This window comes from Papaver somniferum, chromosome 6, assembly GCF_003573695.1.
Source record: "Papaver somniferum cultivar HN1 chromosome 6, ASM357369v1, whole genome shotgun sequence".
Lineage (NCBI taxonomy): Eukaryota > Viridiplantae > Streptophyta > Magnoliopsida > Ranunculales > Papaveraceae > Papaver > Papaver somniferum.
The window spans coordinates 161,813,223-161,885,311 of NC_039363.1; the positions used below are offsets into that span (position 1 = coordinate 161,813,223).

A 72,089-nucleotide genomic window follows, 5' to 3' on the forward strand; every position below is an offset into this window, starting at 1 on the left:
GTAGAACTATTCACAAAGGCCTGACTTATGTATTGGTATGACTTTTATTAGTGAAACCGATCTTAAGTAATCACCTGAGATGTATGATCGGGTTTGTGTTTTGTCTGACCAAATATGGAAAAGGGGAACCGATCCTTATATGGGATGCAGCAAGGTTTATAGAAAAAAGGGGAACCGATACTATGGACATGTGCAACACGTTTTTAGGCAAAGGGGAGCCGATCCTATGGACATGTGCAAAACATATAAGTTAGATACCATATATATGTGGGGAACCGATCCTAGTACCTAGTCAACCGAATTTTGGAAAGCTAGTATGACTATGCACAGTACTCACATGGAGGTAGAACCGAAACTTGTTTTGGTAGAACCGTTAAACCCATGATTGTGATTGAATGTCGGTTTGATCAATCGCATAGTTCTTGAAAGTCAGATGAACCAATTCTAAACTTGTTTGGAAGTGTGGCAAATCGGCTTCAAGGTTGTAAGTGTGAAAGAGAACTTACAAAGTAAGGATGTCGACATACTTTGAACACGTGCTATGAATGTTTATTTCTTTAATTGTTCAAAGATATTCCTTAACGGCTTAGGGAAGGGAATCCCAGGATCGAAACATAAGTAAGTTAAGAATCTTTTAATTAAGGTTATTAATTTCATTTTGTAGGGAAATTCCAGAATTAGTAATGTGCATTTAAGAATCATTTTGTAGGGAAATTCATTTTGTAGTTAGATTTTCCGAGAGATTTCGATCATTATTTTTGAACATAGCATTTCCAGGAATTGTGAAAACCGAATTTTCGCTTTAATGAATATCTTGAGAATATTTTCGGTTTTGGAAATTCCTTGGTGTCCAAACTTCCTTGTCTATAAATACTTGAAGCTTGCCTTTCTAGCAAACCAATCCTTCGTAACAACAAACTTCCTCTTTTGTTGTTGTTACTGGTGTAGCCGCCTATTCAGAGAGGAGAGTAACCTAATTAGGCGAAATCTCTTACGGCCGCTCAGTTTAAAGTCTTTTTTGGGATTGAGAATCTATAGCGTGTATCGTTGGTGGGAAACTAGATAGTTGGTGTTTATCATTTGTTTTCATTGATTTGATTGACTAACAATGGTTGAAATCTGATTGCACCTAGTTTGTTTATTCTTGAGAATCTTTTCTTCTGATATAAGATTCACTCAAACTAGTTCAGAGTTTCGACAGGGATCTTTAGACTGTTGTTAGTTCTAAAGACGATCTTGTGATAATCCATTGTCAACAGACTCCGTTCTGTGCGTGATTGATCACAAGAGATTCAAGTGATTGTGTGCAGGTTTTTATTGAAGATTTAAGAAGATTTGAAGACAAAGAAGATATCAAAGATCTGTCTTGGGTTTTATAATCTTTGGTGTGCACAATACTTGTTTTGGTAAAAGAGGATCCAATTAATAGTCGGTTTATCCTTGTGGTAGATTGGATTCATTAATTGAGTAGATCGGCATCAACACAATTCTTTAGATTAAGAGTGTTGTTGTCTTAATCTTAAACGATTACTTCGGTAACTGAACATAAGATAGATCTAAGGACCTGACGAAGGAGTTTATGTGAAAATAAACGGAAGAGCCTTTGTCCGACTCATATCACTTGGTTGAATAGAGTTGATAAAACAGATTTGTTGTTCCTTTACTGTTTAGAATACGAACCAAAGGAATTGTTCCAAGTACGTGACTTATTTATAAGGTTGGAGGCATAAGAATACAGACGGAACTAGGTGAACTATAGGTTTAGTTGCTTGGTCTCAACTATACGAAGTTGGTGTAATTTTATGTAGCGGCTTAATCCTGAGAGTATTCAATTTTGGACAAGGCCCCGAGGTTTTTCTGCATTTGCATTTTCCTCGTTAACAAAATCTTGATGTGTCATTTACTTTATATTTCCGCATTATAATTGTTTTATTATAATTAAAGTAAATCACACAAACGTTAATTCCTATTTACTTGATAAGCAATCATATTGTGTTTGGTTAAGTCCTAACCTTTGTATCAAGTAAACATCCTTTGTTGTTGTATTGTCTCGATTTAGTATCCATAGGCGATCACACGAAGTGTGAACCGATTAGTTGTATTGTCTCGACTCAGTCCATAGACAATCACTTTCGGAGAAAGGACTTATAGGTAGGAAAAGTTTTAGCTTGAGGTATATTTGGGTACCCTCGCCTGTTCAATTGGTATCAGAGCAGACAAACACGAAAAGATCTAACAATCTGTGTTTGGTGCGATCCAACCTATAAGAATTGAATCTAATGTATGATTCAGTTAACGTTATTCAAGAGTCTAAATACTCAAAATTTGAAGATGTTACTACTTCTTTGACTCATGACCCTGGAGTTACGAAAACATCTATGTCTATCTCTGATGATAGAGAAGATGCTGATAAAGAGTTAATAAAACTCCTAAAGCCTATACAATCTCTGTCTTCTGAAGTACTTATTTTAAAGACAGAGTCAAATCTTCTTAAACAGGAGATCAGAGAAAAAGACATTCAACTGAATTGTCTAGCCAAAGAGAAATTAGATCTTGCTGTCAAACTAGAAGCTCTTGGTAAATCTCTTACAGATAAAGAGACACGTCCTATGATTCTGACTAATGATGTTGTTGTGATTTCTTCTGATGAGGAAACTAAAATTCCTTGCTCGACTTTTACAGGCTGTGAATAAAACCGGTTTAATCACATCTGAAATAGATCAAGATGATGGTAGTTTGCCCAACTACATCAAGTTAGAAGAGGATGAGAAACCATCTTCTAGATCTACTAATTATCAAACGAAATCTTGTCCAAAGGAAACTTTGAACCGATTCCATGGTGATTGTAAGGAATACAATTTTCCGTTACTTGACAGGAAACTTATACTTCTTCAACATACAGTGGTAAATTTTTTGAAGGAAGTTTCGTGTCTTAAAAAACTGAAAGATCATTCCTAAGTGGAAAGACATATTATACCACATCGCGATAAGATCAACTCAAAGGAGTCAGAAGAAATAGTTGATAATCGCTTCTGGGAAAAGGTTCCTCCGCACCCATATCGAAATAGTCCTGGTTTTGATGAGGAACGACTTCAGAAGGAAGGGAAAGACCGAATCTCTGCCAAAAGAAACAATCAGGAATTTCCGATAGTTGTTTCAGATGATCACACTAATGTGAACAATAAGGAAGTCCTTAGAATGAGAAAATATTATGAAAATCTCATTGAAAGAATTAAGAGAGATTTAGCTATCTCCGAGAATTCTCACATTAGTACATTTTCTCCACATGATCATATCTCTAGAGTTAGAAAAGACCTCGTCTTGGGAGAAAATATTTTGGGCAGAAATTCCCTAAAAGAAACATGAACTATGTTTCTGATATTCACTGTAAGCTGGGAAAAGCTTACTCCGATGCAACTTAGATTGTATCGAAATTGTGCACTCTCATCCCTCTCTGTGCTCTTAATTTTGGATGAGAAAAGCACATAAAAAAAAGGGGCACTTGTTAATGGTAGTTCACATTTTCGGCAATAAAAAAATATTTATAGAATATCTTTTGATTCCACTCTGCAATAAAATGAGAAGTTCGAAAACATATTTGTGTATATTTTCGAAAAACCCTGTCTCAAAACCTTCTCTTAGGTTTATTGTCTTTCCTTGATAAGGATGTCTCCCATAACTCGCAGTGTTACAAGGAGTGATAGAAGGGAAGCACGAAAAGTAAGAAACTGTTAAGGGTTTGTCCCTTATTGAAGAATCAGGAAGATTGTCTCGAGAAACGTGTCTGATCATAACTCTGATAGATCTCAAGAAGAAATAAGTCTCTTTGCATCGATGATTCAGATTCTACCAAGTGGTTCTCCACTGATGGTATGCATGAAGCTATGCATGGGTTTGATGAACTCATAAGAAGTCTTTTCTCCTTGATGCAAGACCGAGATGGACTGAAAGAAAGTTTGGAGGAGGCAAAAAGTGAGCTTGCTAACTTGAAGCTTCAAATGGAAGATCTTATGAAACATAAAGTGGTTGCTGAAAAGTTCCTTGTGACATGCTTTAAATGTTTGAACACTGAAGAGACCTCAGTGAACAACAAGAGCACCACTAGAGATTAAGTTATACACTGTAAAACTTGATCTAGTTTAATAGACATCAATTTTTTATTTCTTTCATTGATTGTATTGGTCTATTGATGAATAAAACTATTATGAATAAAATTATTTGATTGGTAATTTTTCTTGTGATAGTTTTCGGTTTACATAGATTGTGCTTAAATGTTTTTATATTATTGCTATGTATGTTTATGGGATGTTTGATTTCGGTTTTACTACCTTAATATTCGATCTCATATATTGTGAACCCTTATGATTTGGGTGACTTTCTGGTTTAGCAGGATTAAGTTCTACCCCCATGTTGGGAGGCTTTATCAAAGGGTCATGAGGGGTTCTGGTAGAAACAATATGTGAAAAAGTCACAATATGTTGAATCGGTTTTGGTTTAGCATAAAAGCATATGTGTTTCGACGGTTTTCAACTCGTGCTTGCAATTGTTAAAACCGGTTTTCAACCTTTCTCTGGTAAAGGTTGAGGGTTGTTGTTATTCTTTTGATTATGCATAAGGATGACAACGTGATGATATTTCGATATCAATTCTCGCTGGACGAAGATGCAAACATATTGGAGAAGTGGACGCGAAATTTGAGGTAACAATCTTGTTAGTCAATTATTTTCCTGTTTAAGAAAAGCCTGAGTTTATATTATATATATTTGTTTCTTTTGCTTAACAAAATTTCGGTATAATTGATGTTTATTCCATGTATGTGTGTGGATGTGTGATTCAATTGGTTCCGGTTAAGAAAAACTATTGTTATCTTGCTTTATTGTGTGGTATCAATCGTTTAGGCTTACAAAATTTCGGTGCAATTGCGGTGCTTTAATGTCTATGTCGTTTCAATTGCTTCCGGTTGAGGTGAATAATTATGCAAGTTGATTTATTTGGTTTGTATGAATTGTTTATGTCTTAACAAAAAAAAAGGTTTACGAGATGAATTGTTTAGTCCAATTCGATTCCGGATAAGAGAAACTAAGTTAATTCTGATCTTAGTTAGACTTATCGAAGTGAGGTTTCGGTTATTCAAGTCTAATCGAATGCCTTAACAAGAAATACTAGTTAACTAACCTAGTACTTGTCTTGTTTAAATTTTAAAGGTCTAAGTTTATGGATAATTAGAACCTGATGAGAAAAATAGAGTTTATCTTTATTTTGGTCTTATCGAATTAAGCGGTTGTTTTTGAACAATCGGTTTAGCAAAGGGACTAAAGTGCTTAATTGATTTTTGGTTTGCTAAACTAAATCGGAAAAAATTGTTTCAGACAATTGTTTCCTTGATAACATATCAAAATAAAACTAGTTGTAGTTTCGGTTTTGATATTGGTTATCAGAACATGATGTGTGGAACAATCGTGCCTAACTCTACAGGTTTGCAAGTCTATTTTGAGATTTTTAAGATTCTTTTCGTGTTGTCCTTTATTTTTTCGTTTCTTTGTCATTTTTGGAGTAAACAGGTGATACTGGTATTGATTTTATATTGATTGGTATCGCTAAGGAAAAGAACAATGGTGCTTGAACGTTTATCTAACGAAAGAGTGAAAGCACAGACTAAGGGGGAGTAACATGTCATATGAATTGGTATAACAAAGACGTGCGGATTGAATATCTACCTATCTTCCTTATGGGGAGTAATAGCTTTGTTAATATAATGTATACAACGACATTTTCAAGGATTGAATGTAAGCAGTTTTACTGTGCTGTTGAATCGGGAATAAAGCGGATGTGTAATGAATTCTTGTAATTTGTTTATCCATATGATGTAAGAGTTTTGTCACTAAAATTGAAAAGGGGGGGAGATTGTTAAAGCATGGCTCGGTTGAAGCCACCAAGCGTTGGTATGTCAAGTTTGGTTGTCATATTTTAGTGAATCAAAACTCATGTTAAGAGTCGCTTGATTATGTACTAAAGTCAACTTTGTATAGGTTAGCTTGAAAGTATTACGATATGAGACATTACAAGTATTGCGAAGTCTTGAAGATGTGAAGAAGCAAGGAGCTACAACGACAACAATCATCCTTCCACTTGAGGTTAGTGATATTTGACTTGAACTGTTTCATTCCCTAACGTATCTTTCAAGTCGTGCATATTGAAAACATAACTGCGAAGCATATTTGAACTCTAGATAAACATAGTATTAAGTAATACAATACGAGGTTTATTTATCAACCATTAAACTTTGTAGATAAGACATCGCCATAATCATTTGAATGTTATTGTGATTATGTATGGGTGTGAGGTGAGGATTTCATCCTAGGGAACAATGTTTACATGTGTTCTAAGGAAGTAAGTTCATAAACTTGTTTGTGAACCGAAAAGGAAATTGCCAGGTGTTATTGGTTTTGTTATTCATTGCATATCTTATGAACAACCAATATGTGTGGTTGAGTATAACCGCTCACAACTTGTTTGTATTCTTGGTAGAACTATTCACAAAGGCCTGAATTATGTATTGGTATGATTTTTATTAGTGAAACCGATCTTAAGTAATCACCTGAGATGGTATGATCGGGTTTGTGTTTTTTCTGACCAAATATGGGAAAGGGGAACTGATCCTAGTAAGAGGTGCAATACATTACAAAGGGGAACCGATCCTTGTATGGGGTGCAACAAGGTTTATAGCATAAAGGGGAACCGATCCTATGGACATGTGCAACACGTTTTTAGGCAAAGGGCAACCGATCCTATGGACATGTGCAACACATATAAGTTAGATACCATATATATGTGGGGAACCGATCCTAGTACCTAGTCAACAGAATTTGGAAAGCTAGTGTGACTATGCACAGTACTCACATGGAGGTAGAACCGAAACTTGTTTTGGTAGAACCGTTAAACCCATGATTGTGATTGAATATTGGTTTGATCAATCACATAGTTCTTGAAAGTCAGATGAACCAATTCTAAACTTGTTTGGAAGTGTGGCAAATCGGTTTCAAGGTTGTAAGTGTGAAAGAGAACTTACAAAGTAAGGATGTCGACATACTTTGAACACGTGCTATGAATGTTTATTTCTTTAATTGTTCAAAGATATTCCTTAACGGCTTAGGGAAGAGAATCTCAGGATCGAAACATAAGTAAGTTAAGAATCTTTTAATTAAGGTTATTAATTTCATTTTGTAGGGAAATTCCAGAATTAGTAATGTGCATTTACTAATTAGATTTTCCGAGAGATTTCGATCATTATTTTTGAACAGAGCATTTCCAGGAATTGTGAAAATCGAATTTTCGCTTTAATGAATATCTTGAGAATATTTTTGGTTTTGGAAATTCCTTGGTGTCCAAACTTCTTTGTCTATAAATACTTGAAGTTTGCCTTTTTAGCAAACTAATCCTTCGTAACAACAGACTTCCTATTTTGTTGTTGTTACTGGTGTAGCAGCCTATTCAGAGAGGAGAGTAACCTAATTAGGCAAAATCTCTTACGGCCGCTAAGTTTAAAGTCTTCTTTGGGATTGAGAATCTCTAGCGTGTACCGTTGGTGGGAAACTAGATAATTGTGGTTTATCTTTTGTTTTCATTGATTTGATTGACTAACGGTGGTTGAAATCTGATTGCACCTAGTTTTTTTATTCTTGAGAAATCTTCTCTTCTGATATAAGATTCACTCAAAATAGTTCAGAATTTCGACAGGGATCTTTAGACTGTTGTTAGTTCTAAAGACGATCTTGTGATAATCTATTTTTAACAGACTACGTTCTGTGCGTGATTGATCACAAGAGATTCAAGTGATTGCGTGCAGGTTTTTATTGAAGATTTAAGAAGATTTGAAGACAAAGAAGATATTAAAGATCTGACTTGGGTTTTATAACCTTTGGTGTGCATAATACTTGTTTTGGTAAAAGAGGATCAAATTAATAACCGGTTTATCCTTGTGGTAGATTGGATTGATTAATTGAGTAGATCGGCATCAACAAAATTCTTTGGATTAAGAGTGTTGTTGGCTTAATCTTAAACGATTACTTCGGTAATTAAACATAAGATAGATCTAAGGACCTGATGCAGGAGTTTATGTTAAGATAAACGAAAGAGCATTTGTCCGACTCATATCACTTGGTTGAATAGAGTTGATACCAAACAGATTTTTTGTTCCTTTACTGTTTGGAATACGAACCAAAGGAATTGTTCCAAGTACGTGACTTATTTATAAGTTGGAGGCGTAGGAATACAGACGAAACTAGGTGAACTATAGGTTTAGTTGCTTGGTCTCAACTGTACGAAGTTGGTGTAATTTTGTGTAGCGGCTTAATCCTGAGAGTATTCAATTCTGGACAAGGTTCCGGGGTTTTTCTGCATTTGCGGTTTCCTCGTTAACAAAATCTTGGTGTGTCATTTACTTTATATTTCCGCATTATAATTTTTTTATTATAATTAAAGTAAATCTCACAAACGTTAATTCCTATTTACTTGATAAGCAATCCTATTGTGTTTGGTTAAGTCCGAACCTTTGTATCAAGTGAACATACTTCATTGTTGTATTGTCTCGATCTCGTATCCATAGACGATCACACGAAGTGTGAACCGATTAGTTGTATTGTCTCGACTTAGTCCATAGACAATCACTTTCGGAGAAAAGACTTATAGGTAGGAAAAGTTTTAGCTTGAGGTATATTTGGGTACCCTTGCCTTTTCAACACGCGCACACAACCTGACCATCTCTCTCATTACAGACCACTACAGACCTGACATGAACCATCTATGCTATTAGTTCACTCGATAAGAAAGAAATCCATACTACCTCAGCTGTAGCAACTACCAAAGATTTATATTCAGCTTTAGTTTAAGATTTTGAAACCGTAGGATGCTTCTTTGAGGACCAAGAAACCAAAGATGAGCCTAAGAAAACACATAAGCCTAAGGTGGATCTTCTAGTGTCAGGACACCCTTCCCAATCAGAATCTGAATAGGGTGAAACTGAAGTAACATCACCTGCAGATAGTAATTCTCCAAAACCAAGAGTACCTTTTAGATATTTGAAAATTGTTTAACCAATAACAGGTGCTCATCTGTAGGTGATTGTATAAATTGGACAACATACTTCATACTGAAACAAATATCAGGTCTTGTCATAGTTGTATACGGCAGACCACCCACCATACTTATATACTCAGTTGCATCTGTTAAGGGTACACTAGTGGAGACTGACAACCTTGGACCTTTTGTAACAGGTGGTTTAGAGGGTTTGCAGTGTAGAAGATCATACTTTTGTAGCATCTAAAGTTTATACTTTTTCTGTGTTAACTGGAGCTGTTGAGAATTATTATGACTATGCCCAAAAAATAGTGCAGAATCCCTAAATCCTTAACTGGATATAACTGCATCAGATAGGATATAACCTGCTCACTAAGTGTAGATGAAGAACAATCCAAAATTATATCATCATCATACAATAAGAGAATATCCATTGTGTCGGCATATTGATAGATGAACATGGAATAATTACTCGTGGACCTATTGCAATATATAAAAGCATAAAGATTAATACTGCAAAAATCATCTTCCAAACAAACTTTAGAATTTAAACAAGTAAATCTAAAAACATTGAAGATGAAAAACGTTGGACATATCTATGTGTAATCACAATAATGGTTGTTAGATCATTGCTTGGTCGAACCCACTAGCGTGGTATGTCAAGCTAGTTATCAAATTTAGTTTCCAAAACGCATTCTTGATTTAGTATACTAAAGATAGTTTCGGACTAGATTAGGCCTAATCAAATTTACATGAAAAGAAATATAGGTCTTCTTACTTTGTAGATCATAGCACTTATATCCTTTATGTATAGGTCTATATCCGAAGAACACACACTTAGCAGATTCAACACTCAATTTGTCTGCTCTATAAGGTTCCAAGTTAGGATAGCAACAACATCCAAACACTTTAAGAAATGAATAATCTGGTAAAGTATTAAAAAGCACCTCATATGGAGATTGGAAATGAAGTACCTTTTCAGGAAGCCTATTCATGAAATGGGTGGTTGTTAAAAAAGAATCATACCAAAATGCCTTTGGTAGTGAAGCTTGAAATGAAAGTGTTAGAGCATAGCTCGGTCGACCTCGCATGCGTTGCTATATCAAGCATGTTTGTAAATGTTAGTGATCAAAACTATGAGTCTTGATTTCTAGTCTACATAGCTAAGTCTCGGACTAGGATAGAAAAATGTAGTTGAGCTTAAGAACTTCATGGCGATTCATCATACAACGACGAAGATCTACTCAAGGAACCGTGGAACTTCATCAACAAAAAGGTATGTGGAGACTTGAACTTATCTATCACTCAAAAGTCTATCTTTTCTATCTCCTACTTCTTATGAGACAAAAGTCGTATGCTATATAGACTGGATCATACGCATTTGATATTTCGAGCCAAGTATATCTCGCCTATCTATATCTCGAAGTCATGTGTTGGTAAAGCGTTTTGCTTTGATCGGGTTTATCTTCACCTAATGACGAAAGTCATATTGTTTCAATCACTTTGACGAGAAATAGTGTAACAACTATATAACGTCCTCTAAGAATGTTTCAATGGTTGGAATGAGAGTGTAGGTCAATGTAACCAATGATGGATATAAGCATTGTGTGGTAACACATATGTGCATAAGTCCTATTCCTTAATCCGAAGTTTGCAAACTTTGTTGATTGAGAGAAACCGGAAGAATTGGCTTTGCCAAGTCCGCGAACAGACGGAAGTTCTTGTTATGAGAATTTCTGCTGGGATTCCAAATTCGTTCGTGGAGTACAAGTCCACGAAACCAGTCCGCGAACCTAGTCCGCGAACTGGCGGAAGTCTCCTTGCCGAGATTTTCTGCTGAGTTTGGAAAACTCTGCCGGTTGCCTTAAGTCCGCGAACTTGTTTGCGTACTTGAGTGGGTTATGATCTAAAGATGTGCTCTGAACATGAAACTTAAATTACTAAGGAATGCAGTATGCAAACCGTGGCTATAAAGTTCATGAGCCGGTTCAATCGAATCGAATCATCTTTGTTTCAATTGTGTCTTGTATAGTTACATAAGATCTCATAGCAATTGAACAACTCTCTAACTAGTTCAGTTGAGTTAATTGAACTAGTTATGGTGAAGAAGAACAAGATTAATATGAAATGTTCATATGGTTAACCTTTTGGGTTACTATGTTGAACCAACATACACGTACACGTTTGGGCACGGTTTTCACAAACCCAATAAACGTATATCTCAAGTGTGTATGACAAGCTAAGTTTTCGATCTAACGGTTGAGAAATATTAGCTTGAATCTAAATAAGGTTTTCATCCAACAGTGAATATTGATTGCTTTGAACCTAAGGCAAAACCCCGATTTGAAGACTATATAAAGGAGACATCTAGCATTGGGCAAAACTAATCCCCACACGTCTGTGTGATACTAGTGCGCTCGCTAGAGTCGATTCTCCTCTAACCTTTGGTTTTCTTCTCTAAAACCAGGTTAACGACTTAAAGACTTCATTGGGATTGTGAGGCCATACCGATACTACTTTTATCGTAGTTGTGTGATTTGATCTTGCATCTTCTATCGTACGAGTACAATCTTATTGATTGGCTTGAGATCGTGAGAGTTCTCCGATAGGAAAGATAAAGAAGTCACAAACATCTTCGTCTCATTGTTTGTGATTCCTCGATGTCCTCTTGTTTATACAAGTAAGACTGTTGTGAGGTGATTGATTAATCTAGGCTGTTCTTCAGGAATATAAGATCGGATTATCAATTGGTTCTTGTTCACCTTGGTTTCATATCATATGACGGAACAAAAACCTAGGGTTCTTCTGTGGGAGAAAGATTTATCCTTTGATAATCTTTTCATTGTGAGACAGATTTGTTTATTATCAAGTCTGCGATTTTGAGTTGCAACAACTCTAGGTTGTAGGTGAGATCAGCTAAGGGAATCAAGTGCGCAGTATCCTGCAGGGATCATAGGCATAGGGAGTACAATTGTACCTTGAATTAGTGGGAGACTGATTGGGGTTCAACTATAGTCCAGTCCGAAGTTAGCTTAGAATAGGCTAGTGTCTATAACGGCTTAATACAATGTGTATTCAAGCTGGACTAGGTCTCGGGGTTTTTCTGCATTTGCAGTTTTCTCGTTAACAAAATTCTGGTGTCTGTGTTATTTCTATTTCCGCATTATTTTTTATATAATTGAAATAATACAGGTTGTGTGTTTGTGATTATCAATTGGAAATCCGACCTTCGGTTGTTGATTGATATTGATTGATCCTTGGACATTGGTCTTTGGTAGCGTCTAAGTATTCCTTGTGTTTGATTAGGACTCGCTGATTTCTATTAGCTTGAGCAATATCAAAAACAAGAGAGAGATATTAATTCATTGAGATACTTTTATCAAGATTGAGTCTGACTGTCTAGTTGATTCTCTAGCAAAGTATTTCGGAGTTAGTCCATACAGATTTCTAAGCGAAATATTTGGTGTTGTTGTTAGACCCCCGCTCTTTCAATTGGTATCAGAGCATGCAAACACACTAAGACCTCATCAGTCTGTGTTTGTAGCGATCTGACTCTATGGACAGAGGTGCTATCTCTACTAACATACCACCAGTCTTCGATGGCTTCAATTACTTATGGTGGAAAATTGCTATGTGAGCCTTCATCCAGTCGCGTGATTTTCAATCATGGGTATATGTTGTCAATGGCTATGATGCACATGTTGTTGCAGCTGGAGACGTAAATGTTCCCAAGAATATTGGCGAATATAATGCTGCCGAGATTCTTGCTGCAAAGCAGAATTCTGAAGGGTTAAATGCTATCATACATGCCATTGCCCCAAGTCTTCAACACCATATGTATAATTGCACTAGGTCTAAAGATGCTTGGGATATCTTAGAAAGCGTCTTTGAAGGTGACCCTAGTGAAAAGGAAGCAAGGATTCAAAACCTTAATTCCGATTGGGAAAACCTTCGTATGGCAGATGAAGAGTCATTTGATGAGTTTAATCACAAAGTGTCTGAAATTGTTAATGCATCTTTTGCATTGGGTAAGACTATTCCTGAAAAGGATATTGTGATGAAAATTCTCAGATCGCTGCCATCTAGATACGAGTCTAAGAAGCATGCCATCGTTGAGGGGAATAACCTCGATAATCTTTCCAGAAACACCTTGGTTTGAAAGCTAAAGATCTTTGACCATGAGCATACATCCAAAGTCGGTAAGGATGTTTTCTTTAAAGCACAGAAGAACACTAAACTACTTGTCAAAGGCTAAAGTGTTCATGTCTCTGAGGATGATCAGTCTGAGGATGATTTTTTGGATGAAGATCTTGACAAATCCGTCTCCTTGATCACAAGACAGTTTAGGGATCTTCTAATGAAGAGAAGTAAACGGTTTTCAAGAGACAAACCTAAGTCATCAGACAAACCTCACGGTCGCATACCTCCTAAAAACAAGGATGCTAACGAGGCTGATGACGAGGACATGCCTCAGTGCTTTAAGTGTAAGGGTTTTGGCCATTTTGCTAACGAATGCCCAAATTGTAGAAAATACACTGGGAACAAAGGTCTAGCTGTAACACTTGATGAAATGTCTGAAACCTATGATTTTGATGAAGATAGAAAATCAAGTGTAGGACTTCTTTGTGAAAACATCGATTTTGATACTTGTAGCAATGCATATATCAACCTCAATGGGTTCAGAGAAGAAGGAAACCCAATCAAGCTGGAAGATTCGCTGAATCCGGTAACTGGAAACCCTATCAATGATGGTTCAGGATCAACTGTATGTCTAGCTGCTTGCATATCTCAGATGCCTGATTACTGTCCAAGATTGACGTGCTCGTTTTGTTCGATGAAGGGACATGAACTATCAAGGTGTTACAAATACAAGCACCAAATAAGGCACGCAAGCAAACTTTAACGAAGAGCAGATCGATTAGCAAGAAATCTGAAACTTGCTCAGAAGACCGCCGAGGTATGTAGGATCTTATCTTCGTCTAAGAAGTTGGTTTCCAGGGATAGAATAAGACCATTTGAAAAGAAAATATGGTCAAATAGGTTTGATAAACAGAGATCAGAGGATTCCTCCCATGAGGAAAAAGATGGAAAAATCGTTGTTCATCGCAACACAACTTGATTGTGTTGTTAGGAAAATCTTGTCTCATGTGCCTGATCGAAAAGAAACAAGATTGAGTGTTGATCCAGGCTTCAGAAAAGTTTTTTCTTCTTTTCTTAGATTTATTATTTTTTGTCTATCAAATAAAAGAAAGGTTTATTATCGAAAATTCTACTCTTTATAGGGTTTTAGAGTTGGGCGTATGCGAACCTGTCAATAGGTTTCGAGCCCTACATTCCTTTTTCCTTTCGACATCCTTTATAAGACTGCTTGTTGAGTTAAGTGATTCCATCACACAAATCCAGTTGTTCATAACTGTTCTCAAAGCACCATGTCATCAGATGGAAAGGATGTCAACATGATTGTTAAGCCATCAATCAAGGAAAAAGAGAAATCTTCTGTTTCTAAGTCCCTGAAAAGAAATAGAAGGAATACAAGAAAACCCAGGGATGTTCCTTCTAACTCTCAGAAGTTTTCTAATATTCTTGATGAGTTAAAGGAAATAAGAAGGGAGATTTGTGAAATAAAGACTTTCGTGTCTAAATCTTTGGAAATTCAGAGGACTCTAATTCGACCTCTTCAGCCAAGACAGTTCGGAGGTATTGACACTTATCTCCGTGAACCTTATGTCCCGATGGCTGTCGATAACAAGGAGTTCGGGAACGATAAAGAATTTCTCAAAGGGATTGTTGCCTAGTATGTCTTCCTTTTGGATTAGTTGGAAGAATAACTAGTGCTTTCAATAGCGATGATTGTGACTACACATAGCTATTTTGGTTTTCATCTTCTTGTGTTATTTTTTTTTAGGTTTATTGGTATTAAATTCTAAAAATATTTGGAGGATGATGTTATTGCAGTATTAATCTGTTTGATTTTGAAGTATTGCAATATTTTTATGAGATATGTATTGTTTGCGTCCGTGAACTTGAAGGTCCCATATGTTGTCAAAAGTAAAGTCGTTCATAAATTGGTATTAGTATTGATGAAAGGACGAATGGACTTTTGACAAATACAAAAGTTATCCCTATTCGGTCATGAATTTGATGGAAAATAGGGTAAAATCTTTTGTGTGACAAGGATAAAGTCTATTATGTCATTATGCATATAGTGATGGAAAGATAGAATAGATCCTTGTATGCATTCCACGATATTGATCTTCATTGATCCATTCTTTTTGTATTACCGTGAGGTGATCGCTGTCGTATGCGTCAAAAATAATTTCACTTTCTCACTTTACTAATATAAATGAAGTACGTGGTAAGAAAGAGTTCCTTTCCACATAGAGGCAATTGTTATTATGCAATTTTCAGATTCTTAAGTAACCAAGGGGATTTTGTTTATCAAAGCAATAAAAATAAATGAAAGCAAAGTAAATAATTGGAATAATCAATAGAAGAAGATATTGGTCACGGGATAGTATCATTCACAAACATGTATTTTCATCAATGACTAGAATTGATATTTTAATCTCTCATTTACTGAAAGTCCTAGGATACCTTGATCGCAAGAATATCCCACTAATTACCTGATTTCATCACAACCATATTAAAAGATGTATATGTGAATTCTTCCTAGAAAGCAACCTAACGTGTAAAAGCACAATCAAGTTTAACTCCCTAAAAGCAATAAGTTATATGGAATAAGACTAATCAATGCAAACGAACGTATAAAAGCACTAATCCGTTTTAACAAAAGTGATGATTCACTTGTGACTAGTAGGATATATCACTACAAGCACTACCCACATTATGCTACTTAGAATCAGGAATAAACAACTTTTTCGTATTGAAAACCCTGAACTAGCAATAAGGATGAAGGCAAACTCAATCGATTCCGGACTCGACTAAACAAGCATTCAAACTATATAACACTATTAATTGTGAACCATAAACAATAAATTACTGAGACAAAACTAATTCATAGATGCAAATATCATTTGTGAAATCCACTTTATCCCATAACAAATAATATGAGTTTAGCTACTCATATCTTTTGAGTTCATCATAATCAATAATAAAAATGAAGAAGAATAAAAATGAAAGCAAACCCTAGTCGTCGTTCTCCAAAGCTCCCAATAGAAAAATACGTGATATCAAGAAAGTAGAAACTTTCCCTTTTGTAGATTTTCATCTTTCCAAAACTAGGTCTTCAAAGCCCAAAGTCCAAGTGGTCCAACAAGACCACGTGTGCGAGAAACCCATGTAAAAATCTTGCCAAAAATATGTCGCCGGAGAATTGATGCAGTGGCCGGAAATCTGCCGTAAAAGTCATCGGAAATCGCCTCAGGTAACCAAGAAAGTCAAACCAGTCACCGGTCACAGTTGGTCAACCGGTCAACACAATCTATGAGTTAGATGGGTGAGTCAGGTTCAGATCTGAGTCAGAAACTAACTCAGCTGTTTTAGTTTTAAGCCAAAGCTGTCAAGGCATGTGCCTTTGCAACATTGCACATGCCATAACCTGATGTTGCACCATCATTGTGCTTCATCATCAGTAATACCACCATTCTGTCACTCCATACTCCACCAGCAGCTTCGTCTCTTGCCATACTTCTGCCACACTCCCAGTTGGTCCATTGCAGCCAACACTTCAAAGCCATCAGCTACCAGAACCATTGCACCATCACAGGCCACCTGCAACATGGTTTAGATACTTTAGGACTTCAACTCAGCTTCAGTGACCGCAACCACCAATTACCACCTGCAACAACTTGAACTGCAGGTCAATAACTCTAGAGTACAACCTGTAGCTTCCTATTCTTCTTCTACTGCTCACAACAAGCATCAATATCACCAGCTTGCAACTGTTCTTCACAGCACCTCAAAGTCATTGTAGAAACATCATGTACTATGCTGCTCAAATGCCTTCAATTCTCTTTTCTTTGTCGCCGAGCCAGTTTTCAACTTATCCCATTTAACACCGCACAACAGCATCAGTTCCATTGCAGCTTCCCTTGCAGCTTCTTGCCTGAAACCATTACTCCATTTACAGCTTCTCAGCTTATGCAAACACCACCATAACTACATCTATACCAGCCTGCAATCTCTGAATCAAACCCCTCTCAAATTATCTGAGATTCATTGCTTTGACCTCCAGCTCACACCTCAAGCAGCAATACCAATTCCTATTCTTTGTAGCTCTATTTCAAGCCATATTAGTACCACCTGCTGTTGCAGTCATACATTCATCTCCATTCCGCAACTCAAGCTTGAGCTAACACCACCATACCTTCTCATATATCATGACAACTCCAATTTCAACCACTTTGCAGCTTCAGTTCTGTACCACCAACAACTCATTTTCTCCTCCTTTCCCTGAACCACCAACAACTGCTCTAATCAGAGCCACTGCCACCTGCAATTTGTACCTGTCTTAGACATTCATCTATTTCAACACTTGAGCAACATCAATTCCACCTGACCCATGAAAATCACCCAGCTTCTACCATCATTTTCAGTACCTACTGAGCAACAACATCTCAAATTCTCGATTATACCTTGTTTTTCCGTCTGCAGTTCCATTCAACCAAACCCATTCTTCAGATTCGAACACTTTCAGTCAATTTCAACCCAGATTCAAAACCCTGGTTCCATCAACACAACAACAACAGTGGCAACAGTTTTAACTTATCATCTTCAGTTATCAATCCAAACTCAATCTGAGTTTAACCCCTTTGTAATTCATCCGCAATTAGTCTTTTAAACTCTGAATCAACTACCAAATCTTCATCTCCATGAAACCCTAAATATCAACAGCAATAACTCATGTTCTCGCCTGATTTCTCTTCCATTTAAACTGAACATCAACAAATCCATCTTCTCCTCTCTCTGGTTCCTCAATTCTTCTTAGTCATCAGCTGTAACAACATACTCAAAACCCATACCAATTTCGTCTCTGAATCTCACATGGTGCCGCCCTCACAGACAGGGTCGATAAAGAAGAAGAGTTAATGATTTTCTTCTCTGAAATTTAGGTATTTTGTAGGAATTTGGATTTATCCACCCCAGCTGATAGGATAAGGGCCACCTGTTCAGAAATGGCTAGTCGGTTTCAGGAAACCGAAGGCCTATTTGCTTCTTTGCTCAACTGTCAGTTGCGAAGAATTGGAATTTAATTATTCACCTCCTTCTCATGCACTCTAGCCCGCTCCAAATAGCAATTTCTCATAAAACAATGCTCTCACCCCTTTACGCTCCAAATGGACGTTTTCTCCTTATTTTGCTCATAATGACTCCATAACACCTAATAAACTCAAACTCACACATAAGATACATAAGTTATATGAAAACTCACAAAGAAAGCATAAATACTAGATATAAAATTAGGTGTTTTACAACACCTATCATGAGGCTCCGTAATGTGTCTTATGTCGAGCATGATACAACTAAGTTGATTATTTTGTGATTAACTTTGTTGGTTGTTCCGTAAGGTACTTTATGTCGAGCATCTTTGAACTAAATTAATCATCTTGGTTGGTTATTTAGTTATTTGCTCCGAAAGTCTTCTTTTGTCGAGCAAAACAATTGACAATTAAATTGATTACTTCGGTGATTAGTTTGGTTGTGTTTTCCAATTAGATTAATTATAGGATCTCTTGTAATTAGTCTAGTTGAGTATTCATATATTCCACAAGTCCTTGTGTTGAGTATATGAATGGTTATACAAATCATGTTCTATTGGTTGATGTAGTCGTATATTCCGTAAGGTTTTACTTATGTTGAGTATGTGGACGATTAAGTTAGTCATCTCCGTATGATTACCTTAGTCGTAGCTCCGTAAGTTTACTTATGTTGAGCACAATCAATTAAATTGATCACTTTTGTGGTTTGATTTAGTTGCGTATTCCAATTAAATTAATCATGGGTTTACTTGTGATTAATTTGATTGAGTTTTGGATATAGAAAATCATTCCTATGGTTTTTGGTGTCCAATTAAAAATCCTTCTTTTCTTTCGAAAGTAAAGTCGCTCTTGTTGTTCTTTCGGGAATGACATCAAATGGGGGAGAGTTCTTTTAAACTTGTGCTTAATGGTAATATCTTGCGGGGTGTGCTGTTGTGGAATTTTATAGGGGTTATCTTGTATCTTAAAACTCCTTGATGAATGCATTTAACCTCGGCCTTATGATTGCATCTAAATTAAGTTGGTATGTTTTTTTATTTTAGTCTATGAAACGTCTCTTCTCGGAAATTTCATTAGGATCCCGTTCTTGTACCTTTGCCAATTTTATTGACAAAAATGGGGAGAATTAATGTGTAGTTCTACTACATATACATATGGTTTTCGGAGCATTGCGTAAGGAGGAGTAGTTTCCATGTGAGATGTAAAATAAATAAAGTAAATACAAAATGAAAACAAACAAAATATTAAAACTAATGATGAACCTAAATTTTTTCTCTTGTTTTTTTTTTTCTTTTTTTTTTTGAGACAAGAGAAAATAATACATATACAAAATAAAGATAAAATAAAAATGCAAGTACAAAGGCCATGGTGTAAGTACTTTACCGCTCGATTCTTCACAACTTGTATGTCTCAATATCATAGACTTCTTGAACTCTCATCTTGATAATCTTCACTCTTGTATAATAGTCTTCAACTTGTAAAAATTCTGCTCCAGTTGTCTTGTTGCTTTACTTGAATATGAAATCTGCTCATTTTTGTACCGTTGCTTGTAAACCTTGAACATCTTCAACTTTCCTTCGAATTTGTGATGCTCCTCTTGTTGATGATGATGGTGTTTCTATGGATCTGTTGATGTAGAGAGAGATTAAGTGGATGTTGCTAACTGCAAACAAGATTACAAGTGGTGTGTAAGTTATCAATTCGATGTCACTATCATGATTGATAAAATAGCACTCAAGAGATCAAAATAGTGCTTCTATTGGTGGGAGGTTGGGTATCTCACCATTCTACCCGGAGTTTACGTACGGTGACACACACTCTAAAAGCACATATTTAGACAGGTACACAGAAGTGAAGGTCGGTGTCTCTCATGATGTAACACGGGTAGTCTCCACTATAGGGGACCACTACTCTAATACCGAATTCAGTCTGCACCTCATTTGCCACTGAGATGGTTAAATCCAACTTTAACTCTCATACAAGTAAGAAACCCGATCATGTTCTCTGTCATCTCTAAGTTCAGTCACTCTTACGAGAATCTCGATGTAATCTTAGCGACATGTATACTATGTGACTCTAAACTAACTATAAGTTGGAGTTTTTTTATTCACTAATTTACACGAAAGTCGGAAAATTTAAAAATTTTACAATGCAAATGCTTAACCACTCCCCACACTTAAACTTTACATTGTCCTCAATGTAAATTGAATCGTCCAAAGAAAGACGAGGTGGGAAATCCTACATGATAATGTGACAAGAAATCAGAAAAAGTAAATACAAGACAAGAAATACTCATCCTATAGGTTGCCTCCCATTTAGCGCTTGGTTTAAAGTCGTCAGCCCGACTATCTCCTTGCTTTCTGCGCCTTAGCCGGTTTCCAACACATTATGGAAATCTGATTGAATGGTGATTGGGTGTTTCCTCGCCTCAAAGATGTTGAAGTGTATGACTTCTTCATCAAACTCCATAGTCAAGGTGCCATTGTGGACATCAATCTTCGTTCTAGCGGTACTTAAAAATGGTCTACCCAACAGTAAAGGTGTAGACGATGATGAATTCACATCACTCATGTCTAAAACATAGAAATCCACTGGAAATATTAGTCCTTTTACCTGCAGCAAAACATCCTCAACAATCCTTTTCGGGTAAATATTAGATCTATCGGCAAGTTGAATAATTATGCCGGTTTTCTTAAGAGGGCCAAGGTTTAAAGCATCATAAATAGAAGTAGACATAACATTAATAGAAGCTCATAAATCTAACATAGCTTTTGTAAACCTCGTTTTACCAATAGTGCATGGAATAGTGAAACTACCGGGATCTTTCAATTTAGGTGGAAGTTTCTTTCGAAGATACGCCGAAGCATTCTCCCCCACACTCATTACCTCATTACCCGTTAGCTTGTGTTTGTTAGTGAACAATTCCTTTATACACTTTGCATAGCGAGAAGATTGCCTAATTACTTCAATGAGTGGTATATTCACTTGGACCTTCTTAAATACATCCCAAATATCCCTATCTTGTTCCACCTTCCTATTAGATTTAGCGAACCTGCCAGGAAAAGGTAAAGGAGGAACGTAAGTAGAAACAAGATATTTAGAGTTGGATTTAGTTACCTCGGGAGTTTGAGGGAAATCATCATCCCTTTCCTCCAAAACTTGTTCCTTTGGGGTTTCTTCTTTACCCGAATCAGTAATTTCAGGTTGCACAAGTTGTGTACCACTTCTCAACGTAATAGCATTGGTACCCTCTATTGGGTTAAGAGGTTGGGAAGGGAGTTTCTCACCATTTTGTGCATGCAACTGATTAATCTCCTCGGACATTGAACCAACTTGTGTTTGCAAGTCCTTGACCGCACCCTCCGTTCTTTGCATAAAAGATTTCAGCAACTCTTCCATATTGGACCCTTGATTTTGAGGTTGTTGTTGTTGTGGTTGACCAACTTGTGATTGCAACTCCTTAATTGCATTATCCATTTTCAGCTGATTTAAGTTTGCTAGTTGTTGATTTTGTTGTACCACGGACATTAGAGCCTCCACCAAAGTAATCATCTTTGATAATTCTGAATTTTGGGTTTGTTGCGGTTGTTGCGGTTGTTGCACTTGTTGTTGGAACTCACTCGGATGGTTGTAAACAGAACTTGTACTTGCAACTTGCTCGTAAGTGTTGGAGTAAATACCATACGACTGAGTTGAGAATATAGCATTGACATGCTCTACGTTCTCATAAGCTGGACGTGATGGTTTTACAACCACTGCTGCAATTTGTTGCATTATTGCCATCATATTCCTCATTAGTTGACGTAATTCAATAATCTCGTCAACTTGATTAACTCCCTTAGTAGGTGGTTCTGATCCACGATTTGAAAATTGTTGAGAATTTGCTGCCATACTCTCAATCAACTCTCTAGATTGGATCACCGTCTTGTTCATAAGTGCACCACCACTTGCAGCGTCAATAAGATTCCTATCACTTGCTTGGAGACCTTCATAGAAGTATTGGATAATGATTGCGTCACTAAATTGGTGGTGAGGGAATCTTGCTACCAATCTCTTGTACCATTCCCAACATTCATACAACGATTCCCCCACACTTTGTTTCATCCCACAAATCTCCTTGCGAATTTGAGTCGCTTTCGACGCAGGAAAATATCTCTCCAAGAAAAGTCTCTTCAACCCATTCCATGTTGTAATACTACCAGGCGGTAAGTAATATAACCAATCCTTAGCATTGTCCACCAAAGAGAATGGCAAAGCTTTCAACATTGCACCATTGGCATTAGTCTCCGGTGGTAGCATGCCCGTGACTATGGTATGGAAATCCATGAGATGCTTGTTTGGATCCTCATTCGCCATGCCATGAAACTTCGATAACTCTCTAATCAACCCCGGCTTGATCTCGAAGGTTGAATTTGTTTGGATAAATCATCGTTGTGTATCAAGCCTATGAGAAGCCAAGTCCTTGAGGGTACGATTTGCATCACCCATTGCTTCTTCTTCTTCAACTAGTGGTTCTTCTACGAATGGAACCTCTTGTTCTTCCACTTCTAGCTCTTGTTCTTTCGTCGTGTCTTGACTTGGTTGGAGTATTGTGCCTCTTCGAGTAGCTATCCCGCACCTTGGATAGTTCCAATCTTTAGAAGCTAGGGATTAGGTACCTGAAAACAATTCTCGCAAACAAGTGAGAAACAAGACAAGAAAATAAAAAGCAAATATGAAAGCAGAAATGATGATAAGAAACTAAAAACTTAATAACAAGCTGTATGCCTCCCCGGAAACGACGCCAAAATTTGATCGCTGTCGTATGCGTCAAAAATAATTTCACTTTCTCACTCTACTAATATAAATGAAGTACGTGGTAAGAAAGAGTTCATTTCCACAGAGAGGCAATTGTTTTTATGCGATTTTCAGATTCTTAAGTAACCAAGGGGGATTTTGTTTATCAAAGCAATAAAAATAAATGAAAGTTAAGTAAAAAATTGGAATAATCAATAAAATAAGATATTGGTCACAGGATAGTATCATTCACAAACATGTATTTTCATCAATGACTAGAATTGATATTTTAATCTCTCATTTACTAAAAGTCTAGGATACCTTGATCGCAAGAATATCCCGCTAATTTCTTGATTTCATCACAACCACATTAAAAGATGTATATGTGAATTCTTCCCAGAAAGCAACCTAACGTGTAAAAGCACAATCAAGTTTAACTCCCTAAAAGCAATAAGTTATATGGAATAAGACTAGTCAATGCAAACGAACGTGTAAAAGCACTAATCCGTTTTAACAAAAGTTATGATTCACTTGTGAATATCACTACAAGCACTACCCACAATTATGCTACTTATAATCAGGAATAAACAACCTTTTCGTATTGAAAACCCTAATCTAGCAATAAGGATGAAGGCAAACTCAATCGATTCCGGACTCGACTAAACAGGCATTCAAACTATATAACACTATTAATTGTGAACCATAAACAATAAATTATTGAGACAAAACTAATTCATAGATGCAAATATCATTTGTGGAATCCACTTTATCCCATAACCAATAATATGAGTTTAGCTACTCATATCATTTGAGTTCATCATAATCAATAATAAAAATGAAGAAGAATAAAAATGAAAGCAAACCCTAGTCATCGTTCTCCAAAGCTCCCAATAGAAAAATACGTGATATCAAGAAAGTAGAAACTTTCCCTTTTGTAGATTTTCATCTTTCCAAAACTAGGTCTTCAAAGCCCAAAGTCCAAGTGGTCCAACAAGCCTACGTGTGCGAGAAACCCATGTAAAAATCTTGCCAAAAATATGTTGCCGGAGAATTGATGCAATGACCGGAAATATGCCGTAAAAGTCACCGGAAATCGCCTCAGGTAACCAACAAAGTCAAACCAGTCATCGGTCTCAGTTGGTCAACCAGTCAACCCAGTCTATGAGTCAAATGGGTGAGTCAGGTTCAGATCTGAGTCAGAAACTAACTCAGCCGTTTTAGTTTTAAGCCAAAGTTGTCAAGGCATGTTCCTTTGCAACATTGCACATGCCATAACCTGATGTTGCACCATCATTGTGCTTCATCATCAGTAATACCACCATTCTGTCACTCCATACTCCACCAGCAGCTTCGTCTCTTGCCATACTTCTGCCACACTCCCAGCTTCTCCGTTGCAGCCAACACTTCAAAGCCATCAGCTACCAGAACCACTGCACCATCACAGGAAACCTGCAACATGGTTTAGCTACTTTAGGACTTCAACTCAGCTTCAGTGACCGCAACCACCAATTACCACCTGCAACAACTTGAACTGCAGGTCAATAACTCCAGAGTACAACCTGTAGCTTCCTATTCTTCTTCTACTGCTCACAACAAGCACCAATATCACCAGCTTGCAACTGTTCTTCACAGCACCTCAAAGTCATTGCAGAACCATCATACACTATGCTGCTCAAATGCCTTCAGTTCTCTCTTCTTTGTCGCCGAGCCAGTTCACAACTTATCCCATTTAACACATCACAACAACATCAGTTCCATTGCAGCTTCCCTTGCAGCTTCTTGCCTGAACCCATTACTCCATTTACAGCTTCTCTGCTTATGCAAACACCACCAGAACTGCATCTTTACCAGCCTGCAATATCTGAATCAAACCCCTCTCAAATTATCTGAGCTTCATTGCTTTCACCTCCAGCTCACACCTCAAGCAGCAATACCAATTCCCATTCTTTGTAGCTCTATTTCAAGCCATATTAGTACCACCTGCTGTTGCAGTCATACATTCATCTCCATTCCGCAACTCAAGCTTGAGCTAACACCACCAGACCTTCTCATATATCATCACAGCTCCAATTTCAACCACTTTGCAGCTCCAGTTCCGTACCACCAACAAATCCTTTTCTCCTCCTTGCCATGAACCACCAACAACTGCTCCAATCAGACCCACTGCCACCTGCAATTTGTACCTTTCCTAGATATTCATCTATTTCAGCACTTGAGCAACATCAATTCCACCTTACCCATGAAAATCACCCAGCTTCTACCATCATTTTCAGTACCCACTGAGCAACAACATCTCAAACTCTCGATTATACCTTGTTTCTCCGTCTTCAGTTCCATTCAACCAAACCCATTCTTCAGATTCGAACACCTTCAGTCAATTTCAACCCAGATTCAAAACCCTGGTTCCATTAACACAACAGCAGCAATGGCAGCAGTTTCAACTTATCATCTTCAATTATCAATCCAAACTCAATCTGAGTTTAACCCCTTTGTAATTCATCCACAATTAGTCTTTTAAACTCTGAATCAACTACCAAATCTTCATCTCCATGAAACCCTAAATATCAACAACAACAACTCATGTTCTCGCCTGATTTCTCTTCCATTTAAACTGAACATCAACAAATCCATCTTCTCCTCTCTCTGGTTCCTCAATTCTTCTCAGTCATCAGCTGTAACATCACACTCAAAACCCATACCAATTTCGTCTCTGAATCTCACATGGTGCCGCCCTCGCAGACAGGGTCGATAAAGAAGAAGAGCTAATGATTTTCTTCTCTGAAATTTAGATATTTTGTAGGAATTTGGATTTATCCACCCCAGCTGATAGGATAAGGGCCACCTATTCAGAAATGGCTAGTCGGTTTCAGGAAACCGAAGGCCTATTTGCTTCTTTGCTCAACTGTCAGTTGCGAGGAATTGGAAGTTCATTCTTCACCTTCTTCTCGTGCACATTAGCCCGCTCCAAATAGCAATTGCTCATAAAACAATGCTTTCACCCCTTTACGCTCCAAATGAACGTTTTCTCCTTCTTTTGCTCATAATGACTCCATAACACCTAATAAAATCAAACTCACACATAAGATACATAATTTATATGAAAACTCGCAAAGAAAGCATAAATACTAGATATAAAATTAGGTGTTTTACAACACCTATCATGAGGCTCCGTAATGTGTCTTATGTCGAGCACGATACAACTAAGTTGATTATTTTGTGATTAACTTTGTTGGTTGTTCCGTGAGGTACTTTATGTCGAGCATCTTTGAATTAAATTAATCATCTTGGTCGGTTATTTAGTTATTTGCTCCGAAAGTCTTCTTTTGTCGAGCAAAATAATTGACAAGTAAATTGATTACTTCGGTGATTAGTTTGGTTGTGTTTTCCAATTAGATTAATTATATGATCTCTTGTAATTAGTCTAGTTGAGTATTCATATATTCCACAAGTCCTTGTGTTGAGTATATGAACGGCTATACAAATCATGTTCTATTGGTTGATGTAGTCGTATATTCCGTACGGTTTTCCTTATGTTGAGTATGTGAACGATTAAGTTAGTCATCTCCGTATGATTACCTTAGTCGTAGATCCGTAAGTTTACTTATGTTGAGCACAATCAATTAAATTGATCACTTTTTGGTGTGAAAATGGAAAACACACAAAAACTCTTGCAAGTATACAAGTCCAAGTTTTAGTATAGAAGGTAAGCAAGGGGTCAGTCCACAGGGAGTGGGAGCATAAAGAAGTTAAACTATGCTGGCAATGGGTGCAAAGCACTATGGCAGTGAGCAAGGCAAGGTAATATGGCAGATGCAAAGAACCAAAACAGTTAACAAACCAAAGCAGTTAACACAAGATGGCAAAACAGCAAAGATTAAATGGCAGAGGATATAAAATAAAAATAGCAGGGAACCAAGGCTGTAAGCCAAGGGCAGGGGGAGTTTGTGCACTAATTTCAGTGCACAACAGCTTCAAAATGCAAGAAAAACAGGCAAGGAGATAAACTGAACAGGAAGCAAAACAGAACTGAATTTAAGTGACTGTAAAAGGGATTGTGGCTAAGCTAAGGCTTAGTATCCACCTTGTGTCCTAATCAAACAACATATTTCTAGGTTGAGTTGAAAATCCTATGCATACATCTAGAATGGGAGGAAAACTAATTTGCTCACTAGTTTGCCCCTAGCATTGACTGTCTTTTGACAGAACAATCAATCACAGGCACTATGAGCATTAACCTCTTCCCATTGCTCAAGCAGAACAGGGCAAGGAGTTAACTATCCTAGCAACTTGTCATTTGACAGTGCATAAGGCTTCAACTGAGCCTTAACTTAATGCTACTTAGGTCATGCTCAACATATTATATACACAAGCATTCATCATACAAGATAATTCAAATAACATACACATAACATTAAACTGTCAACTATGATAAAGGGACTGAATTTGAAATTGTAATGAAAATTTCTTCAAAATGTCTCCTGGCTAGTCCAGAGATCCCCTTCTATTACACACCCACCCATCTATTTATACAAACAATAAATTTTAACCTAAAATCCCCCAAAACAGTGAACTAGGGTTCTGACAAAAAGTGAGATTAAATCACCTCATACATTGAAAACTACTCGAGAACTTTCACCCATGCTTCCTTGTCGTCTGCTGATGCTACCCATGCCTTCGATTTATCCTCTAACCTCACCTATTTCATCAACTCCTAACCTAGGGTTCCTGTGAGATGAAACGATTAGGAGGTGATGTAATAAGTGGCTAGAAAAGTAGGTCTAAGTGATGATGGCTCGAGTGGTGATGGTTGAATGATTTGGGGGGAGAAGATGGTGGAGTGATTTGGGGGGAGAAGATGGTGGAGTGATTTGGGGGAGCGTCGCTGTTGCAGAAGAGGGGAAGAAGGAGATGGCTCGATGGGTTTTGGTTAGGGTGCGTTTGGTGTGGGTAATAGGATTAGGTTGCTTAGGTGTTAAACGGGATCATCAAATTTGATGTTTTGTGAAGGGAATCCGTAGGATGATAACTTCTGAAACGGATCTAACGGCGAGATGGAGACAAATTATGAGCGACCGTTGGATGCAAAAATACAACGAAACTAACGGCTCAAGATGGAGTTAGGTGCTGTAGTGTTGGTACGGTGCGTCGAAATCTGATGCATGATAACGCAGCGACCGTTGGATGATGGAATGGATCCAATCTTACGGTTAAGAAGGAAAACGGGTTTGGGTATTGAATTTTGGGTTTAGGATATGGATTTGGGTTTAGGAATTGGATTTGGGTTTAGGAATTGGATTTGGGCTTAGGTAATCTTGAGCCCACTTCTTCTTTAAGAACAATTTCTTCCTTTTTAAGCCCATTTTTATCCTTGAGTCTTCCATAACACATTCTTCACTTCTTTTCCGCTAGAGATTCCACCGGCTTTCTCCCGTGTCTTTGCTCTTTTGGCTCCGCAACTCATCTAATTTTTATTTGGTACCTAAAAATACAAAATTAATTAATAAAAATATTTATTCTTGAAAACAATGAAAATACAGAATATGGGATAAAATATAGAATTAATGCACAAAAGATGAGTTAAATGCCAAGAAAAATATATAGAAATATGCACTTTTTAGCACTCATCAAATACCCCCAAACCTGAATTTTACTTGTCCTCAAGTAAAACAAAACTAAGGAAATCCTACCTATACCACTGTCGCTGGTCTCTCGAATGCATTTAGCGTATGCACTAAGCCTTTTAAACCACTAAGTGTCCCTAGTGGACGAGTGAAGTCTCGTGAAGGTTTGCTTAGAACGTACCTACAAAGTTCTAGGTCAAAATATAAGCTCATATTCCATCAAATGTGACATGTGCAAAACAGTTTAAGCTCACAGCAAAATGGAGATGTCAATCTAGCTATGTAAGGCACAATCCTAGCACTGATAACAAATAAAGACATGTGATAAGAGTGTAAAGTGTATCTACACATGTATAAAGAAAGGTCGGATGTTATGACTACTAATCACCAAGAGATAGTTTCTCAGGCTAAGAACCGAGGTCGAAATCTAGCTAGCTGTCCGGACTTTACGAGAATTGTGAATGAGTTGGAGGTATTTCACAATTACTCGCGTTGTACATCAATGGCATACACCCTCCTTGCTTATTACAATGAAACAACAAAATGACTCTTTACATGACTCTTATTTACATTGACTACTCTCTTTTATTTTTGGAACAAGAGAGGATGGAATTGATAAATACTTGATTTTTTTTGTATTTTTCAGATATTTTTTTCTGAATATATACATCGTTTTTTTTTTTTTTTTTTTTTTTTTTTTTTTTTTTTTTTACAAGGAAACACATTTGATACATAAACAAAAACAAAAAAATTACATGACACTTGGCAAGAGGTAGCCCTTTTTGATGCACCCAGTTAAATTCGATGGTTGTCTTTCTTAATGTAACCTCCACCTTCTATCCCAACCAACCAAAGAACAAGCTAGTCAAGTTTCGTTCAGTATTCTAAAGTGATTGGCAATCGTGACTTCCTATCAAACACCTTGAAGATCGAGGCTATACATGTATTGGTAGATCGTGCGCGTGCAAATTTCTTATCACTATGTGAATTGTGCTAGAATCAGGGTGCCTAAATATCTAGACTAAGACTCCTAATAATTACATATTTGCACAAGAGTCAACATTTCAAGGTAAATGAGCTCCATTTTTATGTTTTGTTTTTTTCAATTTTTAATTTTTTTATTTTGATTTTTCAATTTTTTTTTTGGAATTTTTCAATTTTTTCAAAAAGATGGAGTTTTGTTTTCAATTATGGCATATTATCGTGGTATCTACTATATACCCCCAAACCTGAACTAAACATTGTCCTCAATGTTTAAAAATATGGAAAGAATTAAAATACAACATATGGAAAGGGACATGCTGAGTAGAGTAAAAGGAGAGAGAATACCCGATTTCGGCGAAAGCAGAATTAAAACTCCGTTATCCAAGGCAAAACTCCAACATATTCGGATTCACAATGGATGAGCACAAAATATATACAAAAGGAAATTTAACTAACACATTATCTACAAGAAAATTTGGTTTTTAATGGGATTGGACTTTTGTGGAAAAATTTGGTTTTGTCGGGAGTGAAAACTTTTTGGTTTTTTAAGGGAAAAAGGCTTTTTGGTTTTCAATGGGGAAGAAAACGCAGCTACTTATGTACAAGGGTGGACCAGCTTAGTCCACATAGACTGGGTCCTCCAGGTTGGTTGTTTCAGTGTCGGGTGGGAATGGTTCAAGGAATGGTTTTAATCTCTGCCCGTTGACTTTGAAAATGTTCTTGTTGGAAACATCCTCCAGCTCTACAGCTCCATGAGGAAAAACTGTGCGTACTAGGTACGGACCCTTCCATCTGGAACACAGTTTTCCTGGAAAACGATGTAATCGGGAGTCATACAGCAAGACTTTCTGACCAGGAGTGAAGGATTTGCGTAGAATACGCTTGTCATGAAATATCTTCATCTTCTGCTTATATAACCTGGCACTGTCATAAGCCTCATTCCTTAATTCTTCTAACTCATTGAGTTGAAGTTTCCGTTGTGCACCCGCCTTGTCGAGAGAGAAGTTAAGTTTCTTGATAGCCCAGTAAGCTCGATGCTCTAATTCCACAGGAAGGTGACATGGCTTTCCATACACCAGACGATAAGGGGACATGCCAATTGGTGTCTTATAAGCTGTTCTATAGGCCCACAAAGCATCATTCAATCTCAATGACCAATCTTTCCTAGACGGGTTAACCGTCTTTTCTAGAATGTGCTTGATTTCCCTATTAGACACTTCCACTTGTCCACTGGTCTGAGGGTGGTACGGAGTAGCAACCTTGTGAGTTATGCCATACTTGCGTACTAAAAACTCGAAGTGCCTATTACAGAAATGGGAGCCACCGTCACTGATGATAGCTCTCGGGGTACCAAAACGTGAAAATATGTTTTCCTTTAAAAAGGAAAGTACCACCTTGTGGTCATTTGTTCTGGTTGCGATGGCTTCTACCCACTTGGAGACGTAGTCAACGGCGACTAAGATGTACAACTTGCTGTCAGACATGGGAAATGGACCCATGAAGTCGATCCCCCAAACATCAAAAATCTCAAAAATCAGAATAGGATTCAATGGCATCATGTTTCTCCTTGAGATACTTCCTAGTTTCTGACAGCGCTCACAAGCAATACAATACTCATAACAGTCTCTAAACAGCGATGGCCAGTAAAACCCACACTGCAAGATCTTCGCAGCGGTTTTCTTGGCACTAAAATGCCCTCCACATGCTTGGTCATGACAGAAAGATATCACATTTTTCTGTTCGGTGTTGGGGACACATTTCCTAATGATTTGGTCTGGGCAGTACTTGAACAAATATGGGTCATCCCAAAGGAAATGTTTAACTTCAGCCAGGAATTTAGAGCGGTCTTGTCTCGACCAACATGAGGGCATCCTACCTGTAACGAGGTAGTTAACAATATCAGCAAACCAAGGAAGGTCTGAGATAGACATCAGCTGTTCATCTGGGAATGATTCTCTAATCAGCTCAAATTCATCAATAGACTCTAAAGTCAATCTAGACAAATGATCAGCAACCACATCCTCACAACCTTTCTTATCACGGATTTCGAGATCGAATTCCTGTAATAATAGTATCCATCGAATAAGGCGAGCTTTAGCATCCTTCTTGGAAAGAAGATACTTCAAAGCCGCATGGTCTGTGTATATGATGATCTTAGACCCTATCAGATAAGATCTAAACTTGTCTAATGCGAAAACGACGGCAAGAAATTCCTTCTCGGTAGTTGAATAATTGAGTTGGGCATCATTAAGGGTTTTGCTAGCATAGTATATCACATATGGTAGTCTATCAACTCGCTGTCCTAAAACAGCACCAACAGCATAATCAGAGGCATCACACATAAGTTCGAACGGAAGCTTCCAATCGGGTGGTCGGACTATAGGAGCGGTGGTGAGAAGGGTTTTTAATTCCTCCCATGCCTTCACACAAGCAGCATCGAAATTGAAGGCAACATCTTTGGAGAGAAGACTGCACAGAGGTCTGGAGATTTTGCTGAAATCTTTGATGAATCGCCGGTAAAAACCAGCATGACCTAGAAATGATCTGATCTCCTTCACAGAGCGAGGTTGTGGTAGATGTTGAATGAGGTCAACTTTAGCTTTATCCACTTCAATTCCTTTTTCTGAGATGATGTGTCCTAGAACTATTCCTGAATTCACCATAAAATGGCATTTTTCCCAATTTAGAACAAGGTTCTTTTCTTTACATCTGGATATCACGAGGGCAAGATGCTTCAAACATTCGTCAAACGAGGAACCAAAAACAGAGAAATCATCCATAAAGATCTCGAGAAAACTATCTATCATGTCAAAAAAATGCTCATCATGCAACGCTGAAAAGTAGCAGGTGCATTACACAACCCGAAGGGCATACGTCTATAAGCAAACGTCCCAAATGGACACGTGAATGTAGTTTTTTCCTGATCTTCCGGAGCAATGTGAATTTGGTTATAACCGGAAAAGCCATCTAGAAAACAGTAGTGACTGTGTCCAGACACCGTTCTAGCATTTGGTCAATGAAAGGGAGCGGGAAGTGATCCTTCCTTGTTACTGTGTTCAACTTCCTGTAGTCGATGCATACTCGCCATCCTGTGGTTGTACGAGTAGGGACTAATTCATTCTTGTCGTTCTGAACTACAGTAATGCCTGACTTCTTAGGCACAACTTGAATGGGACTAACCCATTTGCTATCAGGTATTGGGTATATGATACCCGCATCAAGTAGTTTCAGGATCTCTCCTTTGACTACATCTCTCATGTTAGGATTAAGTCTCCTTTGCATTTCCCTCGATGGTTTGGCATTCTCTTCAAGGTTAATGTGGTGCATGCAAATGGTGGGACTAATTCCTTTGAGATCTGAGATGGTCCATCCTAAGGCCTCTTTGTGTTCCTTAAGTACTTCTAAAAGCTTACTTTCCTGTTCCGTGTCTAAACATGATGAAATAATGACAGGTAAAGTATAAGAACCTAGGAATGCGTACTTCAACGTACTAGGCAATGTTTTCAATTCAAGCTTGGGTGGCTCAACAATGGATGGAATGAGCTTGGAATCAGAGAGTAAGGGTGGTTCCACTTCATATTTCCTTTCAGTGACGTCCATTTGAGGTACAGATTCGAGCAGAGATAGGACGTCACTAGTATGCATCATCATAGGAATCTGAGTTAAAGTTCTCCATACATGCTTGAAAGGGGTCGACGGATAGAATGTTAGTCAACGAATCTTGTATTAATCCTTCAATCATATTAACTTCATGCACATCATCATCATCAAGATTCACAGGTTGTTGACTAATATCGAACACATTCAATTCTACCGTCATGTTGCCAAAAGACAGTTTCAACACTCCATTACGACAATTAATGATCGCGTTGGACGTAGCCAAGAAAGGACGTCCTAAGATGACAGGAATGTGACAGTCTGGGTTTTGTACAGGTTGAGTGTCTAAGACAATGAAGTCTACGGGAAAATAGAATTTGTCAACCTTGATCAAAACGTCTTCGACCACTCCACGAGGAATCTTGACAGATCGGTCTGCCAGTTGTAGAGTGATAGATGTTGGCTTCAACTCCCCAAGACCTAACTGCTCATAAACAGAATATGGCAGTAGGTTAACACTTGCACCTAGGTCTAATAACGCTTTATTGACCGTGTGTTCTCCTATAGTGCAAGAAATTGTTGGACATCCTGGATCCCTAAACTTGGGTGGAGTTTTGTTCAGAATGATGGAACTCACCTGCTCAGCTAAGAAAGCACTTTGTGCACATTGAGCTTGCGCTTTTGAGTACACAAGTCTTTGAGGAATTTGGCATAAGCAGGGATTTGCTTGATTGCTTCAAGAAAAGGAATGTTGATGTTGACTCTCTTGAACAGATCTAACATCTCATTGTAATGGGTACTTTTCTGTTGATAGATCAATCTTTGAGGAAATGGGGCAACAGGAGAATGAGTTGGCAAAGGGACATTCACAGCAGTAGAATTGTCAGGCTTTCCAACTTGCTCAGATTCTTTGGTTTTCTGGGGTTGTGGAGACAGCGTGGAATTTGTATCAGATTCATTAGGTTCGCCCACTTTGTTCTCGATGACTTTACCACTTCGGAGGGTGGTAATGGCATGGACTTGATCGGAGAGGTTTCCTTGCAGGATGAAGAGCCTGTTTGAAATACACTCTTGGATTTTGTTGGGGTTGGCTCGGAAGTTTACCCTTTTCTCTCTCACTTATGGAATCACAGATTTGACCCATCTTTTGATCAAGACTTTTCTGACTTTGCACCAGACTCTGGAACATTTCCTCTAGGGGGATAATCTCTTGTCGGTATTGTGTTGAGGATATGATTGTTGTTGAGAGTTTGATTGTTGTTGAGGGTTTCTCGGGTGTTGATAACCTTGATTGTTCTGATATCCCTGATTGTTTTGATAGCTCTGATTGGGTTGAGATGGTCCTCCCTGAGTGGGTCCTTTTGACCATGAAAAGTTAGGGTGGTTTCTCCATCCTGGATTGTAGGTCTGTGAATAGGGGTTATGTTCTTGTTTTTGAAACATGGCATGTGCCTGTTCAAGCCTAGATTCCTGGACTGCAAGCAAATCGGGACAATTTTGGAATTGATGGTTGGGATCGTTACAAGCGGCACATACAGACGAAGCGACATGTTCTCGGAGAGTAGTGGTGGAAGGTTTTGAATTTTTATGTAGTTCTAACTCTTCTAATCTCCTAACTATTGATGCCATGTTTGCTCTTCCCTCGAAATCTGCTTCAATCCTAAAAGCCTTCGCTTCGGATGTAGTCTTTCTGGGTTCACGGATGGATTCCCACTGTTGCGTCTTTTCAGCTACTTCAATCAAGAAGTCCCAAGACGCATCAGCAGTTTTGTCTACGAATAGACCATTACACATCGACTCAACCGTTGTTCGGGTGGACACATCTAGACCTTCATACAAAATTTGCACAAGTCTCCATTTTTCAAAACCATGATGGGGACATTGGAGCAATAATTCATTGAATTTCTCCAAGTATCTAGCTAAGGTCTCACCCTCTAATTGCACAAAGCTATTCAGACTTTGACGAATTGTCGCAGTCTTGTGATTCGGGAAAAACTTTTTGAAAAACTCCTTTATGAGGTCATCCCATGTCATGATGGATTGAGGCTGTAAAGCATAAAGCCAGGCATTTGCCTTATCTTTCAGGGAGAAAGGAAAGAGCCTTAACTTTAGGGTTTCGTCGGACATTTGAGTGAAACGCAGAGTTCCACAAATTTCCTCGAATTCTCTCACGTGGTGGTACGGGTTTTCATTCTCAACACCTCTAAAAATAGGAAGCATCTGTATTGTGCTCGATTTCAGCTCATAATGGCCATTATCCTCGGGTAGCACAATACAAGAAGGTTGACTGGCTCTAGTTGGGTACATATAATCCTTGAGGGTACGGGGTTCTCCCATTGTTTCGGATTGATCTGGGCTGTCTACCTCAGAACTCAGAATTTCGATAGGTTCTTCTTGATTAATTCTAACAAGTCTGTTTGTTTGGTCTCTATAGGTCACAGTCATGTCCTTGTAGGTACCTCAACTAACATGTTGGTCAGACAGAGCAATCGGAAACAATTTGGCCCACAAGGGTTACGAAGATTTGGTTTTGAATGGGTTTTGGTTTTAATAAGGGATTTTGTTTTTGGTTTAAAATTGGGCTTTGGAAAAAAAAAATTTGAACTAAACCTAGCATAAATTAGCACAACCCATAAAAGAAAATAAAAACAATAATAATAATTAAGACAAGCCCATAAAAGAAAAAGAAAAAGAAAAATAAAAGAAAAATAAAGACAAAAAATAATTACAGTCCCAAAGAAAAAGAAAAAGAAAAAGAAAATAAAGGAAAAATAAAAATTATTACAATCCCAACTAAATAATTAAATTAATTATTACAAGCCCGAATTTGAATTTAAATGAGGCCCAAGTGGGTTAACTCATGGGTTAGGCTTACTTGATTTTTGGAGGGAAGCCCAAAAATAGGCTTTTGGTCCCCTTTTAGTTGCACAACCCAGTTGGGCTTTAGGATCGTCCTAAGTAGCTCACGCAGCAAGCCCAGCAACAGCAGTTGGGTTTAGCAGCCCAGCAGAAGCAACAGCAACGAAGCCCACCTCAGTTGGACGAGCCCAGCAACTTGTTGAGATGCAGCAGCCCAAGAGCAACAGCAGCACAGCCCAGCGGCAGAGATGCACTAGCTTTGGGCTTGGTCTGGCAGCAGCAGCAGCTTCCTTGGCCAGGTTCAACAGCAGCAGAAACTCACCAGTCCCAGCGGCAGCAACAGCAACAGACAAGGTTTCAGCAGCAGCAGCAGCTCAGGTGGCCAGCAACACAGTTCTGCAGCAACTCAGTGGCACCTGCAAGTGAACAAGAGTGCAATGATCTCAGACAACTCTGCAATGATCTTGTGCAAAGATTGCAAACGCAGTGTGCAATGATTGCAAGGCAGAAGCTGCAATGATCTTGACAGAGATGCAATGGTAGATGAAAGACAGCAAAGGAGATCAGCAGATGGCAGCACCACTCCCCGGCAGCGGCGCCAAAAACTTGGTGTGAAAATGGAAAACACACAAAAACTCTTGCAAGTATACAAGGCCAAGTTTTAGTATAGAAGGTAAGCAAGGGGTCAGTCCACAGGGAGTGGGAGCATAAAGAAGTTAAACTATGCTGGCAATGGGTGCAAAGCACTATGGCAGTGAGCAAGGCAAGGTAATATGGCAGATGCAAAGAACCAAAACAGTTAACAAACCAAAGCAGTTAACACAAGATGGCAAAACAGCAAAGATTAAATGGCAGAGGATATAAAATAAAAATAGCAGGGAACCAAGGCTGTAAGCCAAGGGCAGGGGGAGTTTGTGCACTAATTTCAGTGCACAACAACTTCAAAATGCAAGAAAAACAGGCAAAACAGGCAAGGAGATAAACTGAACAGGAAGCAAAACAGAACTGAATTTAAGTGACTGTAAAAGGGATTGTGGCTAAGCTAAGGCTTAGTATCCACCTTGTGTCCTAATCAAACAACATATTTCTAGGTTGAGTTGAAAATCCTATGCATATATCTAGAATGGGAGGAAAACTAATTTGCTCACTAGTTTGCCCCTAGCATTGACTGTCTTTTGACAGAACAATCAATCACAGGCACTATGAGCATTAACCTCTTCCCATTGCTCAAGCAAAACAGGGCAAGGAGTTAACTATCCTAGCAACTTGTCATTTGACAGTGCATAAGGCTTCAACTGAGCCTTAACTTAATGCTACTTAGCTCATGCTCAACATATTACATACACAAGCATTCATCATACAAGATAATTCAAATAACATACACATAACATTCAACTGTCAACTATGATAAAGGGACTGAATTTGAAATTGTAATGAAAATTTCTTCAAAATGTCTCCTGGCTAGTCCAGAGATCCCCTTCTATTACACACCCACCCATCTATTTATACAAACAATAAATTTTAACCTAAAATCCCCCAAAACAGTGAACTAGGGTTCTGACAAAAAGTGAGATTAAATCACCTCATACATTGAAAACTACTCGAGAACTTTCACCCATGCTTCCTTGTCGTCTGCTGATGCTACCCATGCCTTCGATTTATCCTCTAACCTCACCTATTTCATCAACTCCTAACCTAGGGTTCCTGTGAGATGAAACGATTAGGAGGTGATGTAATAAGTGGCTAGAAAAGTAGGTCTAAGTGATGATGGCTCGAGTAGTGATGGTTGAATGATTTGGGGGGAGAAGATGGTGGAGTGATTTGGGGGGAGAAGATGGTGGAGTGATTTGGGGGAGCGTCGCTGTTGCAGAAGAGGGGAAGAAGGAGATGGCTCGATGGGTTTTGGTTAGGGTGCGTTTGGTGTGGGTAATAGGATTAGGTTGCTTAGGTGTTAAACGGGATCATCAAATTTGATGTTTTGTGAAGGGAATCCGTGGGATGATAACTTCTGAAACGGATCTAACGGCGAGATGGAGACAAATTATGAGCGACCGTTGGATGCAAAAATACAACGAAACTAACAGCTCAAGATGGAGTTAGGTGCTGTAGTGTTGGTACGGTGCGTCGAAATCTGATGCATGATGACGCAGCGACCGTTGGATGATGGAATGGATCCAATCTTACGGTTAAGAAGGAAAACGGGTTTGGGTATTGAATTTTGGGTTTAGGATATGGATTTGGGTTTAGGAATTGGATTTGGGTTTAGGAATTGGATTTGGGCTTAGGTAATCTTGAGCCCACTTCTTCTTTAAGAACAATTTCTTCCTTTTTAAGCCCATTTTTATCCTTGAGTCTTCCATAACACATTCTTCACTTCTTTTCCGCTAGAGATTCCACCGGCTTTCTCCCGTGTCTTTGCTCTTTTGGCTCCGCAACTCATCTAATCTTTATTTGGTACCTAAAAATACAAAATTAATTAATAAAAATATTTATTCTTGAAAACAATGAAAATACAGAATATGGGATAAAATGTAGAATTAATGCACAAAAGATGAGTTAAATGCCAAGAAAAATATATAGAAATATGCACTTTTTAGCAATCATCACTTTTGTGGTTTGATTTAGTTGTGCATTCCAATTAAATTAATCATGGGTTTACTTGTGATTAATTTGATTGAGTTTTGAATATATAAAATCATTCCTATGGTTTTTGGTGTCCAATTAAAAATCCTTCTTTTCTTTCGAAATTAAGGTCGCTCTTGTTGTTCTTTCGGGAATGACATCAAATGGGGGAGAGTTCTTTTGAACTTGTGTTTAATAGTAATATCTTGCGGGGTGTGCTGTTGTGGAATTTTATAGGGGTTATCTTGTATCTTAAAACTCCTTGATGAATGCATTTAGCCTCGGCTTTATGATTGCATCTATATTAAGTTGGTATGTATTTTTTTCTTTTAGTCTATGAAACGTCTCTTCTCGGAAATTTCATTAGGATCCCGTTCTTGTACCTTTGCCAATTTTATTGACAAAAAGGGGGAGAATTAATGTGTAGTTCTACTACATATACATATGGTTTTCGGATCATTGTGTAAGGGGGAGTAGTTTCCATGTGAGATGGAGTATTGACTAAGGGGGAGTGATACATATCATTGTAGTAGTATTGTTAAAGTCGTGATGCAATTGGACTTTGATGTTACATAATAATACTATGTCACTGTACAATGATGATCGAGAATCTCGATTTCTCTCATTGTTATAGCTACGGATCTTCAACAACGGTGATGCTAAACTTACAACCTTTGGGATCATGGAGTACTTGGAAAGACGAAGATTTCAGAGAACGTTGAAGATTAGACTATGGAATAGGAGCCACTAAAGTTTATCTTTTTTGTATTCCATATTTATTAATAGTTTTTTCACTAAAATTGACAAAGGGGGAGATTGTTATAGCATAGCTCGGTCGACCTCGCATGCGTTGCTATATCAAGCATGTTTGTCAATGTTAGTGATCAAAACTATGAGTCTTGATTTCTAGTCTACATAGCTAAGTCTCGGACTAGGATAGAAAAGTGTAGTTGAGCTCAAGGACTTCATGGCGATTCATCATACAACGACGAAGATCTACTCAAGGAACCGTGGAACTTCATCAACAAAAAGGTATGTGGAGACTCGAACTTATCTATCACTCAAAATTCTATCTCTTCTATCTCCTACTTCTTATGAGACAAAAGTCGTATGCTATATAGACTGGATCATACACATTTGATATTTCGAACCGAGTATATCTCGCCTATCTATATATTGAAATCATGTGTTGGTAAAGCGTTTCGCTTTGATCGGGTTTATCTTCACCTAATGACGAAAGTCATATTGTTTCAATCACTTTGAAAATCGCTTTGACGAGAAATAGTGTAACAACTATATAACGTCCTCTAAGAATGTTTCAATGGTTGGAATGAGTTTAGGTCAATATAACCAATGATGGATATAAGCATTGTGTGGTAACACATATGTGCATAAGTCATATTCCTTAATCCGAAGTTTCCTAACTTTGTTGATTGAGAGAAACCGGAGGACTTGGATTTGCCAAGTCCGCGAACTGACGGAAGTTCTTGTTCCGAGAATTTCTGCTAGAATTCCAAATTCGTTCGTGTAGTACAAGTCCGCGAACTGGCGTAAGTCTCCTTGCCAAGATTTTCTGCTGAGTTTGGAAAACTCTGTCGGTGGCCTTAAGTCCGCGAACTTGTTTGTGTACTTGAGTGGGTTATGATCTAAAGACGTGCTCTGAACATGAAACTTAAATTACTAAGGAATGCAGTATGCAAACCGTGGTTATAAAGTTCATGAGCCGGTTCAATCGAATCGAATCATCTTTGTTTCAATTGTGTCTTGTGTAATTACATAAGATCTCATAGCAATTGAACAACTCTCTAACTAGTTCAGTTGAGTTAATTGAACTAGTTATGGTGAAGAAGAACAAGGTTAATATGAAATGCTCATATGGTTAACCTTTTGGGTTACTATGTTGAACCAACATACACGTACACGTTTGGGCATGGTTTTCACAAACCCAGTAAACGTATATCTCAAATATGTATGACAAGCTAAGTTTTCGGTCTAACGATTGAGAAATATTAGCTTGAATCTAAATCAGGTTTTCATCTAACGATGAATATTGATTGCTTTGTAGGCAAAACCCTGATTTGAAGACTATATAAAGGAGACATCTAGCATTGGGCAAAACTAATCCCCACACGTCTGTGTGATACTAGTGCGCTCGCTAGAGTCGATTCTCCTCTAACCTTTGGTTTTCTTCTCTAAAACCAGGTTAATGACTTAAAGACTTCATTGGGATTGTGAAGCCAGACCGATACTACTTTTATCGTAGTTGTGTGATCTGATCTTGCATCTTCTATCGTACGAGTACAATCTTATTGATTGGCTTGAGATCGTGAGAGTTATCCGATATGCAAGATAAAGAAGTCACAAACATCTTCGTCTCACTGTTTGTGATTCCTCGACGTCCTCTTGTTTATACAAGTAAGACTGTTGTGAGGTGATTGATTAATCTAGGTTGTTCTTCGGGAATATAAGACCGTATTATCAATTGGTTCCTGTTCACCTTGATTTCATATCATAAGACGGAACAAAATCCTAGGGTTCTTCTGTGGGAGACCGATTTATCCTTTGATAGACTTTTCTGTGTGAGACATATTTAGTTATTATCAAGTCTGCGATTTTGGGGTGAGATTAGCTAAGGGAATCAAGTGTGCAGTATCCTGCTGGGATCAGAGGCGTAGGGATTACAACTGTACCTTGAATTAGTGGGAGACTGATTGGGGTTCAACTATAGTCCAGTCTGAAGTTAGCTTGGAGTAGGCTAGTGCCTGTAGAGGCTTTATACAGTGTGTATTCAATCTGGACTAGGTCCCGGGGTTTTTCTGCATTTGCGGTTTCCTCGTTAACGAAATTCTGGTGTCTCTGTTATTTTTATTTCCGCATTTTATTTGTTATATAATGGAAATAATACAGGTTGTGCGTTTGTGATCATCAGTTAGAAATCCGACCTTCTGTTGTTGATTGATATTGATTGATCCTTGGACATTGGTATTTGGTACCGTCCAAGTATTCCTTGTGTTTGATTAGGACTCGCTGATTTCTATTAGCTTGAGTAATATCAAAAACAAGAGAGAGATATTAAATCCTTGAGATACTTTTATCTAGATTGAGCCTGACTGTCTAGTTGATTCTCTAGCAAAGTATTTCGGAGTTAGTCCATACAGATTGCTAAACAAAATATTGGGTGGTGTTGTTAGACCCCCGCTTTTTCAGAAAGTGTGTTACCCATTTCTGTGATGTGCCTATGTTTTCTCTCAGCCAAGCCATTCTGTTGATGTAGATAAGGACAAGATACTCTATACACAATCCTAGATTCATTTAGATACTCCTTGAATTGTCCTTTAACTAATTCCAAAGCATTGTCACATTGAAAGAATTGAATAAGTAGATAATATATTTTCAGAAGTAGTTTTAAAATGTTGAAAGCAAGCCAAGCTCTCAGTCCTGCACTTTAGTGGATAAATCCAATGATATCTTGAAAATTCATCAATGAAAAAAAATATAATACTTAAATCCAAGAGAAGAAATAATTGGATATGGACCCCAAATATCACAGTAAATCAAATGTAAAGGCGAAGTTGTAGTTCTTTGGATATATAAAATGGGTGTTTATGATTCTTTCCTAGTTGACAAGCTTCACACAAACAATATGAATTATAATCCACTTGAATAGAAGTCGTGGCAGCAATCTTTTGAAGTACCAAAGGTGAAGTATGACCCAATCTCCTATGCCATAGAGAAGTATCTTATTTGGATGTTGTTGCAGTTAAGGAAAAAAATTAAGACCTTCCATGGGATATAAATTGTTCTTAATATTCCCTTCAACAAGAATCCTCCTAGTCTTGACACATTTAATCTCATAGCCCCATTAAAAAAACTCCGCAGAAACCTTGTTATCCTTTGTAAATTTTGCTATTGACAACAAGTTTTGTTTTATAGTAGGTACATATAAAACATCATCTAAATGAAACTGAGTACTATTTGTATCCAGTATTATATTACATGTTTTCTCAATGGGTAACATTGTACCATCTCCAACCATAACTTTTTTTGAACCAGTATAAGCCTTTGTATTGTTTAAAAGATGAATATCTTTAGTTAAGTGACTAGTGACCCCTGAGTTTGGTAACCAAATAGAAGCAACATTTGGGTCTGAAGATGTTGGATCAACAAAATTCACTTGAATAGCAGCAAATGCCCGTTGTAAAGTATTAGAAGTCGTCCAACACCACCAGATGAATCTTGAGAAGTAGTTGTAGAAGTAGTAGATTTATTTGGAATATATCTGAAACGACACCTATTTTTAGTATGACCTTTCTTTTTTACAAATCTGACATTGAACCTGACTAAAATCATTCACAACTGCTTTGTTCTTATTATCATGCTTTAATCTTGAACGGATGCATTATTAGATGAGTTCTTAGCATAATATGTTGAATTTTGAGTTTCAAAAACAGACATAGACTCAGCCTCTTCTTCTTTAAGCCACTGTCCATGATGTAATAATCTTGAAATCACATCACTAAGAGTGATGTGATTATCTAATTGTTTATAATATTTTCCTAATCCCACTAATGCATACATGACCATATCAGATTCATCTACTCTTTCTCCTATAACAGCAAGAGAATCATTAATTACCTTCAAATCATCAAAATATGCAGAAATACTTTTGCTACCTCTTTTGAGAGAATGCAATTGACTCCCAAGAAGTGATTTCCTAGCTGAAAATTACTGAATAAACTTCTTCTCCAAATAGAGCCAAATTTCTCTTTCAATTTGAAAACCAATTACTCCTATTGAAATTGTCTCATCCAAGGTAGCATTCAAACATGACATAACAAATCGATTCATCTTGCGCCAATGTAGATACAATAAATCTGATAAAGTATCACCATCAAGATCAATCGTAGCAGGAGGTGGATGAGAACTTCCATCAACCATCTCATGCAAATCTGCAGTGATAAGAATATACTCAAATTGATTTTTCCAAATCAAATAGTTAGAACCATCCTCTATGAGCTTCACAGAGACGAAATTATTAATGTTTTGAAATGTGGAAAAAAAATTAGTAGTAGCCATATTCGCTCAGGAACAAGACCTTCAAGAAATGATTAAAGATGATGAAATCCGTGTTTCAAACTAATACAATTGAAGAATTTGACCTAAATCTGTATTCAAGAAATATGAAAAGATTGAATAAGATTTGAGACCCAGAATTGACAGAAGAATTTGATAAAGAAAATATTAGTGATTATACGAGATAGTAGAGATGATTGTAGAAATATTAAGAGATTGTAGTTGCAGATGAATTTGGTGTTTTAAGAAATTTTGAATCGATAAAGAGATGGAGAATCAAGATATTCTTTAGAAGTCTGATACCATGAAAGATTTTATTAATGAGTAATAATGAAAATCTCTATTGATGTTTTTGATAAAGAAACGGGTACAACAAGAGTGCCTTATAAGGCTGACACATACAACAAACAGTACAGGTTGTTAACAGTTACATCTCTAGTAACAGAAAAGTAAATGTGTGAAACACACACTTACAAAGTACAAGTGAAACACACACTCTCACTCAGACAGATTCAAATAAACACTCTGAATCACTTACAAGTACGTCATAGAACTCTCACTCTGAATCTCTTTTTTCCATTGTCAAGGTTTTACCATTATGAATTTTCGTTGACAGGGTTTTAATGAGGCAACATATGCAAGTCTTTTTTTTTTCAATTTTTTTTTTTACAACATATGCTAGGCTACCAACCAAAACTCGGTATGAGTCGTGATGTAAGCAAATCTTATCTTATTTATTTTCTTTAAAGTCGATGAGGTGATCCTGGTGCACCTTGAGGGCACATCCCTAACTAGGGCAACCTCTAAAGTGCTAGCTCAAATCATTTAACTTGTTGCTTCCAAAAAGAAAAAAAAAAACTTGTTGCTTTTAAAAATAAGTTAACTTGTTTTATTAAATATAAGCTGATTATTTTTCAAATAAAAATAAATAAATAATGCAGTTATTTTAGTCAGGCACACCTAAATATTTAAAAATCGGTCATGATCAATAGATAGACTATGATTGTTGCTCATTTCTGTTCTGGTTTTGCTCTCCGTCAAACAAAACTCTATTTGAAACCACTGCAAACAGTTTATTTACACGCTCTTACATTAACAACAAAACTTAGAAACAAGTATATGGGATCCTTAGCACATTGATTTTTTTCTCGAAAAAATAGCAGCACCATTGAATGAATTCATGCGATTGAAGCCAGTGAAACTTGCAACAACCAACTATACAGAAGCAAGCAAAATGGTTCTTGGAATCCCTAATTTAAAGCCTATTGATAAAAGATACTCAGAGCAGATAATGGCAGTTTTGAACAACTCAAAATCTTGTCAAGAGATTATTCCTGGTAAGGAATTGTCATTGTCGCTGTTTCTGTCATTTGTTGTTGGTGTGGTGGTGCTGGAAGAGTATCTCCAGATTCCTGCTAGTAAACTACCAAAAAGTGATTGGAATACACTAGATACTGCACATGGTACAGCCGTCAGTGGATTTCCAAAATGCTGACCGGCAAGAACTAATCCAAGTGCTGAGTTCTACAGTAGCAGAGAGTAGTGAGGATAGTGTTAAGAAGAAGAAAAAAAAGTAGTGGTGGAATCAGAAAGCGCAATCGCTCACCTGCATCCCAACCTCGATGGAGATAGTGCGAGAGGATGACTCGTCAAGTTTAAGCATCCTTGAAAGTAGGTAGCCAAGTGTATATCCAAGCCCGTGAAGGAGACAGCTCGCAAGTACCAATTGTCGACCAGACGTAAGAATTGCAGAAGCATTTTGGGCTATTGCATACCACATAAAGCAGCTACGGTTAAGACCGCAACTGGTGCATCAATGGAGAAACCATCTCAACAAACTTCGGCAAAACTGATTCAAAAGAGCACCAACCAGTACAGGAAGAAGCACAACCTATGCAGAACGAATAGAGTATTGTTAAAACAACCAGGATAACACACTGTTTAATCTACATCAACTGCCCACTAAATTTCAGTGTCAATATTACATTTTGTTTCCACTAGTTATTGCTATGTAACCATAATCGCTTCTCAGGAGCTTCAATGCTTATAACATATTAAAATTTAACGTGTTTTATTTGATCAAGTATCAGGGAATCCAAGCTATTTAAACCTCTGAAACAACAATTACTCTCACCTGCAAAGTTGAGATAAGTAGTCCAGCTGCATCCACTGCAACATATTGCCCAGCAAGTTTTGCGGTCAGCAAAGGGGTCATTACCTGAATAAGAAATATTCTCATATTCATGAAGACACAAGGTAAATGACGGAGAAGAAAGCTGTTTTTTAACGAAAATATATCAATACCACAGCAGACACGGTGCTCAATGCTGTCATCAAGACCGAGAGAGCCACATTTCCTCTGAAATGGCATTTAAAGATGTTAGCATTTCTCTGCTTTTGTCAGTGGAAGAATTTGGAACACAAGAATTCTTTGATTGCACATACCGAGCTATGTACGTTACAATGTTACTTGCAGTTCCTGTATCGCAAAGAAAACACAAATTAGATACAAACGTAGAAAGTGAATAATTCGAAATAGAAAATGAGAATAATACCCGAAGGAGAATACCTCCAGGGCAGCAAGCTACCAGTATCAGCCAGCTGCATAATAAGAAGGTAAACCTAAGAGCTTGCTCACAAAGAAACCTGATAATGGCATTACCTGCAACAAATCAACATTACCCACCCAATTTATTCACCATTAGAACTATATCTAGGCTGTGCTCACCATAGTCAACCAATTCCCTTCAGTTGTGGGCAGCAACACAGGTTTTATACATTTGACATAACATTTATTCAAAATTTATCAATGAGTGACACTGGTAGTATCATTTTGCATGCTTCTTAGGCCAATAGTCAACCTTAAATATTAAACCAAAATACCAACCAAATTAGATTGCCAGATTAACAAGCGAATGATCAGTTTAACACTCAAACTTACCGAATGGAGAAAATCAACTCAATTTGTGATAAAAAAATGTACGACAAGGCTGGTGTGTTGTACATATGCATTAATTCTAAGAAAAAAGAAATCAATCAACCAAAAGAGATAAAAGAAAATTCTCAAAGGATTAGAAGAATACTGAGTACTGAAGGAAAAAGCCACAGAGCAGTTCTTTGGGCATTGCAAGAGCTCCGCGAAGATCACCAATAGTCAAGGTCATACCCATTCCAAGCATAATGACAGTAATTCCTACTAGAGTCAATTTAGGCTGAAGCCAATTGAAGGAATTTGGTTTCAGGAGGCCAAGGACACAGGCCAATGCAACCCAAATAGGAAATGCTGTGGATAATACTTCACCCACCAATTCAATCCATCTTCGAAAGTTACCAGAATGATTTTCTCCATCTTCACTGGTGGTGGTAATGGCCGAGTTGGATGACTGAGGCGAAACGATTGATGATAACGAATTTGGGTTTCTCGTACTAGCGATTGGAATTGTTGGGATTAATTTTATTAAAGAAGTGGAAAGAAAAAGGGGGGTTGTAATGGGTAATGCTTTAGGAAATGAAGAACATTTGGTGATCAAATTGGATGGAGAAGAAAATGAAAATGTTTTGGTATCAAGCTTTACTTGGACTCTTCTTGTAACTGTCCACCCACCATTACTCAAACAGCTGTTCTGCATCTCTCTCTCAGAGTTTCAGTCGGATATTGCACAGCCACACAAGACAGCGAAGTAGAAGTTCGTCACGTTTGACTAGGGCTGCACATACTCCGGTACGGACCGGTTCTCTTATGAAACCGGTGTGTACTTGGTGTTGGCCGGTACCTCTTTTTGAGGACCGGTACCTGTACTTGTACCTGGTGTTGTACCTGTACCTCCGGTACCGGTCCGTTACAAGACCGGTACCGGTTTTTTTACCAGGAAAACGTTACAAATTAATACTAAGTTATACAACATTTTCATATGATCAATGTATCCAAAATAAGTTCAGGTTGCATACATACTTAAGTTCAACATTTCCATAACTTCAAAACAACAATCCAAAATAAGTTCAATTTGCTAAAAAGTAAAAAACAACATTTCCACAACCATAAGTCTGTCTACGGCAAGTCGACAAGAAATGAAATGCGATCATTGCAAGCGAAAATGGATGGCTGCAAAGCCTGCACTTGCAATTTGCAATCCTAGCCTGCATTCATTTCCATACATTACATAGTAGCAATGAGAAGTAACTGCATTTTTAAGAAAGGGAGCTAAGAAAGAGAAAAAATAAATTCAAGAAAGATGCAAAACGTATGAGACTTGTTCTCAAAGAACTCATCATTTCCCCACTCATATCCCTGACTACAACGAAGATGACTGAAAGAGTAAAATTAATGAAATACAAGCTAGTTTACATACTCTGAAGTACTTTAAGTCTTTAATGGGTATTTTGTAACACCTGTTGCCCTGAAACACATCAGGATCCTTAAGCGTTCAGCGGTTCAGCCTGAAATTCATTTATAGTTAAAGAGGAAATTAACAAGTAAATAAATTTGCACAAGAAACAGTAGTCAATAAAGAGTGTAAGCTAATAAATGGAAATCGGTGACATTTAAAAGTTGGAAAAAGCTAGCATTTCCACAAAACTGCAGAAATTGTTAAGCCCAAACTGATCATGCTCTTTAAAGCTTAAGCATCTACCTCACCATAAAAACTGCAAAAATTTGTTATTGTAAGTATGTTTCAAGAAGAAGAGAAACTTAGTGTGTCCCTTGTAGAAAACCATCATATATGTACTTTCAAATTACATCAAATTGCAGAAATTGCTGATCCTTCATTTATGAGAGTAAAATGAAATCCTATTGTAAAGCCAAGGAATAGCTAAACTGCATTGTGATCCATATCAATATGCACTGAACTCTTATTGCTTGTTTCTTTATATAAGAGTTGAGTAAAAATTGAGCTTACCACAAGCCATTGTGCGGTACTTGAGAACCCCAAAAATCTAATTCTTCCTTCTTCTCTGCTTTGGCCTTTGGACTAATCTTCTCAATATCTGAAGAAGAAAAAATACAAACGAACTTAGAACATAAAACTGAAATTAGAAAAGGAATTCTACTGAGAGACAATCAGACAAACCAAAACAAAATAAAAGGAAAAAATAAACCCAAAAAAAATCAATACAACCAGATGTACAGTAACCCTAAAAAAATCAATACAATCAAAACTCGGATCATAAAACTGAAATTAGAACCATACCCATGATTTGAACTTCATGAAATCAAAAAGTTTGCTAGAGATTATGTCAAAAAAATCAATATTCTAGGGTTCAATACGAAATCAATGTACAATCAAACGATTCAAAGTTTCAAAGCCTAAGGAGAAGAATACTGACCTGAATCCTGATAGAGATGGTGATCCACTGATATTACTGATATTCAATCTCGATTCAAACCCTAAGAGAATCGAGAAAATGATGCTGCCGCTGAGTGAGAAGAAGAAACGAAGAAGAACTGAAGAATGATTCTTCATATTTTTTTTTTCTCGACATCCTATCTAGATCTCAACGGCTAAGATTAAAAACCTAGATAGATCTCAACGGCTAATAATAACCGGTACAGATGTTCCGGTTCAAGTACGGTTCTCCCCAAGAACCGGTGTCTGTAGCGGTCTAGTCCGGTTCTCAAATTTCAGAACCGATGTTTGTACCGGTCAAGCCGGTTCCGGTTCGGTACCGGTCCGGTTTTTACGGTTCTACTCCGGTTCAGGTCGTGTAGACCGGTTCTTGTGCAGCCCTACGTTTGACAAATGCTACGCAGTCAACTAGTGTATTCGTCGAAACTTTTCAGATGAAATCTACGTTAATAACTAGATGACCGCCGGCATTGTGGGAGTCTGACGGAAGGACGGGGAGGTCAAAGTGAAAATGGATTTGTTATATAGCGGCATGCATCATAGGAAAGACACCACCCACTATTAGACAACATTGACATAAAGTGATTTATGGTGGGTTTGGATGTAGAATTTTAAAGGTGGAATTTATGGGTCCAGGGGATTTGCTAGGATTACGTTTTCCTCGGTATGTTTGGTTGTCAGAATCCTTGGAATCACGTTTCCTATGAGAATTAGTTTTCCAGCAAATCCTCCATATGAAGTCCGACCCCTCCCATCTAAGATTTGCTGGGAAACTTAATATGAGATTTATGGACCCATTTCTTTTAAACCCTAAATCCTATATACATACAATTTTAAGATTTGAGGGTAATGCCAAACGGTACAAATGATTTAAACAAGAAAACCTTATAAATCCTAGGAATTTTAATTGAATTACCAAACACACAGAGAATTTATATGAATTCCAGAATTTAAAATCCCATGAAATTATAAATTCCCGAAAACGATGAATTCTGCAAATAAAACCACCATTAGATTAGTCGGGGCACGACGGAAAGCATGCGACATTTCGAGCAGTGACATGCGCAGAGTTTTCTAATGATCAGTGATTTTGGAGGCGAAAAGTTAGATAATTTCTTCCATATCCACGTGTGGCAAAAATAATGGGTGACTAATGCAACGCGTACTCGTGTGCAAGTATGGGATCGACAGTTTTCACTTTATTATTGTGACGTATGCGTTTCCAAGAACCATATAACAAATACCCATATGCGACTCATCCTGAACACCGGTATGACATTTGGTCATTTTTTTGAGTTCTTACCGTTGGTACTACAACAATAAAATACCGAAAGAATGATGTTAGAAACAAATTTCTGAAAAAGCTTAAATAAACACTTAATGGGAAACAACAATCAGAGGACAGAGTCACGTGGTCAACACGTTGTCCTTAACACGATAGTTCACCGGTACGCCTCAAAATGAGTGATGCCTACACCCCGTGGTGAAGTCGTATCCAGGATAAAACTGCCCGTTGCAAATACTATAAGTACTATAATACTTTCCCACGCTTACGAACTCAACAGCAATGACACGGAATATAAAAACCACACAGAGGGAGAAAGACGAAAAGGAGAAGGATAGTAGCTTCTTCTGGACACTAATTGGAATGAAGAAACCAAAAGGTTTATATAGTGGAGAAGAGAGATAATCGAGAATAATGTGCATTAAGAGTGAATTAAAGAGAATATAATTTTGCAGTAAAACCAAAATAAATTTTCATTAATTCAAGATTTTCCAAAACGGTAAAAAAAACAGTTACGTCATTAACTGCACATTATGTCGATATAAAAATAAAAACGAAAATAAATAAATCCTCTCCAAGTCATACGCCCCCCACATTAAATACAAAATTTATTTGATATTAGAATATTTAAAGAAATATTTCAAAAGAATTTTGTCCAAAAAAATAAGTCTTGGTTGACCTATGTCCACGGCGTAAGAACGAGCCCGAGTCTTAAGCCCAAGCCTTAGTGAAAACAAGTATTGTTTGCCCCACCCGTTCCGCATATATTGTTTGTATAACTATGGATAATGAAATAGTTAAATAGCGGAGCTCCTCTTTAGTTATACCCTATGTAGAACTAAAGGTCATATTTCATTCACTCGTAAGAAAATGAGCAAGTGCCCTTAGAGGCTCAAAGGTCTTAAGTTTCATCCCACCAAGACTACAAAACCGAAACAATAAAAATCATTTTCTCCAACAATCCCCCACATGAACGAAATATCGATAAAATCAGAAAACGGAAAGCGAGAAATACCACTATAGGCAAGAGGTGTCCATGAGGTCTTGAACCTTTGCTTAGTGAGAAATTGCCGGAACTACTTGATGGACAGTGAACGCGATGTCTTGAACTGTCATCGTTTTGTGAAATCTGCGATAATAACCACGCGTGATATCTCTCTAGGTGATGTCAAGTTCGTGCCGTTGTGTCCTTTTTGGCCCTTGTCAAATCCCGTTTCTCATAATACTCTAGAGAATCAACTCTATTCTCATAGGAAGCGACCCACTTCCACATTCAGAAAGGTGGGTTCCATCAAGAGTGTTTACTGCTACACCCCGCTCCAATATTAAATTGAGACTATATAACTCATTAAGACTTAGTTAAAAGTCATCCTTCACATGCAGTCACACTATCACATATACACCATAGGGAAGGGACAGAGAATGAAATTCTCTGATAGTGTTTACCTTGATCCACCACAAATTAGTTATCGTATTCAAAACCTTGATCTTGGGATCTCCAGTCAGCAAGGTTGAGTATCCTTCATGGCAAGTTTATTTAATGAGCCTAAGCCCCATCCCCCTTGATGCATTATTAACTATCTCTTTGGAAAACCCTTTCGTCAAAGGGTCTACGATATTCTCCTTATACTTTATCCAATCAATGGAAATAACGCCAATTGAGACTAGTTATTCTTAGCTTTAGCTATTACATCTTGGCTAACACAATGTATAGATATAGCTGGCACATGCCTATGCCAGAGAGGAATGTCTTTTAAAAAACATCTTAGACAATCAGCCTCCTCTCGTGCTTTATCTAACGCAATACTCTCAGATTCCATAATGAATTCAGCAAAATTATGTATGTTTGAAAATATTCCATAAACAAATCCTTAAGCTAAAGTGAAAATATATCCACTCGTATACTTAGACTCCTCCGAGTCAACTATCCAGTTTGCATCACAAAGTCCCTCAAGGACAACAAGATACCTTTCGTAAATCAAACAAAAGGTAATAGAGTATTTTAGGTACCATAATACTCTACTAAGTGCATCTCAATGCTCTTGCTCTGAACTACAAGTATATATACTTAAGTTACTCACAATATAGGCAATTTTTGGACTCTTACATTTCATTAAATTCATCAGACATCCTATAACTCTTGAGTATTCAAGTTAAGATACTTCATTACCCTTATTTTTCTCGAGTCTACAAGATGAATCATATGGAGTACAAGCAGGCTTACAATCAGACTGATTGTATCTCTTAAGCACAAATTCAACATAATGAGAATGACTAAGACTACAAATGTTTGATTATCTTTTAATCCTCATCCCTAAGATTACATCGAAAGGGCCTAAGTCTTTCAAGTCAACGTTCTCATTCATTGCATATTTTTAGTGGAATTAATCACATCTGTGTTTGTATCAAGTATAAGCATATCATCAACATAGAAGCATACAATCAAACAAGCATCCTTAACAAGTTACTTGTAAATATACTTGTCAAATTCATTAACTTAAATCCACTACACATTATCACATGATCAAATTTTACATGCTTATTTAAAACCATACAAAGATTTGTTCAACTTACAAACTTTGTCTTCATGACCTTTCACTACAAAGTCCTCAGGTTGGTCTATGTAAATTTCTTTATCTAATTCACGGTTTTAGAAAAGTTGTCTTAACATCAATCTGATGTATCTCTCGGTATAGCAGCAAAAGCAAGTAGCATCTCAACGGAAGTAATTCTCGTCAAAAGTGAATAAGAATTAAAGAAATCCACACCTTCTTTTAGTTTATAGCCTTTAACTACCAAACTAGTCTTATATTTTTCACAGTTTCATCTACCTTACGTTTCCTCCTAAAGACTCACTTACACTCTATGATCTTATTCCCTGGAGGTAAACTAGCAAGCTCTCAAGTTTGGTTCTAACGGACTGAGTCCATTTCACTAAATGAAGCTTCTTACCAGAATGGGGTTTTAATTAGTAAATGTTATGGCTTCTTTACGAGTCTGGAGCTCAGACAAAGCTAGGCGTATTATGAAGTCAGATCTATAATAAGTCTCAGTTCTAATCCTTTTACTTCTCCTAGGATCAACTCTACTCCATCTTTCTTTGAAGGTAAATTCTGACTAGTTGAAAAGACATCTAGGGGATCAACAACACATCTTAAGAAGAGACAGGTTTCATAAATAACATGTTCAAAAAACTCATCATCCCTAGACTTCATAAAATTATTCACATCAATGTCAGAATAAGCAAAACTCACAACCAAAAACTATAGCAGGGTACTCAATATATCTTATCTAAACACCCCCACACTTAGACATATACATAATAAGGTTGTCTAACTTTCCATAATCATATGGAGTTTTATCTGATCCTTTAAAGGTTACTCTATTCAGGACATAACAGTTTTAGATAACAACCTCCCCCCACAAGTTGGCGGTTTAATCCTGAACTAGTCAACATGGATATATCATCTCCTTAACAGTTCTTTCTTTATGTTCAACTATACCAATAGACTATGTGAATAAGAAGTGCGATCTTATGAATAATTCCATTTAAAAAGTAAAATTCTCTTTAAGAATTTCATACTTGCTATCACGTCCAGACCTAACCTTTTTAATGGTAACACCTAATTGGTTTTCAACTTCAACTTTATACATCTTATGGCTTCTAAGGCATCATCCTTATCCCTAAGCAAGTATATATGACAATACCACGTATGGTCATCTACTTAAGTTACAAACCAATTTTTACCACCTTAAAAAGGATTAAAAACAAGTCAATTAGGTCTAACGGGATTAAATTTACTAAAAGATTTTAAAGCAAATTTGGATACTTCACAAGTTTCACTTTTGTGTTCAAAACCAAATTAAATTTGGGTTCGTCTGCTACGCTAGCTAGTTAATGCATTGACTTATAAACTAACGGTTCTAATTCTACCATGCAAACATTCAAAAACACACAAAAGAAAGCATAAGAACCAACTATGTTCACTTTATCAGATTTTTCTGTTAAACTTATATAAACCCTAAGTCTTATAACCCTTGCCTAAAAAATCAGTTCCCTTGGTTTCAACAATTTCTACAGATTTAATTAATATCTTAAATCTTAAACATCTACAACAGAACAAGAAACAAGATTCTTATATATGCCTGAAATATGGAAATTCCATTCGATGTGAGAGTCTTTACTGATATGAGTTTCTACTCGACCTTTCCCTTTATGCAACCTTTGTTGCGGATGAGTTACTCATATAGAGTCACTCGACATCCCCTATCCTCTAATAGGAGGTTAACAAGTCTGTGTTTCAACAAACATGCTTAGTGGCTCTAGAGTCCACCCCAGTTTCTCACATTGGTTATTATAATAACTTCCGACATCATGCCACTGAACTAGTTCTAGTTTGTTTCAACTAAATTAGCATTAACTTTCTACTTATTAAGGTTTTTATGTTGTCTACAAATTATTTCCGTGTGGCCAGGAATTTTACAAACATAACAATCACCCTTAATTAAAGTAATGTCGGATTCAGTTTTACGAAGCATACCTTTCTTATGAAGACTACGCTTAGCGTTGCGTTTGATGTTATTGCCTTTGTCATATTTGGAAGACTTGTGTTCATCCACATGCGCCTGGTAGCCATGTCCCTTTTCAATTTTATGTCACAATATTCGTTTATACTCTGACCACGGGCACGGTAATTTCCCAATCACCTAATACACCACATCTCACAAACCTTAGTTCCGAATCGGAAAATAAAATATGAGTTTGAAGATAATATCTAGATATACAAACTTCTTTTCAATCACCATTTCAAAAAACTCATGGTTACCCTTTTAAAACTAATTTGGTCAACAACAAATTTCTGCTCGTCAGAATTTTTCAGGAACATTTCTCTATTTTGTAAAATATCAAAAAAATACTTTTACAACTCCAAAAATTCTTAAATTTTGTGTGGGTAACTATCAAGATGTCTACTACATCTGGTCAAAAGGGTTCATCGAAATTCCTTCTATGTTAAGAGAAAAATTCGAAACTATACAGCTGACCAAAAATTCGTTTTTTGTTTTTCACTCTACAATTAACATCCATGATTATTACAAACTTTAGTGTCTTAAGATGTAGGGCGCAAAAATCAAAAACAAGGAACAATCAAATAAACAAAATTTATTGATACTTAGATCCTTTGTAATGTAAGTGATCGATTTCACGAAATGGACGAGCTCCCCAGAAAATTTTGCAGGCCTATCAACATCGTTCTTACCCATTGTTACAGAAAAGAGCCATCCTGTTAATATTGTTGGTACTGCAACAATAAAATACTGAAAGAATGATGTTAGAAACAAATTTCTGAAAAAACTTAAATAAACACTTAATGGGAAACAACAAACAGAGGACAGAGTCATGTGTTCAACACGTTGTCCTTAACACGATAGTTCACCGGTACGCCTCAAAATGAGTGATGCCTATACCCCGTCGTGGAATGGTATCCAGAATAAAACTGCCCGTTGCAAATACTATAAGTACTATAATACTTTCCCACGCTTACGAACTCAACAACAATGGCATGGAATATAAAAACCACACAGAGGGAGAAAGACGAAAAGAAGAAGGATAGTAGCTTCTTCTGGACACTAATTGGAATGAAGAAACCAAAAGGTTTATATAGTGGAGAAGAGAGATAATCGAGAATAATGTGCATTAGGAGTGAATTAAAGAGAATATAATTTTGTAGTAAAACCAAAATAAATTTTCATTAATTCAAGATTTTCCAAAACGGTAAAAAAAAAGAGTTACGCAATTAACTGCACATTGTGTCGACATAAAAATAAAAGCGGAAATAAATAAATCCTCTCCAAGTCATACGTCCCCCACATTAAATACAAAATTTATTTGATATTAGAATATTTAAAGAAATATTTCAAAAGAATTTTGTCCAAAAAGATAAGTCTTGGTTGACCTATGTCCACGGCGTAAGAACGAGCCCGAGCCTTAAGCCCAAGCCTTAGTGAAAACAAGTATTGTTTGCCCCACCTGTTCCGCATATATTGTTTGTCTTAACTATCGATAATGAAATAGTTAAATATTGGAGCTCCTCTTTAGTTATACCCTATGTAGAACTAAAGGTCATATTTCATTCACTCATAAGAAAATGAGCAAGTTCCCTTAGAGACTCAAAGGTCTTAAGTTCCATTCCCACCAAGACTACAAAACCGAAACAATAAAACTCATTTTCTCCGACAATTACACACACATGTCACCCATTACGTGTATTCTTTTTATATCCGTCGACTTACCCTATACAAGATATACCATCCTTTTTATTTTAACATTCAATCTTGGCAAGGCTTGTAGCGATTAAAAAACACGGTATCAAAGGGCGTTGATTTCATGACAACACATAAAGGTTAGATGACTAGATGCAACATTGGTTTGTTGTATTTTATTTTGGTTGATTGATAACTATTCATCCTAAATATTGGTATTGCAATGATTGTTGTACAAAGCTTAGGTATTGAATAATAGATGTTAAGAACAGTGTTGTTTTTTCCTACAAGGCTCTGCAATGAGTATACTGTTGAACAAGTTGAAAAGGGGACGAGGGGAGAACCATGAATTCCACTAAAACATCTTCTCATTTTAAAAATTAGTGTGATATGTCCAATCATTTTTTGTTTTCAACCCAGCAGTGAAATAAAGCTATGGCCTAGACACATGAATTCCACTGACACGTCTTCTCATTTCAATGGAACGTCGTTTGTGAACAGTAAATTTTGTTTATAGCAATGAAATAAGGAAATAAATGGATTCCGATAGGGTTAGGTGAGTTGAACTCTATAAAATCGTGGAGAACCTAAGGATATTTCACACATCTTCTTTAGTTTTTATTTCCCTCAACATCTATCATAAACAGTAAGAGTCGCTTTTTTGGAGTCATAAAAGAAAAATAATAATCGTTCAAACCTACAATGGATGCCTATCCTTCTGTAGAAGATTTGGTAATATGAAAACGTGGGTCACCCAAAGCTCACGTCAAGAAGTAAGACAACGCTGAATAACAGATTCAGTCTTCTGGCAACGTGTATGACTTTATTAAAAGAGAGATTTTGGAAATGCGCGGGAAAGAACGGTGGAAAAAATAAAAGAAAGGTACGGGGTTATCCAAGATGCGATGCAATTATTTTACGCCTTCCAGGCAGACGCGGTCACCAACAGCAAAGATGCTGGAGCGATGACAACTGATATAATGGTGAGTGTTTAATCTATGTATACTTTTATGTCAATTAAAACGACATGGATCTAATGTTATTATTTTAATGTTGTAGGAGTTATGGACAAAACTGAAGTACCATCAAGTAAAGGGCGTGGAATTTCCATATGACGAGGATTTTCAAATTATGAAGAGCAAGTTTTCGTATTTCCTGACTAAGTTTAAAAGAATTCCTGATGACGGTGAATTTATAACTGACATGGAAAAGTTTGATGCAGAAGGTTGCCCCTTGGTAGGGGAATTTCTATATTATATAAAAGATATTCATATTTTTTTTTAGATAAGGATAGGTTTTATGTTCAAACCTCTTTGTAGACCCTCACGGCACATAACGTCACCTAGCGGTTTAAAGATGCGGCTGCACATCCTAAGTGCAGACGCGTTGCCTGCCAAAGTGAGTTAGGGTTTAAATAACTATCGTAATCTACTTTAGTACTTTTCTTCACCCAGTGTATTCTCTTTTCGACTGAATAATATAATGATGATGACTAACATGTCAAAGTTTTATGTTGGATCATTCAACCAATTTTCAACATCGTATAAGCATTGTACTTCTATACTATGATGTAGGACCGTTACACTGGGAAGAGAAGACGTATGAATAACCGGTTGCAAGAAGTAATTTAAAGTCATGATTGTCACAGTGCATTCACTAGTTCACACGACAAACAACACACACAAATAACATATTTTCCCCTGCATCCACTTCCATTATCTTTGAACGTAACAGATTACCTCTATGGACGGTTGAAAGACTTGTAAGTGTTTTATTTTTGAGTCGACCTATTTATCGTATTCTTTATTAAAAAATACTAACCTATTTTTGAATGGTTTTTATAGGATAAATATGCAAAAATAATATACGCTCGAGAAACCTGTAGAGATTTCTTGATTAAAAAATGCACTTTTGAGGAGTCATATTTGTTTAATTATATATTATATTATATCGGATAATGTATGATAAAATAAAGCGGGTAGGATCTATTCTCGATTAAAGTATAAACATGACCTATCAGGAAGGGGTAGGATAAGGTCGATGTATCAAGATAAAAAAGAGAAGTTTTTATCTTTAGTTGAACATGTGTTGGGTTATCCACATGTCTCCCAACACCGCACCCACCTTTATACTCAAGGGAAGACGCATGCTAGTAGTACGCCTGTGCAAATCTTGGAATTACTATAGCGTTGTCATTTACAAAAACATATCACAACTACCCATGCACAACTCAGCCTAAACAGTTGTATGACAGTTGCTCATTTTCTTAGGTTGTTACACACTATGTGTGACCCACTAATACCCGAGTGAATGCTATTTATATGAGTCGCCTTACCCACTACTGGTCCATCCTTTTTCTCCTGCATTCAATCTTACCAAAGGTTGTACCAATAAAAAAGAGATCACTAAAAAACTTACAATCAAAGGCTCATGATTTCATCACATCACAAAATGGTTAGATGACTATTGCAGATGCAAGGTTGGTTTGCCGTTTTTCTATGTTGTTGATTGATAACTAATCTTCCTAAATGTTTGTACTGCAGTCGTTGTTTGTGTAAGACCTAAATATTGAATTATAGTTGTTCAGAACACATATTATCCTACAAAACTCAACAATGAGTTTACCGTTGAAGAAGTTGAAAATTGGACGCTGGAACGTACTTGACGGGATATTATCCTTATTTGTATTAGAGGTATGTAAGTTTAAGGACATGGCAAACCATGCTTCATGTTCTTTGGATACAATTATAGATATGAAGGTTGTTTTATGGTATTTATTGCTGCAAGTCCTCAACCTATGTTGAATGGTATTAGATACTTTCCAGGACCATGTATTAAGGTACATAACATTTTTTTCATTAATCATATTCCGTTCAAGTACAAAAATTAGAATCCTCTAATAACACGGTTTCTCTTTTATGAAGTACAAGTCATTCGAATGGTTATATATGTTGATACATGAAAATAATTACCCCTTAGAAGGCCTACGGAGCCCCTAAAGGGAGGATGAACCCATCATGAGACATAAGGAACTTGGGGAGTAAATCCCAAGTCCAATAAGACATGTCCATGGAATGGAAAGGGCGAGGAAGGAATTTATAGAGAAGTTGAATGTAACATCAGGAGAAACGGGAATAGTTGTAAATAAGGAAGCTTCTATGACATGTGGCATGATGTCATGAGAAGAAGGGTTTTGGGAAAAGCCTATATAAAGAAGGACATGGTACAATGGAAAGCAAGTTCTCTCTCATTCTATTCTAGAAAAAGGTGTTGTCATTGTTGTGACTAGGACGTGTAGGACCAAACTCATAATCACCCCACAATATTTGGCGACCACACCCGGAGACTCATCTCTAGTCCACCATGAAGCACCCAAAAAATGCTAGAACAAGCGCGTCAGAAAACCAGTTGATTGGGCGACCAGTTAACCTCGATGAACTAACTATAGAAAACGAGCCTGATGACAACGAAGAAGAAGAACCAACAAAGGGAGCGACACATAAGAAACATCAATGCAATCAAACCAACAACACTAAAATAAAAAATAAAAAAAGAAAAGAAAGAAAAAAAAAAGAAAAAAAAAGGAAAGGACTAACCTCGGAAATAGGAGGATCAGGAGAAGGATCACGAGGTTTTTAGCGAGAAGCTGAAGAACCATAGGAGGACGTGGAGTTGCTTAAGGAACCTGCAAAAAAATAAGGAAATGTAACATCATAAAGAAAACCTGGACGTATGAATAAAATAAAGATAACGTACACCACGAGCTAAATAATAAAACACGTGTGAGACAGAGAATGGGCAATTACCTTCAGGAAAATTCGATTGAGGTGCCACCTGCGTAAAGGATCCACCCAACACCGAACGAGTCGACCTGATAGGACTTAGTGAATCCAACACGTCACTAGGAGATTCCAAAGCTTTCCACCTAACACGAATGGTTTCTGCATGCAAAGGTTTAACTGATGATACATGCAAAAGCGGAGATACCCATCCAGCGCCTCTCGACAGTTTGACACCAAGACCCTGTACGTGATCCATGAACGAAGGAGTCGAACTACCACCAACATCCTGTTGAGACTGTGAACAACCACCATCAGCGCCATGATGGGCCTGTACATGAAACAGAGGCGAGACATCGACAAAAGAATGAGCACGGGTACTAGATGAAACAACCGTGTCTCGTCTAGCCTTTTAGCAAGACTCTTCGAAGACCAATCATACTTAGGCATATTAAGGTACTCCTTCGTCAGATAAGAAGGCGGTTTCCACCCCACGGGATTGGATAGAGGGCTTCCTGAAGACGTAACACCCACAATCCCCCTTTAAAAAAGACGAAAAACATATGTATACATACATAACAACGTTCAATAGAAACACACTTGTATAGGAGAATCAACAGTGGCTCTTCGAATATGAAGCATGGCAAGATTTTAGATGGAGGGAGGCTTTCCACCTTTCTTTCTCCTTATAGGCTCGTGCCTCTCAGGAAGATCCCAGGAAATCACCAATGGTTCCAAAGGACGACCTTTAGTACCTAATTTGAAACCGTACTCTGCAGCCACTTCATTATTTAGCTTAACACGACCAGACGCGTGCAGTAATTTGAGATCTTCAAAAGTCAGATCAGGAAGAGGAGTTGGTACATGCAAGAGAAAATTCAGAGCGAGACAGCGAATATGATCTTGGTACCCATGTGTCGGCACGGTTACAGCCAGAAGGCACTCATGCATATGTTGTTAAAAAGAAAAATCAATCCCATAATCACTCAGGTGAGTTTGGCCCTTGAAGATAAAACGATCGAAACTAGCACGGATAGCCGGAGCACTAGAGTCAGTAAAAGGCGAGAAACGACGAGGAACCCCTTGATCAAACCCCACTTGCCGAGCTGCGCGATCAGGATTATAAGACATCGTCATGAATTTACCAGCATAAAAATCAGGGAGATAACCATGCAACACCGCCGCCACTAAATCAAACTCCGACATTGACAAAGCTTGAGATGAATCCAAATTCGAACCATCTAGGGGAGATGTGAAATCATAATGTGTCGGACCGAAACGGCCATCGTGGTAAGGAAAAGGGGTGAAGTCTTTAGCTACATCCATGAACTTTGTTATGTCACCCTTAATAGTCTTTCCTCTATTACTCCAAAGAGCCATCTGGGGATAACTATAAATGGCGATGTCCATGCCAAGAGTACCGTCCTCCCGTTGAACCTTCTCTTCACAACGACCCGCTAACGTATTAGGCTCGGGGGCATACTCAGGAAGATGCTCAAAAGCCCACGCCTCCATGAAATAAGCACGCACAAAAGTTTCGACCTCATGAACCGCGTCGACCTTGCGGATATCATGGCAAAGCAAATACAAATGACGATATAGACCCCCTAGGAACATTGGAACCAGAGGAAAAGAAACGCCACATGACATTAGTATAGCCATGAGCATAAGCTCGCTTTTAATGGTATCTCGGGGACTGTATTCAAAAACGTCATGACATAGCCAAAACGATATGAAGGACGCCAACTCGGCGCGAGGGTTCATCTTGTTCCTAAGGGAGGCTCTACCTTTTTGTTAACCAGCCTCAGAGCCCAATATTTAAGCCAAAGAGGGAAAATAACGCGTATGTGATATTTGGTAACAAATTCACAAGCAACGGTTGAACCAACCGGAACATGAAGTGCCTCATGAGCATGGATAGAACTAGCAAGAAGGCGCTCACCTGATGGACGCGGTGAAGGGAGTTTCTTACCTTCCATCACCTTGTTTTTACCTTTGGCCTCAAGGTTTGTTTTTTCCACCTGGTCAGCGGCTTTAGGCTTGCCCCCTTCTTCGATTTTGTTGACAGTTGATCTTTCCTCACCTGCTCATTGAGAGAATCTTCCTTGCAATCTAACAAATAATCCCACAACTTCCTATCCTCATCATTCAAAGCTGCAAAGACAGCCGCCTCGTCATAAAAATGAGTCCCATGAACGGGTAGCCCAGTGAGAGCGACTACGTCCTCCAAAATGATAGTTGACACCCCCCATGCGAAGAAATGAGGGTGGACAGGAGGCTCCCAACGACAACAAAGCCGTATCCCTTCCCGCCTACACCTGACTACTTCTCGATGGCATGATGAATTTATATCTTCCTCGTGATACCCGTCGAACTAAGAGTGGTTGCATAGTCGGTATTGGAAAGGATATAACATACCTAATGCGACCATATGGGAGGCATCAAGGCAGTTCAGAATTATAAGATATCGTCATGAATTTACCAGCATAAAAACCAGGGAGATAACCATGCAACACCGCCGCCACTGAATCAAACTCCGACATTGACAAAGCTTGAGATGAATCCAAATTCGAACCATCTAGGGGAGATGTGAAATCATAATGTGCCGGACCGGATTGTGGTAAGGAAAAGGGGTGAAGTCTTTAGCTACATCCATGAACTTTGTTAAGTCACCCTTAATCATCTTTCCTCTATTACTCCAAAGAGCCATCCGAGGATAACTATAAATGGCGATGTCCGTGCAAAGAGTACCGTCCTCCCGTTGAAACTTCTCTTCACAACGACCCGCTAACGTGTTAGGCTCGGAGGCATACTCAGGAAGATGCTCAAAATCCCACGCCTCCATGAAATAAGCAGGCACAAAAGTTTTGACCTCATGAACCGCGTCGACCTTGCGGATATCATGGCAAAGCAAATCCAAATGACGATATAGACCCCCTAAGAACATTGGAGCCAGAGGAAAAGAAACACCACATGACATCAGTATAGCCATGGGATAAGCTCGCTCTTAATGGTATCTCGACGACTGTATTCAAAAACGTCATGACATAGACAAAACAATATGAAGGACGCCAGTTCGGCGCGAGGTGCGAGGCTTCATCTTTTTCCTAAGAGGAGGCTCGACCTTCTTGTTAACCAGCCTCAGAGCCTAATATTTAAGCCAAAGAGGGAAAATAGCGTGTATGTGATGTTTGGTAACAAATTCACAAGCAACAGTTGAATCAACCGGACCATGAAGTGCCTCATGAGCATGGATAGAACTGGCAAGAAGGCGCTCACCTTATGGACGCGGTGAAGGGAGTTTCTTACCTTCCATCACCTTGTTTTTACCTTTGGCCGCAGGGCTTGTTTTTTCCACCTGGTCAGCGGATTTAGGCTTGCCCCCTTCTTCGGTTTTGTTGACAGTTGATCTTTCCTCACCTGCTCATTGAGAGAATCGTCCTTGCAATCTAACAAATAATCCCACAGCTCCCTATCCTCGTCATTCAAAGCTGCAAAGACGGCCGACTCGTCATAAAAATGAGTCCCATGAACGGGTAGCCCTGTGAGAGCGACTACGTCCTCCAAAATGATAGTCCCCCCCCCATGCGAAGAACTGAGGGTGGACAGGAGGCTCCCAACTACAACATATCTGTATCCCGTCCCGCTTGCACCTAAGCACTTCTCGATGACATGATGAATTTATATCTTCCTCGCGATACCCGTCGAACGAAGAGTGGCTGCATAGTCGGGATTGGAAAGGATATAAGATACCTAATGCGGCCATATGGGAGACATCACGGTAGTTCACAAACCTTGATCATCAGTACCTAATGCGGCCAATATTTTGGTTCTTCAGCAGATTTTCTTTGTAAAAGATCTTTAACTTTCCTACAAGAGAGCTTCGAGAAAGTATAGAAAGATCATTGGCTTCTATTATTGCATGTTTCTTAGACTCGTATCTGGATGGTAACGATCTGAGAATTTTGTGTACTATTTTCTTTACAGGTATAGCCCTTCCAAGAGATAAAGAGGCATTGATAATCTCATAAAGTTTAGAGTTAAACTCCTCGAAGGTATCGTTATCATCCATTTTAAGGTATTCTCATTCAGAAGAAAGAGATAGAAGTCGTTCTTCTCTTTCAGAATCATTTCCTTCAAATACAGTCTCAAGAATATCCCATGCTTCCTTAGAAGTTTCCCATGACAGAACATGATGTAAAAGATCATGACTGAAAAAGCGGGGGTCTAACAACCACACCCAATATTTCGCTTGGAAATCTGTATGGACTAACTCCAATATACTTTCAAGAGAATCAACTAGACATTCAGACTCAATCTTAAGAAGCGTATATCAAAGAGTTATATCTCAATCTCTCAATGCAATCCGCAATCAAACAAATAATAATTTGCGAGCCCGATTGAATATAAGAGAGATACCTTGAACGGTACCAAAGACCAATGTTCAAGGATCAATCAATTTCAATCAACAACCAAAGGTTGGATTTACCAATTGATCGATTCAACGCAAAACCTGTGATATTTCAATTATATAACAAAATATAATGCGAAAAAGAAATAACACATACACCTGAAGTTTTGTTAACGAGGAAACCGCAAATGCAGAAAAACCTTGAGACCTAGTCCAGATTGAACACACACTGTATTAAGCCGCTACAGACACTAGCCTACTACAAACTAACTTCGGATTGGACTGTAGATGAACCCCAATCAACCTCAAGCTGATCCAAGGTACAGTTGCGCTCCTTACGTCTCTGATCCCAGCAGGATACTACGCACTTGATTCCCTTAGTTGATCTCACCCACAACTAAGAGTTGCTACGACCCAAAGTCGAAGACTTTAATAAACAAATCTGTCTCACATAGAAAAGTCTATATGAATAGATAAATATGTCTCCCACAGAAATACCTACGAGTTTTGTTCTGTCTTTTGATAAATCAAGGTGAACATGAACCGATTGATATACCAGACTTATATTCCCGAAGAACAGCCTATAAATATCAATCACCTCACAATAGTCTTAATCGACTAGCGAAACAAGATATTATGGAATCACAAACGATGAGACGAAGGTGTTTGTGAATACTTTTCTATCTTTTCGATCATAGAAATTATTCTCACGCCAATCTTATGATTGCACTCAAATACGATAGAAACAGCAAGATCAGATCACGCAACTACAGAGAAAATAGTTGGGTCTGGCTTCACAATCCCAATGAAGTCTTCAAGTCGTTAACCTACAGGGTCTCGAGAGAAACCTAAGGTTAAAGGAGAATTGACCCTAGCTTACACAACTAGTATCACACATGAGGTGTGGGGATTAGGTTTCCCAGTTTCTAGAGTTCTCCTTTATATAGTCTCTAAATCAAGGTTTGCAATCTAAGTTACCTTGGTAGCAAAGCATTCAATATTCACCGTTAGACGAAAACCTTATTAGATTCAAGATAATATCTTTCAACCATTAGATCGAACTTAGCTTGTTATACACAAATGAAATGTAACTTCATTTAGGTTTGAGTAGCCATACCTAAACGTGTACACCTAGTTGGTTCAAAAATAGTTAACCAATGGTTAGCCATATGAGCACTTTCATGTCAACCTTATTCATCTTCACCACAACTAGTTCAAATGAATCAAATGAACTAGTTAGAGAGTTTTTCAATTGCTTAGATCTCGTAGAAGTATACAATACACAATCGAAGAAAAATCGATTTTTATTCACTCGAATCGATTCATGAACATTATAGCCACAGTCTTCAAAGATTGCATTCCTTATTAAATAAATGTTTTAGTTCATGAACAAACGATTTTAGAAAGTAACCTACCTAAGTATGCGAACAGGTACGCATACTTAAGTAACCGGATTGAGTTTGTTTTCAATTCCAAACTCCAGCAGAAATTCACGGACGCGAACTTTCCGCCAGTACGTGTACGGGTACGCATACTGTCCCAGATTTCCAACAACCACCAGTACGTGTACGGGTACGCATACTTTGGGTTCCCGGTTTTGGAATTTTACACAAATGTAAAAAACACACTATGCTTATCCCCAAAGATGGTTACATGTTCTAAACTCTCATTTCAATCATTGAAACATTCTTAGAGGATGTTGTATAATTGTTATTCACAAACTATTTTTCATCAAAGCGATTTTCAAAATATTGAAATAATCAACATGACTTTCGTCACGAGTAAAGATGAACTTGGCCAAAGCGATAGCTTACCAACACATATTTCGAGCAATAGATAAGCGAGATAAACTCAGCTCGAAATAGCAAATGTGTATAATCGAAGTATATATAGCAATACGACTTTTGTCTCAAGATATGGGATAGATTAGATATACTTTTGAATGATAAATAAGTTCAAGTCTCCACATACCTTTTTGTCGATGAAGTTCCACAAGTTCCTTGAGTAGTTCTTCGTCTTTGCATGATGAATGCCGTGGAGTCTAGAGTTTTTTTTTTTGCTGAATCTCCAATTTTTATTATATCAAAAAAAAAAGCAAAAGTGTTTTACAAAAAAAAAGAGAAACCAAAATTACAAACAAAAAATTACAAAAATTTGAAACAGCTAACACATTCTGTAATATTTTCTATCCTAGTCCGAGACTTAGCTATAAGTAGACTAGAAATCAAGACTTATAGTTTTGGCAACTAAACTTGACAAACAAGATTGAGATAGCAACGCTCGCGAGTTCGACCGAGCAGTGCTCTAAAAATCTCCCCCTTTGTCAATTTTAGTGACAAAACTATCAATACGTATGAAATACAAAATAAATAAACTTTGCAGCTCTCATCCACATGCTTGATCTCCTTGGTTCTTCAACATTACTCGAAATCTTTGTCACTTCCAAGTACTCCAATGATTCCAAAGATATTCAATTCAGCATCATCGTTGTTGAAGATCCGTATCCATAAAAATGAGAAAACAAAAGCTCTCAATCATTGTTATAGGGTGGCATAGTATTATTACACAGCATCAAACTTCAATTATATCACAACTTCGACAACAATACTATGGTGATATGTATCACTCCCCCTTAGTCAATACTTCATCTCATAATGACCCGAAAACCATATGTATTTGTAGTGTGAACTACACATTATTTCTCCCCCTTTTTGTCAATAAAATTGGCAAAGGTACGAAAACTAGTGGGATCCTAATGACATTTTCATAGAGACACTTCATGACCAAAAGAAAGCACATATCAAATTTTTAAATGCAATCATATAGCCGAAACTAAATGAGTTCTTCTCTAGATAACCCCTATAATATTCCACATCCGCACTCCCCACAAAGATTTGGCAATTAAGCACAAGTTCAATTAAGAACTCTCCCCCTTAAAATGTCCTTCCCGAAAGAACAACAAGAGCGACCTTACTTTCACAAGAAAAGAAGGATTTCTTTGGACATTAATAAATCACATAAGAATATGAATTTGTATCCAAAAATCTCAATTAAATTAACCACAAGAGAACCCATGATTAATTCAATCGGAAATGCTCACATAAGAGAACTTACGGAGCCGCATAGTATTTACATAAAAATATGGATCAGGGAAGATCAATACTACAGAATAAACAAAGATTCATTCTATTCTTTATCATTATTTGCACAATGACATATAATAGACTTAATCTTTGTAAACAAAAGCTCATCCTATCTTCCATAAATATTTGCATAATGACATAATAGATTTATCTTTTGTTTGTCAAAAGTTTATTCAATCCTTTATCAATACTTGCATATCGACATATGAAAGACTTAACTTTTGACCATGTATGGGACAATCATAGTTCACGGACGCAAACACACATATCCTATAACAAGTTGCAATATATGTGTTAGAGCATTGCTCGGTCGAACTCGCATGCTTTGCTATTTCAAGCATGTTTGTCAATGTTAGTGATCAAAACTATAAGTCTTGATTTCTAGTCTACTATAGCTAAGGTCTCGGACTAGGATAGAAAGTGTAGTTGAGATCAATAACTCCATTACAATCATGATACAAGACGAAGGATTACTCAAGGAACCGGTGGATCTTCATCGAATAAAAGGTATGTGGAGACTTGAACTTATCTATCACTCAAAAGTCTATTTATCTCCTATCTTGAGACAAAAGTCGTTTTGCTATATAGACTTAGATTATACACATTTGCTATTTTGAGCCAAGTTTATCTCGCCTATCTATTTTTTGAAATATGTGTTGGTAAGCTTCCGCTTTAGCCAAGTTCATCTTTACCTAGTGACGAAAGTCAGGACAAGTTTCAATCACTTTGAAAATTGCTTACTTTGACGAAAAAAGTTTGTGAATAACAACTATAGAATATCAACGTCCTCTAAGAATGTTTCAATGATTGAAAGGAGAATTTAGATTATATAACCATTGGAGGATACAAGCATTGTTGTGGAAACACATATATGTATAAGTCCTTATTCCTTGAACCGAAGTTTGCGAACTTTGTTGATCAAGAGAATCGAAAGAGTGGCGTGAGCTAAGTCCGCGAACTCAGTCCATGAACCCAGTCCGCGAACTGGCGGAAGTTCTCGACCCGAGAAATTCTGCTGGAGTTTGTGAACTCCGTATGGGAACTTAAGTCCGCGAACCCAGTCCGCGAACTTGAGTAGGTTATATCTAAAAACGATGTTTGTGAATTTATTCTTATATAAACTAAGGAATGCAAATTGCAGATCGTGGCTATACAGTTCATGAACCGATTCGAGTGAATCATATCGTTTTTGCTTCAATTGTGTCTTGTGTAGTTACATAAGATTTCCTTGCAATTGAAAAACTCTCTAACTAGTTCATTTGAGTCACTTGAACTAGTTATGGTGAAGAAGAATATGGTTGATATGAAAGTGATCATATGGCTAACCATTTGGTTAACTATTGTTGAACCAACAAATGTACAAGTTTGGGTACGGTTACACAAGCCTAGAAACGTGCATTTCATTTGTGTGTAACAAGCTAGTTTTCGATCTAACGGTTGAAAGATATTTGCTTGAATCTAATCAGGTTTTCATCTAACGGTGAATATTGAATGCTTTCTTACCAAGCTAACATTGATTGCAAACCCTGATTTAAAAGACTATATAAGGGAGAACTCTAGCAACTGGTAAACCTAATCCCCACACCTTCTGTGTGATACTAGTTGTGCTAAGATAGAGTCGATTCTCCTTTAACCTTTGGTTTCTTCTTCTAAACCAGGTTAACGACTTAAAGACTTCATTGGTATTGTGAAGCCAGACCGATACTACTTTCTTGTAGTTGTGTGATCTGATCTTGTTGTTTCTATCGTACGATTACAATTGTAATAATTGGCTTGAGATTGATATCTCCGATAGGCAATATATAAAAGTAATCATAAACAATTCGTCTCATAGTTTGTGATTCCGCAATATGTTATTCGCTGCGTCGATTAATATTATTGTGAGGTGATTGATAATACTAGGCTGTTCTTTGGGAATATAAGTTCGGGTTATCAATTAGTTCCTGTTCACCTTGATTTATAAAAAGAGGAACAAAACTCTTAGGTATATTCGTGGGAGACGGATTTATCTATTACCGTAGACTTTTCTGTGTGATACAGATTTGTTTAATAAAGTCTTCGACTTTGGGTCGTAGAAACTCTTAGTTGTGGGTGAGATCACCTAATGGAATCAAGTACGTAGCATCCTGCTGGGATCAGAGACGTTGGAGCATAACTGTACCTTGGATCAGTGTGAGATTGATTGGGGATCAACTACAGTCCAGACCGAAGTTAATTTGGAGTAGGCTAGTGTCTGTGGCGGCTTAATACAGTGTGTGTTTAAACTGGACTAGGTCCCGGGGTTTTTCTGCATTTGCGGTTTCCTCGTTAACGAAATTCTGGTGTCTGTGTTATTTATTTTCCACATTATATTTTGTTATATAATTGAAATATCACAGGTTGTGCGTTGATCAATCAATTAGAATATCCGACCTTTTGGTTGTTGATTTAAATTGATTGACACTTGGATATTTGTCTTTGGTACCATCCAAGTTATCTCTCTAGTATTTGATAAAGACCAGCAGATTTATTTTTGCTTGAGTAAAGATCAAATCGAGAGATTAAGATATAAACTCTTTGATATACTTTTTATCTAGATTCAGTCTGACTGTCTAGTTGATTCTCTAGAAATTATATTGGAGTTCGTCCATACAGATTGTTAAGCGAAATATTGGGTGTGGTTGTTGTACCCACTTTTTCAATTGGTATCATAGCAGGCAAACAAGTTCAAGACCTTACAAGTTTGTGTTTGTAGAGATCTGACTCTATGGACAAAGGTGTTATCTCAATTAACGTACCACTAGTCTTCGATGGTTCAAACTACCTATGGTGGAAAGTTGCTATGCGCTTTTTTTTTTCAAGCTCGTGATTTTCGAATGTGGGTACATGTTATTAATGGATATGATCCTCCAATTAATACAGAAGGCGATGTATCTATACCTAAGGATGTTGGTAGTTATAGTCCAGAAGAAATCCTTACTACTAAGAAAAATTTTGAAGGCTTAAATGCTATCAGACAGGCCATTACCCCAGAATTCCAGCACTATGTGTCTAAGTCTAAAGATGCATGGGATATCTTAGAAACTACTTTTGAAGTCAACAGATACGTTTCTAAGAAGTATACCATCGATGGAGGAAATAACCTCAACACTCTTTCCGAAAATATTTCTTTTGGAAAGGTAAGAATTCTTGATCAAACTTATGTTCAAATTGTTGCATTCAATGCTGTTTCCGACACAAGTGAATCCTCTACCTTGTCTCGGGCTGATGAATACTGTTCAGATGGTATCTGGTTTGAAAAACCATTGATAACAGAAAAGATCAAAGAATTTGTAAAAAGAAGCTTTAGACGTGACAAACATCTTTTGTCAGCCTTCACTACTAATGATTCCGTGAAAGAAAGATCCCTTAGTGTCAACCGTTTGAATACGATTGATGGATGTGATGAACCCTCAGATCTTACAACAGAAACATCCACATACTCAAGTTCTGATCCAGAGTTTGAGTCTGACATAGAGATTTTCGAATTCTTGAATAAAGAGGTTCTTCAAGAAAATCTTCAATTAAAAGCTTTATTGAAGAAACTAGAATCATTAATCCAGGTGAAAAACCTAGAGATAGACTGTCTTAATGATAAACTCACCAGAACCATTTCTCTAAAGGAGAAAGAGATTAATACTCTTAAGGATGATCTACAAAGATTGTCTGGAAACTCTGACAAAATCTCAGCAATGTTATTTGGTCAGAAGTCCTTTGGAAACACTAATGGTTTAGGATTTAAAAGCAAGTGTACAGGCATTGTCAACCCCGTTGCCTCTATTGATCAGGGAAAATAAAAGTTGATTGTTGTGTTAAACAGAAGGCACCTCAACAAGACAAAGGAGCCTTGATCTGTTCGTTTTGTGGACATGCAAATCATGTTCAAAGTATGTGCTGGAGATTCATAAGGAGCAATAAGAATCTCTCTAAACTGCAGAAGAACATGCAAACGATGAGTCTGGATAATCATCGTGGCTCCCATAAAACCAGTGTTTCCAGAATCAAAAGAGGTAGGAATTTTG

General features: G+C 37.5%; 1 protein-coding gene, 1 long non-coding RNA gene and 1 pseudogene across 2 annotated transcripts; all 3 read right to left on the reverse strand.

The window, feature by feature from the left end:
- Positions 1 to 16,089: 16,089 nt before the first annotated feature.
- Positions 16,090 to 18,148, reverse strand: LOC113289944. Its single transcript, XR_003331283.1, has 2 exons — positions 16,917 to 18,148; positions 16,090 to 16,806 (listed from the first exon to the last, which is right to left on the reverse strand). It is a non-coding gene; the product is annotated as an uncharacterized LOC113289944 (long non-coding RNA).
- Positions 18,149 to 21,044: 2,896 nt separating this feature from the next.
- On the reverse strand, positions 21,045 to 22,184 carry LOC113291724. The gene is made up of 2 exons (XM_026541222.1): positions 21,738 to 22,184; positions 21,045 to 21,653 (listed from the first exon to the last, which is right to left on the reverse strand). Exons 1-2 carry the CDS (start codon positions 22,182 to 22,184, stop codon positions 21,045 to 21,047), a joined length of 1,056 nt encoding a protein of 351 aa, XP_026397007.1.
- Positions 22,185 to 44,850: 22,666 nt separating this feature from the next.
- LOC113289945 lies at positions 44,851 to 47,510 on the reverse strand (annotated as a pseudogene).
- Positions 47,511 to 72,089: the final 24,579 nt, after the last annotated feature.

Coding starts and splice junctions, on each gene's coding strand:
- LOC113291724 (XM_026541222.1), bottom strand. CDS start 22,184: ATGGCAGCAAATTCTCAACAATTTTCAAATCGTGGATCAGAACCACCT. Junction 21,654..21,737: donor TTAAGGAGTTGCAATCACAA/GTTGGTCAACCA, acceptor CAAAGAACGGAG/GGTGCGGTCAAGGACTTGCA.